The sequence below is a fragment of the Enoplosus armatus genome, chromosome 15, assembly GCF_043641665.1.
Source record: "Enoplosus armatus isolate fEnoArm2 chromosome 15, fEnoArm2.hap1, whole genome shotgun sequence".
Classification (NCBI taxonomy): Eukaryota; Metazoa; Chordata; class Actinopteri; order Centrarchiformes; family Enoplosidae; genus Enoplosus; species Enoplosus armatus.
In genome coordinates this window covers 6,840,133-6,912,221 of record NC_092194.1, presented here as the reverse complement: position 1 = coordinate 6,912,221, position 72,089 = coordinate 6,840,133, and the positions used below count along the sequence as shown (strand labels likewise).

The 72,089-nt window shown below is 40.7% G+C and overlaps 1 protein-coding gene across 2 annotated transcripts; it reads right to left on the bottom strand.

The window, feature by feature from the left end:
* Positions 1-41,052: 41,052 nt before the first annotated feature.
* On the bottom strand, positions 41,053-52,785 carry pax1a (paired box 1a). 2 transcript variants are annotated; one of them, XR_011598483.1, is made up of 6 exons: positions 52,538-52,785; positions 51,185-51,814; positions 50,014-50,147; positions 49,256-49,469; positions 48,521-48,703; positions 41,053-42,019 (listed from the first exon to the last, which is right to left on the bottom strand). XR_011598483.1 is itself a non-coding variant. In XM_070920334.1 (5 exons), the coding sequence occupies exons 1-5, from the start codon at positions 52,539-52,541 to the stop codon at positions 48,585-48,587; spliced, it is 1,101 nt and encodes a 366-aa protein (XP_070776435.1). In that variant the 5' UTR covers positions 52,542-52,785; the 3' UTR covers positions 48,012-48,584. The 2 variants fall into 2 exon arrangements, 1 of the variants encoding a protein (XP_070776435.1); XM_070920334.1 differs by lacking the exon at positions 41,053-42,019 and having other exon boundaries at positions 48,012-48,703.
* Between the last annotated feature and the right edge of the window lie 19,304 nt (positions 52,786-72,089).

Below are 72,089 nucleotides of genomic sequence, written 5' to 3'. Positions count from 1 at the left end.
ACATCAGAAGCCAGGACGGCCGCTGAGAATCCAACATGTAACTCCTCTAATAGTGCATGTGAGCGAGAACAATCATTATAGATTATTTTGTTCATCTCATGCACCATCTCAAGGAGCCAACAATTTTCCTACAAAATAAATTGTGATGAATATTATTATTATTTACATACATATTTATGATTACAAAATGTAAGTGTGGTTCCTTAATATCTTCCATATTTTTGGTGTTGGTAGTACTTTGGCTAATTGTCTAAGTGTTCTCCTTACTTTCTGTGACATCTACTGTGTACCGTCCGATAATCAAGTCTCACAAATCACATTAATGATTCTTCGGCAGTAAGCATTGCTCTTGTGCAGTTTATGCATGCAGGCTGTATTTTTAGGTCTGACATGAATTGATCATCAAGATGATGTTGTACCTCTGCAGCCACTGTGTTGATCCACGTTTCTCTCCTCTGTGGAGATATAGGGCATTGTGTCACTCCAGTGAGGCCTTAAGTCTTGCAACTGTTAAGTTCATAAGGAAGTCAAATATTCAGTGTGAGGAGTGAAAAGGAGCCCTGTGTGTCTGACTGTGTGTGTGTGGGGGGGTGGGGGGGTGGGGGGTTCAGCCTGCCAACAGATTTAAGTGGTCACTGAAGCCCACATGACGTGTTCTGTGTATTTCATATGAAAGCAGTATTTCCATAATCCTACATCTCTCTGTTAACCACTTGTCTAAATAGTCATAAATCACCACTGAATTCCTGCTTTTATTTGGAACGCAGTAGCGTTCAAAGCTGCTGTAGGAAACCTACAGCGAGACCGGAAAAAGTTCACTACATTATCTCCTTTCCAACAAAAAAAAAAACCCATTGGAATTATCTGAACAAAAAAAACATGCAAGTAAAAGCCCCTATTACAGTATGTTATTGCCTTGTTTAACATGATCCAGTCTCTGTGCACAGACAGACAGATAGAGTTTCTCACCGTCCAGTTCAACAGCAACTGTTAACGTCCTTTGGGAAAGGAAATCAGCCACCAGTTAGAAGAGAAGACTGGCTGAGTGATCCATTTTTCCCTCCCACAGATGAGAAAGTTAATAGGTTATATCCTCGTTCTCAGCTGGGATTGCCATTTCCTTTCCCTTTGACCTGTACATCAGATGGTAGACTCTTACAGGAGTCAAGGTGCAGAAGAACAAACATGAATGCTGGAAACTGGAAGGCTGGGCCCTGTCTGAGGTCTGGGTCTGGGTCTAAAAGGGCTATGAGACTGGGGCCGCCTGCTCTGCTGCACTCCTCCTGCCATCCTACGAGGGAGGATTGGAAAAGTCATCAGCAGGCCCCAGGCCAGGACCCCGTTTGAACACGGGTGGCCACCAACACAAAGTCTCTAAACAAATGGCTTTACATGATGTGATCACTATCTGATGTGCTGCGAGGGAGGGCAAACGCAACATAAATGGCACTTTCCTGTTGAAAGAGAAACCATGGATGATGTAACAGCGCTGTGTTTGAGGGTGGCCAGAGAAAACAGAGATGAACAGGGCTCTGTTTGTCTGCTGCCCAGGCAGGCGGCCCCAGCCTGTGTTGCTTTTCTGTATTCAGAAAGTCAGTCATAAAATTTGTGTGAGGTGAAAGACAGAAGTGGCTTTGCGGCTTTCTTCATGCTTGCTGAGTAAAGGGGTCAGTCAGTGTGGTGTAAGGGGGAGTAGACGTCTGTCATGCTAAAGTAACTACAGCATGCTGCCGAACAACTATGAAACACATCCACTATGCATTATGTCATTTTGCCATTTGGAGCAAAACAGAACAATTACCAACCTAATTTATGCATTTGGATCATTTGTCAAAGGGATGACTCATGCCAGGAAAATACAGAGCAGCTTGAATATGACTGTCGTAAATATAATGTTTAGACCTGGCTCCAGTTCAGTTCCCTTGAATATGACCCTTGCTACAAGATTGACACGATTCCCTACAATAAGCTAACAGTGGAGTTGGCTTTGTGCAACAAATTTTAGATCATATGATTTGTAGTTAGGGGTTGCCACAACTTCTGCCCAACATGCCCAATATCATGTGGTGCAGCATATTTAACCGCTGATGTAAACTAGTCCCATATGGCACAGTAATGTGGAAGAAAGAGAGAGAGACCACTAGAGGTCGCAACAGCCACATCACTGATCACATGATCAGCCAGCAGCAGACAGGCCAGCACACTGAACTCCTTTGTAGGGTTGTCTTGCATGACATACTCCTCAGTTCAGTGTCCATGATGTAAAAATATAAATATAGAATTTGCAAGATTATGTCAGTGAACATACACTGCATGGAGATAAAGGATTTATTTCAAGGAACAATCAAGTTTACTGCTTTAATTATTAAATAAGTACGTAAATAATACACAATGTGATGATTTTTCCTCCTCTGGAAAATTCACTTCTTTCACCTGCAGCCACATGTTACCCCCCCCCCCCCCCCCCTTTACAGACACAGCCATCCGCCTGCTCTTTGTGGTTCACGTCCCTGACCGTTGGTCCTCAGGTCAGACCACCGGTCCCTCAGGAGGAAGGTCTTCACCTTTCTTCCTTTTTAAAACAACAGTGGTGGCCGGGTCAGGGCTCTGTTTTTTTCCTCAAGATGGCTACCAGCAGGAGCAGCTGCAGGTAGAGGACTAACCACAGCTGGTGCGGACACATTAACACTGAGACGTAAAAGTTCTAAAACATTTGTAAAATTGTAATTTCTCCTCTCTTAACATTCAAAAGGGCTTGGCTAAATACACAAATTACAGCTTGTATGGTCAATATAAAATCTTAATGAGAGGACTTGACAACTCGACTCAAATTTGTATGTTCTGGTAAGTTGCAAGTTGGTTTTACTATAAAATATCCATTTGTATTTTTAGGTACCAGTGTTACTGGACCAGTATTACACTCTAGTGTCTGTCTGTCTGTCTCACACACACACACACACACACACACACACATGCAGACGTAGACAAATATGTTCACCCCGCTCTCTCTTATTTTTGGAGGCGCAGTGAGGTCTTTTGCCAAATACAGCTTTATACTGCCTGGCCTCCAATCCAAATGGCTCTATAACAGTTAAGAAAGCTCCAGGGCCCACAAAGACCAAAAAGAAACAGAGGAAAAAGTGCAATTGGCAGCCAACCATACATATTCACTGAGCTCATCCCACCAGGCAGCAGTAAATCATTATGAAAGCAAAAGACATTGTGGTTGATGCTATCACCTTAGACCAATAAAGCGCCCATTTGTAAGAACAGCCTCCTCACATATATCTGTCACTAACTGTCATGTCAGTAGACATTTCTCCCTGTGGCTTTCAGGGGATCGCAGTGTTTCAGAAATAGGACAAAGGTGCAACAAGGCTGGAACAGTTCCCATGTTGTTGAGCTCTTTTGTCTCTTTAATCAGATTCACCCGTAGAGCTGATTGACAGGGATTCGCCTGAAGGACGTTTACAGTCCGTTCCCACATGAAACGAGCAAGGAGATGATAAATAGGTTCCTGACAAATTTGGAGCTGTACTCCTGATGGCGGCAGTAATCAGCCTTACATTTAGTCAAAATGGAAAATGCGTGTCCCTGTTGGTAGAACACAAATGTGGTCTTCAAAGACCTCCTGTAAGAGGCCAATTGGCTTGCTCTTTTCTTTTCTCCTGGGATATTATTCCCCCTTGAAAAGTTTGATGTCCAAACAGCCCAAATAAACAAAAAGAGAGGATATGATTAAGGGGCTCTGGTATGTAGGACACAAGAGATTTGGTTGTGTTATTTCACTTGTATTAATTCAGTATTTCACATCGTTTTAGCTCTACGTTGCTGCTAGAAGAGGGTTACCAGTTGTTTCAAGTATCATCTGAGAATGATGCACTCCGCCTGATGTCCTGCATTAAGGGGAAGGAAATCGAGGGCGTTATCCTGTGACACGGGCATCAGTAGGCACCTCATTCCCTCTGGGCCTCACTTCGGCTTCGGCTCCAGAGGGGCGTGAGCGGTTTGTCTTCAGCTTGAAAGACGTGGGGCTCTGCCAAGTTCAACCCAGCCCAGAGACAAGGACTACTATTAGCTGGCTTCCTGGCCAGGATGGGGAGGGCAGAGAGTCGGGGGTTCCCAGCAGGATGGGGGGTGGGGGTAGGGGGGGTGGGGGGTGCGGCTGGCGTGATCGTCCTCTCCGCCTCAAGCCTCTGCCCTGTGATCTGGAGGCAAGCTGAGATAGCAGAGCCCCGCCGTTCGACCACAGTTTACTCTGCGAGCGAGGGAAGGGGACGTGGCCGTGCAACAGTATTTACTTCATCACTGACTTCATGTGGGTGGTCCCCCCTCGCTGGAGTACAATGGCTGCACCAGACACTGCTCACTCACATACTGTCCTGCCTCATTGGAAAAGCCATAAAACACGAGTCGTCCAGGGCTCCCAGGCTGTGCATGATATATTCTGAGTTTTCTGTTTCCTCACAGATTACCTGACATTTGCTGGTTCTCTGCCAAAAGCCTGAAAGAAGTTGATCAATCTTTGTCTGTCTTGTTCCAGATATATTTTCTGTACAAGCAAACGTGATCTGACAGATTGAACTTATTATTATAATTCATTAATAACTGCTTAGTATCATTTATGGAAAACATCGCAATCCTGGTGTTTTGGAACATTTTCTTCTGAAGGAAACAATCTTTTAGGTCCCCTTTAGACGCTTGTAGGATGTCATTGTTACAGTTAGCTGCCATGTGAACGTGGGGGGGTTGGTGATGATACCTAAATCTGCCCCACAGAGTGTGTCCAATGTGATTTTGATGTGTGGATAAGAACAGAAAATCTGCTTTGTTGAGCGATCTGTGTGTGACCTTGCTACATGACCTGAGGCAGTGGAAATGAAGCGGCCCAACTTTGTAATTTCTTTGAATTGACATCTGACCAGGGAGGAAATCTGGTCCAGTATGGCTTAAATTATTTCACTTCCATTTTTCATGCCTCACTGGAGATGGGAAGCTGCACTGTACACCAAGGTCAAAGAATCAAAGTGTTTGCTCATACACGTTAAACATATCCAAATAAGTAACTGTCACTTGCATATTGACAGTGAACCAAAGTCTTATTACTCCACTGATTTAGCTGTTGATAAACTCTCTAGATGATTTGGTAGAATGTCCAACTTCCTTCAACAAAAACCTGCTTCAACACTAAATTTTCACAGGCTTCTTCCTTCATTTTCCTTCATCTTTTTTTTTTATAGAACAAGCACGCACAAACATGTGCACAGACACACACACACACACACACACATGCGGTAATGGAGATGTAACTGGAAGAGTTCTTGCGGCATATGGATGCCATTTGTAAGCTGCACTGAGAATGTATAGGTCAGTCTTACCCTTTGGTATCTCTCTATCCATCTGTTTTCACATTACTTGCAAATTATAGTGTCCTCCAGACCCAAATGAACATAAATCAGGCCGGTGAAAGTGCAGAAGTTTTCCCATCTGTCATAAAACAATGATTTAAAGTACGGGTTGTCAAAACATGGCGCTGTGAATTCGCCCCGCTCCCCAGCAGAAGGAACACAAAGCACCATCTCATCGGAGTAATTTATGGCCTCTGAGGGAACAGAGGGTGATTAGGGCTTAGGCCACCAACAGCCAGAAAAACAGTAGGAGCTCCAATAAGGATGGCTGGAAAACCTAGACCAAATTTATCAAACAATTCAGAGAAATCTATTTCTGTTTGGAGAGGAGAGCGAGATATATGGCCTGTTTAGTATACTGGTACATCTCTGGAACATTTGGTCACACTGCATTTGTGAGTTTTGGAGATTCTACATTAAATAGTCGTAGCCCAGGACATGTGATGTATTGGTCAGCTGAGGTGCCCGAGGCCAAATCAAATATACAACGGGACGTTCTTGGATTTTAAACAACATATTCGTGTAAATGATGTCACCACGTCTCTATAAAATTGTTTCTTTTAGAGGTGGAGTTTTAGGTTGAAAGCGGCTGTGTTCAACAGTGGCTGTGGGCGTTTGGCATCAACAAACAAATGGACTAGTTAAAAAATGCTGGTCTTAACCACCTTTACCTTAAATGGCCTTTAAAAACTGAAAGGCATACATGGTAACTAAAACTGCACAGTGGGACATGGCTTCCTGTATGGTCAGTTAATATATTATGATTAGCGCAGTACCACGGTCAGTGAGAGGAAATGCAAGGGTAGGGCGCTCGCATTAACAACAGGGTACTGTTGAGGTGAGGTTGGGTGGCTCCCAATTAATACTTTTGCTTATTGACACTTTCATGTCTCTCTAAATTCATGCAGATTTCCTGTGAACCAGAAATGGGTGCAATAAAATGAGCTTAGGTGGTCATGCAGCTGTGAGGTGGCCACATATCAATACAGTGTTTTTCTGTCCACCTCAGGCCAGAGAAGGCTTTATCCTTTCCCGAGACGTGTATATGAAAATGATCTACCCAAAATAAAAACTACAGTTCCTCTGCAGTGATGTGTTTTAACTAAATCACATCAATTCATCTTCACCTGTTTCTCTCTCCACATGGGGGGGCTTCTTCGATTGCTTTTTCATCTATTTTTACAACTGCTCTTCTGGGTCCCTGGCCAGTCATTGACTCCGTGTGGAAAGAGTCACGGCCCCCGGCCCCCACACAGCGTACACAGTTCAGAGCTTCTGCTCTCAGGACTACAGGTGTTTTACTAGTACAGCCCTCACTATACTATGTCATCATACTATCACTCTAAGCACTGGCATACATCTGGATTATTGCCCTTATTTCCATCATTTTCATGTCATCTCTAATGTGAGATGAATTATTTTTCTCTGTTTGATTCTTGTAGTACACTAACGTGCATCTCCTAAACTCCTGCAACAGTCGATATTCTCCATAATTTGTATACTCAGCAAGGGCCTGACGCACATTAAGTCATTCTCCACAAGCTTATTTGAGTTAATTGCGCGGCTGCCTGGCAATCTCCTGAACCACCCAAGCATCAGCTCCCATGAGGATGTTCTGCATGTCCGCTAACCAATCAGCGAAAGGGTTCTGCATCGCCGCTGGCGGTCCACCCTGGGATTCAAAGGCTGTTCTGGCCAAGTAGTTGCTTATTTCTCAGGAGAACTCCAATGCCCTCACTGGGACTCTTAAACATCTGAAGTGGAGCGAAGTTCAGGGGCCTTTGCAGCCGCGGCCACACAGGCCCTGCTATCTGTTTAAACAGCAGGTAGTCCCCAACTCTCCTCTGTTTGTGTCCACGGCTTCCTCCAACAGTTGGGGGGGATTTTCCCATACAGTCCATCGTTCTGAAAGGGCCTTGAAATATGTCTGTTTTCCAGGATGGAGCTCGATGGAAACAAAAACACACATTTACAATACATACCAGGATATCATCATTTTCATTTATTCTTTGTACCAGAAATACAATCAGTTAGAGTGATTTGGTCAAACACAGCAGGAATGCCACGTTTTACTGTATGCACTGAAGTAGTATGTAGTAATAAATCTTGGTCTGATATTAGGAAATAAAACCAATACAAATGGAAATGCTTTTGTTGAAATAGAGCGAAACAGAAAAGAAAATGAAGAAATATCCAACATGTCTGGGAGTGAATGTGGACACTGTGTCTATTGATGCTGTCTGCACAGCCAAACAGGTCTGCTCCAGCAAGGTGGCCTCAACTGGGTTTCTATTGCATCCCACATCAACACCACTGACAGCAAAAAGCACTTAGGGACCAACAGATCACTTTACCATTCCTCCAGCAGGAAGGGAAGCCTCGAGGTGGGCGGTGGGAGGTTGGGAAAGGGGCGAAAGGACTGCAGGGCTGCACACTGACGGGCACTGGCCAGAAGGTGGGAGTATTGATGCTGGTTTAATAGTCACACTGCTGGCGGGACTAGAAAATGTACAGGGTAGAGGGTACAGTAGCATTAACTTCTACAGGAGGGTAGTCATTGAGCTTAAATATTGAGTTTAAATTGCTGTTTATTATTTCCTATCATTCATAATTCAATCCATGCGAATTTACTGTACTTTCATCCCTTAAATGTGTTGAAAAAAAAAAACTATAAGAAGTGTGGAAAATGCCTTTTATATGGAACTAAATCTGAAAATGCGTGGTGTGTTCAGAACCATCAGGTCAATGTAAAGATTATCATCTCCTTTGATAAGTATGTTCCAATTTAGGCCTTTTTTTGTTCATCAGCACTTTTACTTCTTTCAAGATAATAGCTTAATTGCCAACATTATGGGTTGTTCTGCGGTACAACTGGAAGACATTATTTCATTTCAATGCTTCATTTGCAGCTAGGTAAATATAAAAACACTGATTAAAATATTTCCGGGCATGTTGGATGTTTGCGTCTGTGATACAGTTCTGGTGAAGTGGAGGTTCCCTGAAATGGGACAACTAAAACCGGTCAAGATAGTAGAAATAGAAAATAACATTTTAATTGTGTTCTTAAAGCCGACATACAACTCTGAAAAGTCTTTCATTTCCTCTTTCGCTAAACATTATAAAAGAGCAATTGTACTGAATTGTAACTGACCCAAACAGATTATTTAAACTCACAAATATAGTGTACTATATGTAATGAAACATTATATTATAATAATACAGTATGCCTTGGAGGACCAGGTATGTTAAATGAAATCAAACTAAGAATTTCCTTAACTTCTATGTGCTCATGGGAGGACTTTCAGCCTGTCTCGGCACTCACGGCACGCAGAAACCAGATCTTATTTGTGTGTTTGCTTTCAGCAAGTGGGGTCACCCTCAGTGGATCTCACCAAGCTGTATAATTCACCAAGAGCTGGCCAAAGTCTGTGGCCCATGGCCCACCGCTGCCTTTCTTTGTGGGTTACCAGGGGAGAGCACACTCCCTTTGGTGCCGCACACACACACACACACACATACACTGTATGCACAAGTACAATACATGCATATGTAAATAGTATATTTATAAATATATATATGTACATGACCTCAGTCATATTTTAAATTGAAAAGATAGCATTATATCACTATGTCTCTGATGTCAGTGCACTGTTAACTGAGTTTTGTTTAAAACTAAATTGCCACATACTAACTACAATAATCTTTATCATAACTTGAAAGCAGTACTTAACATAAAAACCTCCAAAGCATTTAGGCTGTCAGAAAATGTTGTGTTGGAGCAAATCATCAGACTGGTGTACAAATGGAAAGTATTAAAGTGTGTGCATGTGTGTATTTGGCAGCTCTCATATATACAGTAGGAGTGTGTGCCTGGCTATGCAGATTGTTGGCTTGACACTGGTGAAGTTATGCAGCCAGGTGAGGGCAGGCGCCAGCAGAAGTGACAGTCTCACCTCCACTAAGCCTGACTCTGGAGATGTCTTTTAACGTGGGGAAACGTGGCCATTCATGGCCAGCCGAGCGTTTCAATGAGCCACATTAGCTGTTGCGCCATTGTTTTTCAAAAAGGCAGCTCCGAACTTGCTTTGAAGGCCGGGAAGCTGGCCCACGTTTCACTTTGTCATTCTGATGAGTCTCTCTTCATTCTGATCTGCTGAGTCTTGCAGCCTCCATGATATTGTAAGGTGAACCGGGGCAGGATGTGGTTGTGTTGCTTAAATCTTTATTCTAAATTGTTTTTTAAATGTCTCGTATTTAGTTTAAATGTAAAATTGTGAGGCAAAGATGTGATGAATGACAAAACCGTTGGAAAAAATTCAGCAATGATATGATTTTAAATGGAAGATTGATCCACTCAGAAGCTACCATTTATGTCTGAAATATGACATTTGATGGTGTCTTGAAGTTTTGTTTTAATATACTATGGTGGTTCGGTATGTTCCATGCATGTGCTTATGTCTCCTGAAACCTTTTGAGCAAAATTAATATTCCACAAAGGGGTTGTCGGCCATCTCTCATGTCCTCCGTCACTCATTCACAGCAAGTCATTTGTAAGTCACACTTTGGCTTTGAAGGGAGTCAGGCACTCACTAGAGAGGAATTCCCTCTTGAGGGCAAAATCCTCTGGAAGAGACCTATGATTATATCTATATTAATGGCTCTGTAAGTCTAGAAAGATGTTTTGTCTGCTAGATCTCGCAAATAGAGCTTTTTTCACAAAGAAGAGGGTCATCTTAAACTGATTAGGGTGCAGAAATATCAGGTTCTTTTTGAGAGCTTGTGCTGCGCCTTTGGTCTTGTTGTGCAGACCCTGATGCCAGATGCAATAAATTATTAGTCTAAATCAGAACAGAATGCCAGCTTTACATCAGGATAGTGATCCATGTCGAGGAAAAGAAACGTTATGTTTGAAGCAAAGCAACGACCCAGTGTCAGGGTCTATCCCAGCTAAGTCCAAGGCTATTATTTACTATTTCACATCTCACATGGATTTGGGCTGTTCCTGAAAGAGTATTGTGCGATAGAGCTTTGTGGGGACTCAAATGATTTAGTATGTTTTAGCCTCAGCAAAAAAACACACAGAATTGGCAAAGCACTACTAAAAGAAATACAGCGATGGTTAATAAATCATACTGTCAGCTTTGTGGCAGTTTTGTTTTTCAAAATACATAAAATATAAGATTTATTTATTCTATATAATACCAAATGGCATGCTGCATTGTAATGTGAAAAACAGATCAAATATACAACACAATACAGAGACATAAGCAATGCAGCTTTTAAAATGGATCTTTACGAAGATGAAAGACAATATCAAATTTCTTTAAATTTAGCATGGAACCCAGTAAACTAAGAAATAATAACACAAAACAAACCCAACTCATGTTGCGCAACCTTGTAATCTAATCTTAAGGCAAAAAATTAAGATGCACTCATTGTTGCCCCCCCCGCAAGGCCACAAAATATCTAAGCTTCAATAGCCATCATAACCACATGGGATTTGTGGGCCTTATCTAAACTACTGTGTCATTTTCAATATATCTGCAGACCATTTACTGCTTCTGCTCTCCTGTTATGGCTGCAGCAGCACAGAGAGGTACCGACGGGAGATTTAGGTTTCCGCTGTCTTTAAAGACCTATTTAAAATATGTGCTCACTTTCATTTGACTATTTTTCTTTGTAGAAGCTCATGAGACTGAAAAGCAAAAACTTTGAAAAGTTTATCTTCTAAGCTGTAATACTCTTCATACCTGGTACATGCCTGGAAAGAAACGTACTGAAAAAAAATTCCTAATTGCTTTTTCATGTAATTACCATTAAAAGTGGTTTGTAGTGAATTAAAAACAAAGTTTGGATGCAACGATGATAACCATGAAGTAATAAATTATAGAAGCGTACAGTCTGACTCTAATGACAACCTCCCTGACAAAATATTAACAATTTTTAATAATATTTAGCCCCTGAAGCCAACCGTGCAGCACTTTGTACTGCAGTAGCTACAGTATCTGTTAATCCTAATGAACCTGTGGTACAGCAGAGATCACAGTACCCATTAGGTATAGTCATGCTGAGCCACACCCCAGCATGGCTATATGCTGTCGTAGTCAAACAGCTCTTCACAGTTCAATGACAAGACAACACCCCCTCCCTCTTATGTGGAACCACGAGTGACTAAATAGCAGGCCTACGCAAACACAACCCAAACTGTTCAACAACTTCATGAGTGTCATCTTAGCAAAGCAGCATCCGTGTCCAAAGAGCACAGCACCATAGTACTTCCTGGATGTACCCATGAGCCCCATGGGAGCTGTCAGAGGTCAGCGAGGACCGGGCAGGGAATATACGAACAAGATTTCCAATAAAACAAGGCAACTCTGACCAGCATGCAAGCTGCAAAATCAAAACCAGGTGGGCTGCTCATGTTCAAAACTATCAAATGAACACCAGATCATGATGCAGTTAGGGTGTATTTGTTTTTCTTCCTCTCCATGTGCCACTAAAAGACACACAAGTGATGGGCTACATTTAGCAAACACTGCACCTTGTTAGCATGGAAGAAGGATACGTGAAAATGGAAGAAAGCCAATACTTGTTTCTGTGTAGCTCAGTACAGTGTCAGTCTGGGCCAGATCTCTCTGAAGCCAAGCTCAGACGTGAAAATGCTCTCAGTATGTTCTTATTATTTCCTCTTATACCATATATCACGCTAAGCCTTTGGCCTTCAAACATTTCTGTGCATTTGAAATGTGTGGGTATCGCTTGTCCCAATCAGGAAAAATGTGATTTGAATAAGGTGAGGTGAACTGTTTAAGTGATCATGCATTTGCCATGAAATATGTCCTCATTAAGGATGAAATATTAGGTTACCTTTTTGTAACAAAAACAGTAAACTGAGTCGAGAAAACAGTCGCCAGGACTGTAATGCAATTTTCTGCACTGAAGAGGGCCGCATTCAGAAATAAGCCTGAAGACATGCAATGAGGTACACACAGAAACACTTTGCTCGGGGTCAGGAAGGAAGTACCTTGCCACCGAAAAGTGAGTTAGGAATGATTTAAAATACAAAAACAATCAGAGGAAATCTCTTCTACATAAGAGTAGCAGGAAACTGTTAGATGTCTGGACTATTTTATTGAGGGTTCTTTCTTTTGAACCTCGCATACAAGAAGACAACATTTAAGAAAACCAAAGTACCACAGACGTGATGTAATGACACTTTAAATCTCACTCTAAAAATACGAAGAGTCAATGTGAAACTGAGTGAGTCAGAGAATCAGCAGTGTCCGTGGCAACGGCGGTGGTGCTGACAGCTTTCAATAGTGTTGCCAGCTCAAGCATAGTTCACTGTTAAAGGAATGATACTCAGAGTTTCTGGATGATTGGCTTTTGCTTCATCTTACTTTCTTACTTACTTACTTACTACACACCAATGCTTCCATACTGTATGCATGATAACACTTTTTAAGGCAACACCCATAAACATTTGCTATGTTTGGATGTTGTTCAGATATTCTTCCCCCATCATACTTGGGTAATACAAATGTGTCAGTTATATTTTACAGCCCACTGATTTGTGCAATTAAATGTAATCTCATTGGCTAATGGCAGTGGTCTGTGGTAGTTCAAAGTAGAATATTGATTTTATGTCGTATTTCATGTATATTTCAAAAAGCTGCACTAATCAATATTTGTATGTTGCCAATGAGTGAAATGACTACATGGAATATGAAAGAGACTTGTAGTGACAAACCCCCATAGAGTTATCTCCCCACTCTGCAGTGTGTTCCAGACACTTTCAGCTAATTTGTTTCGGTTCATTCTCACCACTCTTTTCAATGTGGTTTCCTGGTTTTTCAGTGTAAAAGCTCTGATAATCCTACAGTATGATACCTGTCCAGCACAGCAGCAGCTGGTCAACATAGTAGAGCATTAAGCCCAAAACAGCTTTATCTGCTGGCCCCAAGTTGCCCCCCAGAAAAAAAACATTACACACCTTATACAGTAAATCTTGTCACACAAGATTTCATCATTGCACAATTTAAAACTCCTCTGACATTAATTCCAAACCCAGTCAGTTTGTATCAGCCAGTTTAATCAATGGTTATTCCTAGAAGTGGTGTGTGATATGTTAACAATACTCATTGCTGGATACGTTGCATCACCTACCGTAACTTCACCTGTGTGTGCACTGCTTTGCAGGAACATGTTTGTATATTGAATTGCGTTTCTGACAGGATGTAGGAGAGGTGCCCTAAAGCAAGGCGAAAAAAGAGCAATCAGATTAGGATGTAGTGACACCATCATCAAAACAGTTTTTCATGGCTATCACTGCGCCAGGCGACACAAAGCACTCGAGTCGTGCACATGAAAGGCCTGTGACAGCATTTTCTCATTTGAAGTAACTTAAGCTAAACTTTCACCTCTCAGTTGTGCTATTGGCTCTACAAAAATACCTGTTGTGAGAAGTCTGACATGGTCTGTTTGTGGTTAAGTCGGCCATGGGTACCCCTGAGGCAGCTCATGTGTTTCCTTCACACTTCTGTCAAAGCTCATAATATGTGACAGATTATACCCCCAAAGACGGACTGGAAGGGAAAGTACAACTTCACCGAATTTAGTGTGATGGTGCACACCCCACTGCTATCATTAATATAGCTGTCATATACAGCATGTCACTTTTGACTTTGATGAAGACACAGTAGTGATAAAACGGTAGACTGTTTGCGCTACTATAAGGGCCGCAAATCAATCGGTGAACTTCAGTCTCTTTTTTGCCTTGGAAATTCGCTGTCCTTGAACTGAGAGGCACCTGATTCAGCTCCATACTGCTGGAAGACGCACGGAGAAGCCTGTTTCAACCCTGTGTCACTCACTCAGTAAGATAAAACAGGATATTACATCAGAAAGTTGCAATTAAATGACTACTTATTCAGTTTATAATGTTAAAATGTCTAAATCATTTTTGCTTTTTGAATCCCTCAACACTGTTTTTAGTATTTGTATGAGTTCTGATTCAAAAGACTTTGGCAGGTTTAAACCTTAATAGATTTTCTACTCTTCCATTTATATTATGTCCATTCAAACCTGATGTTCTGTGATTTTGAACCACCGTCATTTCTGTAGCTTTTGACATGGCATTGGTTAAAAGAAACAAATCTTTGAAATAACTCAAGCAATTACGCTGACTGTGATATTAAACCTCTGTGACCCACATGTTGGCACTAAAGTAAACTATGCAAGTAACTGGGTAGTTTATGTAAACACAGTGAAAATGACTGCTTAGCCCAGTAGCAGCAGCAAATCCCTAAGTACTGGAGCCTGTGATTAGACCCACTCAACCTTTGGAACAATAAACTTCAACTTCTGGTCGTCCTTAATCGGACATTTAATCTCATTTGTTTTTCTAGATCTGAGTTGGTTCAAAAGCTCCTAACTGTCCTTTAATGCCCTTTAAGTTCTCTGGTTGAGTTGCTGTGTTGTCCAAAGTGGGGGATTCAGAAGATGGTTAGTTAGTTAATGTACTGATGCCAGTTCATACTCAAGTTGGTGTCAGCTGCATTCATTCTTAAACTACAAAGCTGACATTACAGGTTGTCCAGCAACTGAAGTAAAAAGAGACTATAAGACTATAAACAATGCAAAAGGACCAAATAAGACCATTAATAACATTTTAAATAATCAAGTCTATTTTTTTTAAGAAAGGTAGAGCCAGAAAGTCCCCAAAAGATAAAAATATATAAAGAAATAATATCGTCAACAGACGTGCACATTAAATGTCCACTCTATCATTTCCTGCAGCTGCACACCATCATAATGATAATTAGTCCTATTGAGATGGGTCCACCTCAGCATTTTGTGTTGATTTAAGATAGTAAATTGGTTGCCGTGTTTGTTTGCTTCAGTAATGTCTAACAACTGAAGAAATATCTGCTGTCCAAGTCTGGAGCAATCAGGGTGTATTCTGTTTGGCACGCTTGAGTGCTTCTGAAGTCCACTGGGTGAAGGGGAACTACACTGAATCTCAGCCCAGCTGGAAAACTGTCCTGTGAGCAGCTCTTCAGCTGTGAAATGGACAGTCTGCATTTGACACAGCAAAATGTACGAGCACAGATGAGACGACAAGACAAACAGACAAATCAACACTTAATACTTAAAAAACGACAACTTGCAGCCGTTTTGAATGTAAAGCAGAGACTAAATCCTCCTGAGGGAAGCAGTAAAGCTTTGTTCCATTCATATCATGTTTATTTACACAGTGATCAATTGGTTGCAAGAGTAGCAGTCAGCTACAAATTATGTGTGAGCACGAGTGCTTACCACGCCGCACTCACACTCAGCTGGTTTTGATGCAGGGATGGGATCATGGGACAACTCTTGGACGGCTGTGAAAGGGCTGTAGACTCTGGCGGTCTGTTGCAACGCTCTGTGGGTGGGAACACACACCAGTGTCCTCAGCAACCCAAAAAGCAGCCCAACGGGTACTGGAATAAGTAGGCCCGACCCCGTGGCCCACGACACAGTGGTCCAACGGCGCCTGTCGGCTGAGCCCAAAACACCATTTCTACAGCAGATGTATTTCTAAGATTTTGTAGTGCAACAACTTCAAAGTCCGACTCGATTGTTTTTGATTGTATGATTATTCGATGCTGCCGTCTTTTTCTTTTATTTCTGGGGGGAAAAGATATTATCATTCAACCACACTTATTTAATTGCAGCAATTGGAGCCACTCTAATTGGGCCTTGCCTTTCATCTGTAATGGTAATGATTATGAGATTGTGTTTGTGCTGAGCAGTCTAGTCTGATGAGTAAGAGTGGAATGATATGACTGCTTTAGCTGCAATTTCTTTTTTTTTTGGAGTATTGTATTTTAACCTCCTACGCAGTAAACTATGCTAGAGATAATCTGATTTAATACAACATGTATTTCTGTTTTTACAGATATCAAACTAATCCTACGTGCACTCACATTGTTCTTCATCTCGATGCTTGTAGCTGATTTGATCTTTGTAATGGAGGTCTTGAATAAGTAAACAGTGAATGCCTGTTCACAATGTCAGCATGCTTTGTCAGAGCCACGCAGACATTTAAAGAGCATCTTATCATGTTGATTTAAGCAATTAAACATGAAGTTGCCCACTGCAAGCTCCGACTGACTGTATCATCTTAATTATTATCTACAGAACCTTATCCTCAAAGCATTTTCTGGCCCGATAAAGGGGACTTATCACGGTCATTACGTGGTTAAATGTCTGGCTATTTGAGAAAAAAAAGGTTGAATTTGGGAAATGTTAGGCGCTGTACAACCTAGCCTTTAATGTGTTTGGGTATGGTGGTTTACAAATGCTTTCAGGTTGCATGTATGTTAAACAAAGTCATTAATGCTTAAATGATACCTTCTAGGCTACTCGAATCCTTTCGTGTGACAAGCATGTCTCGATTAAAGGAGTGTAAACAGACTGTGCTTTGACCCAGGAAATTGTTAGTGGGGACTGAAAGCTGCTTAATAGGCTCATTATTCTTTTTTAAAACATGATTGAAAAGTTCACATCAGTGCATTCCTGACCGTTTGTTAATGACTTACAAATGATTCAGGATTTGCTTTTATATGTTTGTGATCAAAAAATCAATCTTAACATTAGTAACATTTTGTTCTCCTTGCATCCGGTGGTAAAGACGCAGCTTTGTAGCTACTGTTGTGCATGAGCTTACTAATACTCATCCTATGTGACTGCTGTCTTTTGCCCCTAAGTCAACCACATCCAGATCACGATCTAATCAAATGTGACAAAGCTTTGCAGGGAAGATGGGCAGCGATCTGGACTCTGCCCATGCCAGTATGGGAGCTGTTTTGACAAGGATTATCACTTTCATCACCAGGTAATTTATAACAACCCCCAGCTTCCACAGACCTCATATCTCTCCTGAAGAACAGTGCTTACAAATATGAGAGCAATGCTGGTAGCTTGGTTTTCTCACCTTCTGCTGAAGTAGGAGGGGGGAAAAACCCCAAACATTCAAACATCACGTTATCTGTGGCCCATATTGCAGGCTGACTCTTGCACACAAGCCCGGGCCGTGAGTGTCTTGGCAGAACAATCACCTGCATAGTGATGCGAAAGCCGAAGAATTCATAAATCACCTCTTTAGGTTAAGATAAACTCTGCCTGTGCAGCTCTGACAGGCAGCAAATGAATTCTGGAAAAAGGTTTTGCAATCCTGCTTGTTTTAATTATTTTTCATAGCTGTCAGTTTTGTGAGACTTTCTCAATATATTCACACAAAATTTCCTGTAATCTTGTCAGCGACAGTAGAAAAGACACTATGACATGCATGGGCATAGAAGCACAACGTACTGTATGTAAATCTGATAAATGACACCATTTCATAACAAGCCCTGTCTTGTAATGAGTTACAAACTTTAGCATTGGAGTTAAATAAAATGTGTCACAACAGAAATTGTGTACAGACATTTCCCACAGTTCGTGCAAGAACGTGCATTACAACAGTGGATTCACCTGAACTCTGAATCCAGTAATGAAGGCTGTTTATGATGTCAGCATGCCATCTTTTCAGTTTGCGCAATGCAAATGTTTTCACAGCACGGCACTATCATAACAGCATCTGAAACAAGCGCCTCCACCCCTTCCTTCAACAGTAACAAAACGCTCAGGTAAGTACAATTATACTACGGCACCAGTGGTCTGCAAAGCAGAGTAGTTTGGAGTATGCTGAAGCAGCACTGTGATGCATATTTCTTTAAATAATGAATTATTGTTAAAAACTTAAATATGTTAACCAAAGACTGAATTCCTCTCTAACAGTATATTTTACCATTCACATTTCCAATACATCAGTACCTCCTGAATACAATATCTCCTAAATTTATCTTAAAACATGAAGACTATACACAGAAACCAGCATTAATATTGATGAAGAACTGGTGTTAAAGCTCCATGATTTATATATATATAAAAAACTATTAACAGCTATTTGTTACTGTGGTTCTGGCAGATTTTCTTCAATTTCTCGATAGATTACTTTTAAACGTTAACATTTGCAAGATGTCGAGTACATTTCAGATCTACTCACCACAGAGTAATGAGACTCAGTCCAATGGAATCCTTCTAGGAATGCATGTTAACATATAATATACAAAAATCAAAGACAGAGAGGCAACCAGAGAAACCATCCACCAGTGCTCATTCCCATGTTCTCGTCTGTCTGCCTGCTCTGGTTAAACAGCACTGAAGTGACACTGTGCTCAAGCATTACAAAGGATATCCTACACATGTTTGTTATACATCAAATTGAAAATTATCACACATAATTTGCTAAAAAGAGAGGGAGAGAGAGAATGAAAGCAAGAGGAAAGAAAACCAGAAATGTGGCCGCACGAGATTTTCCTCATTGCCTTTTTTTGTGTGCTTAAACTATAGTTCCAAAAAGCCACCCACGCTTCACCACGCAGGGTGAAACCAGTCTCAAACTGGCACCTATTTATGGACTCTGCTACTGCCAGAGAGAAATTCCTCCTACAGTGAAAAAAAGCCCATTGAACGTGTAGCTCATCCATCATTCTAAAGCCATTGGCTTTAAAACAGAAGCAGCAAGGCTATGATTTGGTAACACACTCTGCTTTGATTGGTTCCCCACTCATGCTTTTGACTTCCCTTTTAACTTTTTTACCTTTAAATAAAGCACTTCCGCTGCGCAATACATTTTCTTCAGCTGAAGTATCATATTTAAAATTTCAGTAGGTTCCTTCCACTGAGTTTATGACCTTTTAAATATGTGCAGTACGTGAGTGCTGAGGTTCATCTTGTTGTCGCGTGAACTCCTCACTGGTGTGAAAGGCCGAGGAGCTGACGTCATGAACTCCACTTCACCTGCCAGGCTGCTGCTCATGCAAGGAAAGATGTGGTGGCACCTGCCATACCGGCTTTGATACCAATTAACTAATCTTCTCACCGCTTTCTCCAAGTATGCAAACATTGTCGCGCTATCTGTGTGAAAATCAGCCCAATAGTCAAAATGACGTCCATTCAGCGCGCTCAAAACCAAAACAGGAGGAACATTCCTCTGCGTGTCAGGGTAAGCTTTGAATGCCAGTGTGATATGATTTGATCCACTGAGCCAAGGCAGCCATTGTTGAAGCCGTGAATATCCACACTTTGACTTTGGCAGCTGTATTGCTATTATAGTAATTTATCCAATTGTAATCAAGACTAACTTTGCGAAGTACTGGGAATCATTCATTGTTTAACAAAATGGATAGTGGCTTCCCAGAAAAAGACAGTTTCAACATGACAGCAGAGGATATTTAAAATAGACCTGTTAGCTGTTGTTGTGGATATAAATGTGTTGAGAGGGGCCGTCTGGTCTATTTTTATCATTTATTTCCTTCTGGCAAAACCTGAGTCCCTCAGCTACTGTAAGTCACTGCTCAGTTTAGCTGACAAAAAAAATGTATTACCACTGTAGCTGTGCAGCTCCAGTTTGCTGGAAATGGTGCAGACAACAGCATGCACACATGAAGAGTTTGGCACCGGCAGCTGCAGCGAGGGCTCGTTTGCATTATTGCTTCTGCCCTGAATTTTCCAGAGATCACGTCAGTCAAAGAAGGTGGCCAGTGTGCTCACAACTGCGGAGACAGAGACAAAGCAGCCAGTAGTCATAGCCTCTACAGTCTCTGGGAGATAAGCAGCGACAGACAGCAGAGATCTTAGTGATATGGTGACAATAGTAAGCATAACTTTATGTGCAATGTAGTTCCTGAAACTGAAAAATGGACGCCACCTTTTGACAGGAATAACAGCAAAAAGAATAAAGCACAGAGGGAAATTTCAAAGGTTCCAGGTGGATTATAAGAGGAATTGCAAGTTGGTGATACAAATGGCAAATGCTATTACAAATAACACATGTAAATTATTGCTCTTATCAACAGTTTAACATTACTGCCATTGGTTAAGGTTTGTGCACTTCCTGAAGAACAAGATTCATAGGCAGGAGACATATGAGAGTAAAAATCACGCTCAGGGATGCACTTTAGAATTAGGCACCTTTTCTTATTGAGCTAATGGATAATAAAAACTGAAATGCAGGGATACATACTGATGAGGGCTCAGCGCATTAATTGAAAATTGGTAAGCAAACCATTGGACTGATCACGCTTGTCTTTTACAGTAAATCATAGGCCAACATTAATCCAATGGATATTTGCCTTAATGCCCTTTTATATCTTATGTAATCTTATGCACTTTGAATTGCCTATTTGTTGAAAGCTATAGAAATAAATCTGCCTTACAGTGTTAAAAATCAACTCAGTCAAGTTGAAAATAACTCTTGTGGTAACCGAAACAAACACTACTCTACACTACTGCTATGACTGATGCATTTGGGCCTTTAAGCGAAGCAAGCAAATATTATCAATCACGGTCAGCGTGCTGAGGCTGGAGCTTGTTGGACGGCTACCAGCGGGGTCTCTTTTCTCCAGTTCACAGCTTTAACAAGTCTGATTTGAGTGACCTGGGGAAATGGTTTAATGACTGTTTCTCGAGTGTGTTTCAACACTGTGTGGGTGGGTGGTCTGACGCGACGGGGCAGGGACGGCACTCTGATGTACAGTGCTGCAAATGGATGTTTCAGCAGAACAACAAACACTTTTCTTTTCGCCGTCCCAGGAAAGTACCAGATTAAGTCACGTTGTGTATTCACGCGATGCTTCTAAATCGTTTCTTTTCTGAAAGACGTTAGTCCAATGATTTCCCACAGATAATATTTTGTGTTACAATTTTCTTAGAGACGCCTGCTTGCTTTTTGATACCTGTAATTTTAGTTTCTTTTCATACATTTTTGTTCCATAAGGTTAACCTGGACATGTAGGAAAACACATTGAGTATCTTATTCAGAGAGCCGCTTCCCCCCTCCTATGCCAACCTGTATGATGTCCTCTGAAGATACTGTAATCCATTTTCACTAGCTGAGTCTTAATAACCATCACAGACTTTTATGGGAGGCCCGGCGCCACATCTCTCTAGTCATCTCTGCTCCTTGAGAACGTTTCCTTGGATCCCAGTGTCCGAGTGTCACTTGTTTCATCTGCAATTAATCAGCCATCGTGTTTATTATGAGTTTGTTAGGTTTACCTCCCCATCCCTCCCCACAGCTCCTGCCAGGTTTATGGTCAACACAGAGCCGACGCCAGGATTTAAGAGAGTTCTGCCACTACACATGCTTTTCAAGTTTTTATTCCCCTGTAACACTCTATAAATAGATGACTGAGTAAAGCAACATGGGATTTTTTTTTTGATGTGACATGTAGATGCAACATGTGATTTTATTTACAGATAAGGAAAATTGAATTTCAGTAGATCTATGCATTAAGCATGTTATTAATGTATAATCCATTGTGATAATGACACAGCCAATTTTAAAAGTAGCTTTAAAGCTGCTCGAATTTATTTTTATATTGACAATTGATAATATTGTTTAAATTGTCATATTAAACAATGTGTAATATGAAAGGGGTTGCTCATAGTGATAAACCCACAACAACAAAAGCATTTTGGCGTCTTTCAGCTCATTGTTTTGTTTTTAATGGCCCACAATTTAGCTGTTTTGATGACACAACTCCAAATGAATAGTATATCGCTCCCCACCCTGCTGGATGTGTTAATCAGCAACTGTTTGTTTTATATGATAAATTGTCAATATTGTGTTTACAGCTTGTTGCGCTGCTCCCAACTGGCCAAAAAATCTATTAATGCCGGCTTACGTTTTCTACTTATAAAACTGACAAACTAAAGTATCACAATAACTCTGTTTTGAAAGGCACTGTTTGCCTGGACCACCACCTGATATTTAAGAAACGTGTGTAGTTACACGTCAGCTTCTCAACCAAAGCCATGTTAATTTATTTTTACTTCCCTAATGGAAAAATATTCCCCTAATTACGGTAAACAGAAAGTTGCTATTTCATATGGAATCATTCATGTTTGATGCCTGACTCTGATAAGACACTTTTGAAGTTCCACTGTATATGTTGTAAATTGTTTCTTTGAGCTTGCTCAAGTACCAAAATCACCCCTGCTTCACCCATGGGAATAGAGAGCAGAGCGGGTACCACTCCAGCACTTGGAATCTGGGCCAAAAGTTTCCAAACATCTCTTCCTGGTGCCTAAAATTAGCAGCATAATGAGGTAGTGGCTTCCTTTTCTCTGAACTAATACCCCATCCCTGTGGGACGGCATGATGTGGACTAACACTCCAGATCAACAGAAAAATCTCACACTGACACATAAGGCCCCAGGACTGAACATTTAAAGCTGGAAAGAAAGAATTTAACTCCAGTGCCTTTGACTTGAAGAGAACTGTAGTGCCAATTTAAAAAAGAAAATGTAAATGTACAAAACTGTGACCTGTTTTACAAAATATGAGGTTTATATAGTTATTTTTTCTAAGCTGCTGTATTAAAAAGTTGCAAACAGAACCTACAGCAGTTAAAATTTCCTCACCACTGTTTCCAGTGTACACCTTCACTAAAACAGTTTTATGTGGACTCCAGGACGGCTGGGGAGAATGGAAAAGACATGCTTAAGTAGACTCCACTTCATTATTAAACCTATAGGTCACATTTAATTGCACTTGCATTAATCTGTTTTATTTCAACTAATGAGTACTGCCATAAATTTAACTGAAGGTGAGGAATTTTTATGACCCTCAGCAAACTTTTGATCAGGTGCTGAAGCTGTTCAGGGGAAAACGAGTCGGAGGATCTTTACTGTGTACAGTACAGTGTCCGATTACACAACGGTTTGATTTTCAGCTCTCATTAGGAATTCTCCATCACACATAATGGATGCCTTTTGGGTTTAGTGGACTGCTTTCTTTAAGGTCCAACTATAGGGACAGGTAGTCTTACAAAAACAGATTGGTTGCATGTTATTTGGACCTACGATTCTTGAAAATGTAAAGCAGGAAACTTCTTTCACTTTTCTTTTTTACTAATAGCACATCACCTCTCTGTAATGAAGTAAATATTTATACATTTTGATGTGATTAGGTGGCTCTGATGTCAGTGTGGATTTTTATTTATTTATTTATATCTAATTATATTTGGCACAATTTGTCATATTCAAAAAGTAGCATTTATACCTGCATACCTCTCCATGTAAGCTGAAGACTGAAAAGCCATTACTCTTCTGGAGATTCAGCTACTTTAAAGCAGCATGAACTGATTTTGGGGCACTTGGGGGCAACAGAAACAAACTGTACAGTAAACACAACATCGACATATTACCATCTTATGAAGGTGATGAGGTGAACATCCAGCAAATACGGAGCAAAAATAGTATTTGTTTCGAGTTGTGTTTTTGGCCACCTGATAATTGTAAGTCCAATATTCACTCTCCTTTTAGCTGTTTTGGTCTCCACCAACTTCACGAACAGATCTGACTCTTTAGCTGCTAAATGCTATGTTTACTAGCTAGCCACTAACTATGTCTAAAAGACAGCTGCTTCTGGAAACGACACTGATGAGAGCGGTGACAGAATGGCAAGAATAATGACATCATTTAAACTGAGCTATAGCATGGATGAATCATCCAGCAAGCCATATTACTATCTGACGCCCAGACACGCAGCATCTCCCTGTGAACCCTAGACTTCCTCCAGTCCATTGACTCCAGGACGCCTCTACGAGAACCGAGCATGTTCTCAAAACAAACAGCACAACCTGTACAGGAGTCCAGACCCGGACCTAAAGAGCCAGACACTGGGATTGCCTCTGACAGCTGTTTCCTGTTATGTAACTACACACAGCTGCTATTTCTAAGAGAGGGCATCTTGGTGTTGTAGACATTTCCGAGGGTCAAGAGGAAGAAAAATAATGCAGCTTTAATAGTGACCAACAATGGACCACCAAGGTTTGCTCCTCTAGCATGCAACGTTCTGAGTCACCAAATATGTCAAGCGTCTTCACAGGTTGTAGCTAATGACAGTTAGATTATGGCAACTTCAGTGGCCACTTTATCATATTGGTGGTGATATATATATTTTTAACTTTTTAAAGTTTTTGAAGAAGCAGACTGGAAGAATAAGATGGATCTCTTCTGCTATTTTCAGAACCATACGTGATCCACACACATTGAATCACATTTAGCCTATAAAACAAATTTCATATTGTATGAATGAGTACACTTACAGTAGCTGAAACATTTTGTGTTTATTGGTTGGACAATATAATTGGACCATCCTACACCCAACCAAAATATAATATTGATAGCCTAAGAAAGGTTATATTTATTCATGGTGGTTTGATTTGATTTTACAAGAGTTTATGCTATTGTGTCTTCTCCCAGTATATTACTGTGTTTATAATGATGATGATACTCCTACCTCTTCTTCCTCTTCTTTGCCTTCTTATTCTTTTTAGTGGCAGAAGAGTAGCAGCAGCAGCAGTAGAAGTATAATAGTATATATTGTTGGAAACTCTACATATTGTGTTGTACTGTATTCTGAAAAAGATACATACATCAAGGAAACTTTTTTTGAAACAAGTCTGTGAAACATAAAAATAATACAGGGAACATTTTGCAGTGTACTTAAGGCTTCAGACGCATTAGTTTCCTTGTCGACAATTTTGCTCAAGAGGATAGAAGATAAATGAGGGAGCTGTAATGTCTGGGAAAAAGGCTGAATTTTTGGCTGCCATTCTCTGTAAATATTGGTTCAGTTTGTTTGAGGTCCCTCCACAAAATAAACATTTTACATATTGAATAGATTATCATACTTGTCTGACCTGGATACTGTATGATAGCATGTGAACGTGTCTTTAACCTCCATGCATGGCCGACAGTGAGAGAGACCACCCTTAGAAAGAGAGGAGTGGAAGTCACTTCATGTGGAAGTTTGTGTCCTTTGAAATGCACCATTTGTGATGGCTATCAGATGCAGCTCAGTGAGCATCACGGTCCGGCCTTCACTAAGGACTTCACTGTGACACTGTCATGTAGGTAGTTAGAGTCAAAGTTAATATTACCCCCAAGATCCTGAATCTAATAACTACTTAAAACAATTAAAGCAAACATTTGACTGGTACATTGCAGCAGACAAACACCTCTCCTGTCATGTTTGCAAAACAATGATTGCAAATTGGCCCACGTGACTGTGACGTTGCATCACAACACTCCAGTCAAGGGAGGATGAATCAGTATTATTACAAATCAAGCCTTGCATGCCTGACAGGAGACAAAAGAACACCAATCGACTCAGACACACTAACTTGGAAATGCCACATTTCATGGCACCAGTCCCGGTTTCAAAGCCAACGGAAAACTGAAGACATGTCGCAATAAAGCACAAGAGGACATGTAAATCTCTCCTTACAGATGTTTGTGGAAAGCTCAGGATGGCAAGGCGATAGGTCATAACTTAGTAGCAGACCTTGTAACAGGAGGCAGATTGTAGCAGTTCTCACACTGCTCCCACGGGAGCTTGCAGCGTGTGTGAATGAAGCTGTTACTTTACCCAATGACTTTTTAAAGTGTTACTGTTTCTCGAACACCTATGCCGGTGATTACACGAAAAGAGGCTTTATACATATATATTGTAAACCTTGCAGTTTGGTCAGGTGTTGACCAGCTAGACAAGCCAGTCTAGCATGCTGCAAAAAAAAAGGCCTCGATCACACGCTGGAATGCCTCCATGGGTCAGGGGTATTTATTGATGACATCTGTTCTAGGTTAAAGGGCCACAGAAGGTACAAGTACATATGGAAGTCTCTTTTCACAGTAGAGGGGGCTTTTTCTCCATGACTGCGGATATACAGGGTGTGTGTCCCCTTTTACCCCATACCTGCTCCTGCCTTGCACTTCAACTCTCTACACATGTCAAGTGACAGCCGTCCATTGAGATTTATCAGGGCAAGATTTATGTTTTCAGCAGCCAGCTCTTGCTTCTTAGTAGCCGCGCTCACTGCAGGCAGTGTTTTTCTTCCTGCACATTCTTATTAGTTTAGTTTATTACAGCAGCGCGTCTGGTGAGGTCATTTATGGCCAACCATGGTGGTATGACAAACTCATTTATAATGGTGAGGCTTCAGCACATTGGATGAGATCACTTGTGCCTTCCTCCCTCGCTGCCCAGACACCATAGGTAATGAAATCATCTGTTTGCCTGTATATTTGTGTAGGAATACGACGGACCGGGGATCACTGTTGTTAATGCGCAATCGCTGGCTGGAGGGCCATTTCACACACTGCTGAGTTTCTTCTCCCACAGTGGCTAAATACTATGGAGATAATATGAGAGAGGCGGCAGGTTGGGACCAAATGCTGTCGATGTACATCAGCAGTGATGGAAAACACAGTTTCTTCTTTTTTCTTCTTCTATAATTTAGGAAGATTACCAGTGACGGCATCCTCTGGCCATAGAGATAGGTTACTGCTATTGGTTAAGACTTAAGGTGTTGTGTTATTACACGTTTGCATGCAACTGAAGACAAAAGGTTTTTCTTTACTAGTTTGTTGTTATTAAAAGTGAAAAAGTGTTCTAATCATGGCTGTATAAGTAGGGGCTGAAGGGATGTTGAAGGATAATTAGCGACTCAGCGGCATGTGCTCGTCTCAGCACAGGTTCCCCGCTGGTGTTGAACTCATGACCCTGATCCCAGAGGGACATGTTCAGACAAAGATAGAGGGCAGCAGAGAGATTTAGACGTGCTTATGGAACCTGTGTGGTCTCCAGATATGCAATGTGCAGTCCAACACACACATTCGGGCCTTGGCTGAAATTTAGCCCTGATTCATACCGAGTATCCATCTGGTAGAATACCCAGCAGTGTTGTACCCAGCTCTCTGCAGTTCCCATCCAGGAGAGAAAGCACACCAACAGAGGGAGTCCAAATGTCCAAATCCCTGATGATGAAGATGCCACATAATTTGCTTATTTTGAAAAGGAAGTGCTAGCTCCAATAGATGTATATTTAACATTTTCAGAATGAAAAATGATGGCAAACCCGGCAATGTGTAAAGACTGGAACATTTCCACCTAAAACATAAGGATCTCTATGTTTTGCCACAAACGTTTTTCACATTAATATTGGAAATAAATTTCCGCAGTCCAACACACAACTCAAAGCTTACATGCACCCAGTTGTCGTACATATGCAGTAGTCAAACCTTTTATATAAATATTTTCTGTATAAACATTTTGTATAATTAAATAAAAAGATTCCATGAAGATGTGTCATTTCGTCTGTTTTTCTTTTGCTTTCTAAATCACACAACACTTCATGTCCATTTGTTAGAAACAACTTAAATGTTTGTTTTATGAAGAGGGAGAAATTAAATTGCACTGCATGGTTTGTGTTTTGAAAAGCAGTGGAAACGATGCTATTGTTAAAATAGAGATGGTGAGTTTTCTTCTCATGAGGACGGCGCTGCACAATTGCTATCCTTTGGTCGCAGAATGTAATGCGAGACGTATCTGTGGCAACAACTTCTCACAGTGCGGCATGGGGCGCAAGCGACAATAAGGAAATGTTACTCATCATTTCATAAAAGTGGATCATACCCAGACTCTTAACAGATATTTATGTTTTATGAAAACCAGTCTCGCAATTTCACCAACAGAGTCAGTGACAGGGCGTCTTTTACCAACTCTGAATGGAGACAGCTGAAGTGGATTAGGCTAAATGTCCTTGGAAAAAAGGGCTCACCACAAGAGTAAAGGAAAAAATTTACAGCACAACACTGACCGCTTGGTGTGTTCCAACAGATACAACTATACCAAGTTTGGTAATCTTGTCTTGCATGCAGCAATACAGAACAAAAATATGAATAAATAATTAAATATAAATTGACCCAATTATATTGAGTGCTCAGCTGGGATGATCAAGATTAGTTGTTAGGAGTTGTTGCCAATATACTTATCAATATTTCAGTTTCTGCCCACAGGGACACACAGTATCTCCTAAACTGGTGCTATCAACTTGAAACTATTACCTGCCTATATATGGTACACTACTGATGCACATAGTGTATTGTGCTTCCCTGTGGAGACAGATGTCAAGGTCAGTGTTAATGTACAGCTGCATTGTCAGCAGCTGGAGAGAGTCATGGACCAATAACAGTTAGCTCAACATTAAATATTATTATATTATATAAAATATTATATATTATTGTTGAGTTGAAATAAAAGGTTTGGGCATTGGATGAATGACAAAAGGAAAAATGACACACCAGGAAATATCAGTGTCATGTGCTGAGTAGAAAACAGTTTTTGCGTTGATGTGTAACATTCAGCTTGTTTGCCTTTGAGCGTGCAGAAAAGTGAGTGTGGATACCATTTCCATTTTCCTCCTGTACCACCCATGTGGATGTCTTCTAGATTGAGATACCTCCCTCCACTGCACAAAGTCAATGTGCCCTCATGTAGGACAAACCCTGCACATCAGTTGGACCACAGCCTATTCAGATTCGTTGAGATTGGAGAAAGCACATTTTGGCAGTTATGCATCGGCTGAGTAAAAGAATGAAGCAGATGGTAATGAGGAGAAAATGCATGTTGCATGGGAGGCAATTTTTCTCCTGCAGTTTTTAATTGTCATGCATAAACACAAGATTCCTTTGAATTGCTTCACAGAATTGCTGATGGCCCTTGAAAAGATTAGAAATAAAAGCATGATAGGTGTAGTGAGAATACCAGTGAGCGATAAGGTTTCACAGTTCGTGTCACATAGATGAGGAAGGAATGTTTAAATATCTGAGATGAAAATCCTGCTTTTCGCCCAGCTGTTCCAAGAAAACGAGCCGGGCACATGAGCGATCGTGTTATACAAGTTCGTGGGGATGTGCGTAGGGATTTTTGAAAATCATCAGCAATCATCTTAGCCACATCCATCCAAACCAGTGGAAAATAAATGATATGAGGACGTGCTGACATGTTGAAGTTTACTCTAATTCTCATTTTGGCTCATGCTCCGTTGCTCTAGCCACAAAGGAGGATCTTCCCTCCCATCTGGCTTACTGTGCAGCACTGAAGTACAGGCCAGCTCAGTCAGGCCATTACAGAACTAAATCCAACTCACAACAGTAATTGCTGAATGGATAATATTGGAGTAAAGCCTTTAACTGGATTCAGGAGGCCGACAAAGTTATGATACACAAAGATTTGAATTAAATTGGAGGGATTGTCAAACCTATTTGTAAACAACTATTCTATATCAGATGAGATATTTTAACTAGTCCTTTCTTCCAGTTCTCATTCATTACAGCATATGATAGATTCAAACAAAGAATATCCTATCAAATAAAACTATTTTGCAATAACATTATATTTGATCAATATGTAAGTTTTTGCCCTATTTTATTTTTTATATATTCCATTTTGCACAAATAAAAACAATCAATAGTGAAATACACAATAATAGTGGATTTTTTCTCTGTCTACCTGAGAACTGAGTCCCCCCCACCTGCATGCAGTGTTGATCCTCTAATCCCCTGGATCTGAAGGTAAACAGACAGACTCACGGATATAAAGAGAGACACTCACAATATTTAGTTAAGAGATTCAGGCTGGAGGAGGGTTACTCACCTGAGCTCTGGGAATGGCTTTTGTGTGGCTGGACAGGTCAACAACATATCCATTTTCACTAGCGGATGGGAATGTGTTTGCTCAGGCCTATCTCCGGTCCCATGGAAGCCCAAGGAGTTTCATCCTGAGTGGACAATCTGTCGTTGATAGTATCTTCCATCAATTTTTCACCTCGATTATCCAAAAAGGGACCTGTTTGATCTTAAATGAGGTTTCATTAATGACGTTTCTGTGTTGCCTGCTTTGAGTGTCATGAGACAAAATGGGATCATTAGATCAGAGTTTAGCCTCCCATACTTACCAGGACCTCATTAGCCGTAAGTTGAGGTGAGAAGACTATTTCTTACCTGTTCAGGGCAGGTCAGCGCCTGTCAAACCCAGTAAAGCTCTTCTCTCAGCAGCGTCTCATCTCCTGCTTTATCTGCTCTTTACTCAGATAAGCTAGTCTTAAACAGATAGATGTGAAACTTAATATTAGGTGAAATGCGAGGAAAGAGATGCACTGACAAAGTGAAAGAGAGATAGATTATTGTGCCATATTCATTTCAGCATTCCAATTAACTATGTACCTTCAATGCAAGCAAGCTGAAAGATGCCGCCCTGTTGTTGCTGTTTTTGCTCTGTCTTTATTACTACCCTCCAAAACAAATTTCCATTAGTTATGCTGGTGGCATGTCTGTAGGGATGTCGGTCTGTTGGTCGGTCCACCACTTTGGTCCTAACCAAAATATCAACAACTAACAACTAACTTCGACAACTTTTGCATTCTCCCTGATCCATAGAGAAAGGCTGGAAAAAACACTGTATTATGATATAGTATTATGTAGTAGGCCACTGCTGGTTGTGACCACAACTCAAATCTGTATCACTGCAGCTAGATATGACTAGCGGAGCTTGTTAATCTAGCTCTCTCACGACTGCTGCCGAGGCTGATTGAGTCAGGCTGTAGCTGTGATTATGACTTTAACTACTGGATGTCAGAGCTCGGGCCGTTGCTGTCACTGTGATTGGCTGTGCTTTGGTTGTCATGATTATGCCTGTGACACATTAGTTTATAAGGGGTGTAACACTAACACTACATGCAGGGGTTGTGTGTGTGTGGTTATGCTGGCTCAGTGTTGAAGCGAAGCTACTGTATTCCTGAACTCCTGTGGTGTATTGGTAGCACATCTGCCATATCTGATAGAAGCACCATGGGTTCAAATCCTGTGCAGCTTGACAATGCTTTCTTGGCTAATGTTAACAGGAGTAGTAAAGAGTAGCCATATTCATGGCTTCATAGATTCAGCCACAAATGCACCCGTAGTCCGAGCAATAACCATATCCACAGCATCCACAGCCACAGCTCCAGCCACCGCAGCCAGGCAGAGCAGGTGCAGCTGTGCGTACAGTCAGTGGACGTATATTGTTGTTGCTCTGCCTTTTGAAAGGAGTAATGAGCAATAAATGCAGAATGTAAAGTGTCACATCATCTCTCCTCTCTGTAGTATCTGCAGAGTGTTTCGCTAAACTAGCAGTGTATTACAGCTAGACCAACACACTATTGAGAGGGAACGGAAGGGTTTTCCAGAAGGGTCATGGATTGCCATCAAATTTTGTACAGACATTCATGGTCCCCAGGAGGATGAATCATACTGACTTTGGTGATCTCCTGACTTTTCCTCTAGGGCCACCAGGTTGTGGTTGCGGCCATCACCAGGTAAAATTTCAATTCCAATACTTTATGACCAAATACCTGCAAAAGTAATGACATTCCCATCAGCCTCAGCTGTACTGTACTGTTTTGAGCTTATTAGCGAATGTTAGCATAATAGCATGCTAAACTAACACGGCGAATATGGCAAACATTAAATCTGCTAAACATCATCAACACTCATCATCATTACTAAAAATATATTCCAAGAACACATAATAAATGGCTACATGGCTGGAGTCAAAAAATCTGTGCCAGTAATAAAAAAAAACTCCAACCTGTCACATGTTACAAAATTTCAAATGCAAACAAAAGAGTTCTCTTCAAACTAATCTTTTAATTTAACTTGCTTCAACATCAGGTATTGAGCAGGTGGTGTATATAAAATTATACCTGCTTAAGGTAGATTTGCTTGGCATGATTGATTGCGGCGATGACAGCATCAGCCATTATTACAGCAATATGTCATTTTGTCTGAATTTATTACACTACTTTTGTAGGGTCATGTTAGGTTAGATATGAGCAAACAGAGCCCTGGGTGTTACAAAACACAGTATTAGGGTTGACAGCTTGTCAAAGTGAGACATGACTAATTACAGTTCTGATCTGCCCTGCGGGAAGAAGACAGCAAGGAGCAATTTGCTTGTGTTGTTCACGTCTAATTACTTTGTCAGGACAGGATGAGCAACCCCACAAATATCAGTCAAGTATGACAGCAGACACCCACTGACTGATGCCTTGACTTTTCTCTTGTGTTTTTTTTTTTCGCTACAAGAAAATGTCTCTGCTACTGGTTATCAAAGACCACAAACCTAAATTATGAAGCTTAACTGGGCCTCAACAGCTATTAAACCTCATTTGCAGTATCAGCATAGTATTTTGCAAATTATACACAGTCTACTCTGGATCTTTCAGACGATAAGGACTCTCCCTGGAGATTTGGGGAAATGGCTCAATTTGGCCCTTTCAGACGCACTCACAGGGAGCTGTGCTTGTGCCTTCAGTCGCCAGCCACGCCATCTAGCCTTTTATAAGGCGGCTAGCTGTGCAGTATCTCCACCTGAGATCAGAAAGCACCAACAAAGAGTCAGCGTTCACATCGACAGATAGATCCTGGAGTTGGGAGGGGGCCCGGGGTGTTCAGACTTGGAGTTGTTGAGTTGGGCAAGAATGCCTCGCTGGTGCCAAGTTTTATTTTGGTGTAGGTCCATTGCAAGAGCAATCTCAGAGTGTGTGGCATTATGGAGGACATCCAAACGGTTAAGATGGAATTCCCTGATTGTTATTGAGACCTGAACCCCACCGTTCCTGAAACGATCTCTATCAGCCAGCACTCCTTGAAGCACACAGCTATTCATTAAAGATGGTTATCGGTGGGTCTGAGGTGAGAGCAGGGTTTTCAGGGGCAGTCAACGGGGCGAGATCATTGGGTAGCATCTAAGATTGGCCCAGCTCGACGTTTTTCTACATGTTCGTTCACAATTAAGACAACTTCAAACAGTCTCCCAGGTATCCTTTTCGCTTCTTAGATGTCACTGAGAGAAAGACAGGCACTAATGAGCTTGCACTCATAACGTCCCATAACAAATAAACATAAAATACCTTGCAGATGCAACAAAAGATCAAGGCAGCGCTGCTAGGAATTAGCCATGCCCAGCTCCCTTTGGACCCAGTGTAGCGTGAAGCTGCTATTATCTCTGTGAATGTCATATCTAGACCCTATATTTTCCATGACTGAGTAGTCTGCCTATCTTGCAGCTGGAAATCTGCAAGATTTCTTCATACAGCAGCTCATGCGTCAGTGTGGTTTAGCTGGATCTCATCTTTGTTGGTTACTTTCATGGTTGAGTGATTGCATGCTTAAGTTAGAAAGCCGGGTCATTTATTTTTCAGGGATATATTACTAAAAAGTCTGAATGCATTATCTTCTTTGACCTTTGAAGATTGATTCAAAATTGCTTTTTACGTACAATCTCTAATTTGGGAGCAGCTTGTGTGCTCTTACTGTCCTAATGAAGCAGCAAACACTTCCTGGTTCATTCAGACAGACAAGTATGTGTGTTCAGAGCCGTATGGTGGCTGCACTCAGCAGTAGAGGGCTCCCTTTTCCCTCTGAGCTTCTAATTTGACACTGGTCATTTCCAAAGGAGAGATCACACAAATAACACTGCCTAGACTTTTGTTATTCAAGCTGTTACATAGATTTTAACCTTTTGAGGGTAGGTTGATAGTGATTTTCACAACTCTATCTACAAAATGAACACTATAAACACTATATACATGACCGATATCCATATATACTGCAGGTTTCTTAAAATAGCACATGTATTTAATGAATAGCAATTGTTATTTTTATACGTATGCGCTTCAGCTCTGTATCTGAGAAGTATTTCTCAAACCAAGTTATCTGTTTTGATTGAGTAGGATGTTTGCCAGATTGGAGTTCCCCTGCCATTAATCTTACTGTGGGTCTGAGTGACAGACCGGATTATCAACTAAAACTTTCAGCCACTTGAGACTGCTACTGATGTTTGGCTTTCAAGAAGAAGAAAGAGTGGGAAACAATTCTTCTGGTGGAAAAGAGCAGACGCTGGTGTAACTTAAGCATTGTGGAAACCCTCAGCAGCCCTGTAGCATTATCTGGACAAACTAATATTTACTCCAAGGCAGAGCAAACACACTCATTTACTCTGGCTTCATTCAGTGCTCTGGCATTGTTGATGGATTAGTTCTAATGATGAAATCTAGCCTATCTTCTCAGTTTGATCTGAAGGCTTCACTTCTGAGAGTGCTGCGCATCAATCAGTAACAAGTGAAATTACTAGAAACTATTTTACACAAGGAAGCTGACAACAAAAGGTCGAAGTTTCTGAATAGTTGTAGTCAAATAAAAGTCTAAATACATGAACTAGTTACAGACAAGATCTTTGCTTACAAATTGTTGATCAGCTGCTTCACCATCAATGTGCGCATCATTAAGGACACAACCTCCCACAAAGATGGAAACAAAATCAACAACAGTCTGTTTCTTTTTTTCAGCTGTGTTCAGAGGGATTGGAGATTTGCAGCAGTCTGAACATAAAAAAGGCAAGTAAAGAGTTGGTTTGAAGTCTGACCACAATGCGGTGAATCTCCGTTTGAGTCAGGTCTGCTTTAAATAAAAACTGATTTTCCTCCCCCCCACTAAATTTAGTCTCCAAAATTACACACTCTTCAGAGCATTGTCGGAATGCACGAGACTCGAAGGTTCTCCTTTCTCACCAGAGTGTAATGAGAAACTGCTTGTAGAGGACGCTGGTCATAAAGGCAAACACCTGCAATGATGAGACTGAGGGAATCAATCTTCCTTTATCCCCCCTATCAACGCCAAATAGAGAAACTAGATTCTCCTGCCCTACCCGTTAGCGTCATGTGATGAAAGTAGAGACAACTGCTTTGCTGCATGAGCCGATAGGGCGGATGGATGACCAGAAAATGGTCTCCCATGGATACTGAAGAAAAACACAAAATAGAAAATGCAAAAACAATGCTGCAACCCTAATGCTGATCATTTGCTTATTGTTAAAGGTCTTGTTTTGCCTGTTCTATTTTAGGAAAAATTGCACAATTCACGCAGCTTCACGAGTGAGTCAGGCACATTGATGTGTCATGTTATGTAGAATTTATGAAGAATGATATGTCACTGATGATATGTGTGCATATGTTTACCACAGTTTCTCTGTTTTTCAAACTCAAATAGATGTACAAAATGTACTTAGATGTATCAACAGTGAAAGTAAATGGCCCCTGTCAGTGATATATTTTTTCATGATTGGATTAATACTGATGCATCAATTCATACATAGCATTTTCTGTTCTAGCTGGTTGAGGGGAAGCTAGTTTAAACCATGACCAAGCAGTGAGGCAATGAGGAAACAGGAGATGAAAACCTGGGTTTTTATTTACCTAAAAAATGCAAAAACATTATGAACCAAGATGTTGATAATTAGAAAGAGGTCAACGCAACAACTAAACAGGGTGTTAACTGAACAAACTGGCACACAAGGGAACATATATAGTGGCTCAGCAAACCAAATAAAACAAGGGGTAAACAAGATGGACACCAACTACAACTAAATACAAAGCAAAACTAATTAAACCCAACCCCCCCCCCCCCCCCCCCCCCATGACATGGCAGCACATGGTTCGGCCCTATGAGCTGGCTCCAGGGTTTAAGAGTCCTCAGCCCTCAGCCACGCCTTTTGCTCCACCAGGAAGGGACCTCCCCCAACCTCCCCCAACAACCAGGTAACTCACAGACCAAGAAACAAATGATTAATATAACAGATTATAAATCAAACTGTGATGTTAATTGTTAAGTGTTGTTGACTGCAAGTGAAATGAACCTGTTTGGTAACAAAACTAATGAGGTGAGAGAGAGTGAATTGGGATCTTATTACCATGTGTGTCTGTGGCCATCACACTAATGGAGGATGAAAGAAGAAAAAACAACATTCTGCTACACACATTTGTATTTATTTTTTCAGACTTTCTAATTTTTCCTTTTCTTGTGTAATATCGGATAATTCTGCCTCTTTGTGCCTCGACCAGTAATACAAATGAAACCATCTGCAAAATTTAAAAGAGGTCACAAGCCAAAAAGGTTAGGAACTACTGGCTTAATCTTAAACAATGTGTTGCATTGTTTAAGATTATCAAGTGTTTTTTAGTGTAAAATTAAGATGTACAGTAACTAGTAGCCTAGCTAAAGCTGTCAAATAAATGCAGCAGAATGAAAAGTACTATTAAGTGATATTTCCCTCTGAAATTTAGCGGAGTTGAAGTATAATGTAGCATAAAATGGAAATACTCCACGAAAGTACAAGTATTAGTACTTAAGTATAGTATTTAAGTCAATGTATTTAAAGCAACATTCTACAGCTATTTTACCTCAAAATACAAAATAATACCCCGCACGCTTTTTCCTGCACTATGTAACTTGGCACGATCTCCTGCGAGAAGTGCGAAGCGCTTTACGGCACTACGTCACACACCGCTAGCTCAGTATTCTCAGTACAGGCGGCATGGCAGAGGCCGAAGAGGCCGAAGAGGACGTTGACGGAGCAAGAGGCTGGACAAGAGTAAATCTCCGTGGGCTTTTAGTCGTTGGCCAGAGCTTCACGGAATAAAAGGCTGCAAGGCAGACGGCGAGCTGGCCTTCTTGCTGTTCTGTAAGTAGTATTAGCTAGCTTGCTATGTCTTGTGTTGTAAGAAAAGTTGTCAACTCGCTAGTTTTTGATCATTAGCCAAGTCAGCTCATTTCGACAGAGGTTTAGCCGCTAGCATTTTATGTTATGTGCCAGAAGTGAGTTGTGCTCTGAAACTGTAGGTGCGCTAAGTCGTAAAAAAAACAAAACAATTCTTGCATAATAGGGTTTTAATTACACTCTGGCTGATTTTCTCAATTCATATATAGTATATGAAATGTATATTGGTGGCCTATGCAAGGAAATTCTGTACACAATATAAGTTCATTTAAAAAGCTGCTTTTAAATTTTGAATATGAATTTTTATGTTCTAAAGTAAGTTCTTTGGAAGTGGACTGATTCAACCTGCTGCACAGTGAATTCAGAGTGTAACTGAGCAGCACAGAGGCGCTTCACCTTGCTTTTCTCGATGTGTTTTCATTGGGTCAACTAGTCAGTCTGGCAGGAACCAAACTTTTCTTTGGGGGAAATGTAAGCCTTCCTCTAAGAATTTCCCTGTTTGCATTTGCAGGTGGACCCAAGATGGCATGATGGTGTATCCATACAGCGTCTTGTTTTTAATGGACAAAGACTCAGCATTCTCTGGCACACATCGGCCCCCGAGTGAAACCTCGCCGAATTCGTGTGTGTTTATTTTTTTTTTCTTCCATGTGACGGACAGACAGACAGCCTTGGATTTCACTTACAGAGTCGCCGAGACCTTGTTAACTCAGTAATGGATAGCCCTGGTGTACACGGAGACATCCTCTTCATTCTTGTGCCACAGGGAGCGGGAAGAGAGGACGAGCACTTCCTCTATCACTCTGACACTCACCTTTTGTCTGTCTCAGCTAAGCAAGGCATCGAGAGCTGCTTTTGTGTGCAGCGGAGGTGGTTAATGGCTTTTTTACTGTGGGATAAACAAGACTATACTGACAAATTACACAATATACAGTATATATACCATGTACTTATACACTTGAAAATGTAAAATAACACATACATTATGTATTTCCACATTACTTTATTGAAACATTTAGCAAATATCCATGCATAGTTCATATTTTGTTGGTTTATATTTGTCATTTACAAGGTAGGAATGGATGTTAAATGTTGACCTGGACACTAAAAAGTTTGCAAACGTGGGAATGATTGTTTGATTAAACTCCAGTCCGCACAGCTTCAGCATAAAGACGCACTTCAGTTGCATTCTAAAACATACATGCTTTCTTTACTAAGCTACTAAAATAGTCCTCAACCAGAGAAAAAAAAAAGATTGTGTTTCTCATCAGGGTTTCACACCATGACAGACAGTGTATTGGAGCTGAAAGACAGAGGGCTCACCAGACAATTGAATGCAGTTTAAGCATTTCTGCAGAGGCCCACCTTGCTATTGTGGCTTGGAAGTGTGAGTGGTGGTTGAGTCAGTCTGCAGTGGAGGGTGATGACTGAGAGGATCTCCAGTACGGAGTAGCCACCCACATAGCTTTGTATCTCGTCTGCAGAGGAGGCCGATACATTTCATAAAAAATGTATTTTACTTTTTGTCTCAGCGTTCATAGCTTTTATCATTCTGATGACTTTCAATGTATTCTTTAGTGCATTTCGGCAATGATTTCTTAATTGAAACAAATGTATTTGCACAATATTCTTTTATCTGTGTTGGAGAGAATTTGGTGTCACAAAGGGCGTCATTTGACTTTGAATTAAGTTTTGACAGAATTGACTTTTGCTTCACACACAAAAATTTGATACATAGGGCCTCTAATATATATTTAATTAAATGAAACAACTAAGAATACGTGTATAAATATTTATATATTACATTATGCTATTAACAGTATCAACTAATATGTATGACAAAGAGCCTTTATGGGACACAGTGATGTGGTGTTGTTTTAATATGTAGAACAATTTAACTGTATTTACGAAAGGCACATATATATTTTAAATTTAAGATGTAGATTATATACTTTCATACATAACACCTTGCAGCATAAAGTAACTAATTATATTTTACCTAAGTATTGTAAGAACTATTTTGACGTACTTTTACATCACTTAAATATTATAATTGTATGCTTCTTTATACTTCTACTCCACTACATTTCAGAGGAAAATATTGCACTTTTTTTCTCCTTTACATGTGTCTGAAAACTTGAATTAGCTATTCACTTTGCAGATTGAGATTTTAAATACAAAACTTATGATCAGTTTATGAAATATGATTCTTTGTATTCAAAGAGTAAGTAAAGTCGTTAAACATTTTCTCCACTTTGACGAACTTCAACATATAAATGCTGCTTACACATTAACACATCAGTAAATACAATAATATAAAATATGAAACACTATGAAAGGGGCCACTCAGAATAATGAGTACTTTTGATACTTTAGGTACGTTTTGTTGATAATATTTCTGTACTTTCACTTGAGTAAAGATTTGGATGCAGGACTATGTGATGTATACATATAATGTGGAATATTTTACATTGTGGTATTTGTGTTACTACTTCAGTAAAGAACGCTTGTTCCACCTCTGCTCTGTGGCTTAAAATTTCAACACACATGGCAATAGTATTTGGCTATTTGTGTGTACGAGCTGTTGAGGCAAATTTTCCATCTGTCAGTAGTCAAAACAAAGCCCAAGCTGGTCAGCCATAGTTTGCATTTTAATGTATTCCTCGTATGAAGAGTTTGAAGAGAACCACCCTCCACTACTGTATTATGGTAATGATTCAAATAATAACAAAAACATAGTATTCTCTTGTGTTGTTTATTCCAATCACATTTCAACGTCAACTGACAGTTTTCTGAATTTTCTCGTCCTCTTGAATGCGCACCATGTCATGTTGTCTTTCAGTTATTTCCAAATTGGCGTGATGTCATTTGGTCTGGCTCGTGGAGCTGCACTCCCCTCCCAGTGGAGTGGCTATATCAGACCCTTCATTCAGTTTAAACCCATGTTTTCGCCATGCCAAATTAACAGCCACCCTTTGGGTCAAAGCTGCGTGCAAGTGTTGAGATGGGAGAGGCGTGTCTGAGTGAAAAGCACCAATAACTGCAACACGCATGGTTCTCCACAACTGGCTCCGCTCCGTGTTCTTCAAAGGGCCCTCGTCCTCCCTCTCTTTCGCTCTCTCTCTGTCTTACTGCAAACTGGTTTGTCGGCTGCACGACAGACCAGACTTCCTGGTCACTACTCACGAACAGACCAAGCTGAAATATTGGCTGTTGATACTGTCAATATGGGAAAGGTCATACAGTTATGTTTTATTTCTTCCCGGATGTTGCTAAAGTCAATAGGTCATGTAAGTTTGTGTTGATTTAGACATGAGTCTGTCTTGGTTATCGGCCAACAAGTTCCTTAAAATCTGACAACTGATAGGGGCTGGCAGGTCTGTCTGGCGCTGTTGTCACAAATGCCTAGGGAGTGGCAGCAGAAGGGCATGGTCAAAATTTTGATTAATGACAGTCAGCATTGTTTACCTTTCACCCTTTGTTGCATTATCTCATCAGCTCAGTACATGGTGACAGCGTTCGCTCTTGGTCCTGCTGCACACATGCAGTATTCAACAGAACAACAGGCTCTGCATGCTTTAGACCTGTACCACAGACCAGTGTGCTCTACTTCCTGTTATCACACCTGAATACTGAGGCGATGCCCACGCACCACAAAGAAACTGGGGTATTATTTGCTCAGAACAAACTGGACCTCTTTTCTGAGTTGGCATCATGATGTTGCCTCAATACTTCATTTATGTATTCATCCACAGCTCAAATTAGTCCCCAACAAATTCACTACTATTCCTGTTTGAGAAATGTTTGCTAAAAGCTACAGTGCCCAGCTGTTTAAGGAGATTATTTGGCCTTCTAAAAAAAAAGAAGAAAATATATATCTGTGACCCCTGTTTAAAGATTCACATCTTCAGTAGAAACTAAGGGCTTAGAGTTGAGAGCCACAGACATGGTAGGGAAGTCACAAAGTGACAAGAGAGCAACGCATTAACGCATTGATGCTTTTGGTCTTTTCATGGGATTTGTTGACAGCAACAAAAATATAGAATAACACCAGTGTTAAAATGATATAAAAAAAATTTAAGTGTTTTGTTAAAAAGTATATTCCAGTGCATCAGGTACAACATCCAAAGAGTAAGAAAGCTCCTCTGTTGATCTTCTCTCTAAACACAGAGATGTCTGTTCACTCAGAGATCCAACTGAATTTCAGGCAGGATTCTCCCTACAAACCAACAGACAGTACGGTGGTTTACCACTCACATTTTTTTGGAGAAGAGTCATCATCTTATTATCACCTAATAAGAATTTGAGCCAAAAATTAAGTTGAAGGCAGCCCTTAAACCCAATGCTGCATAGCTTTTTTATTTTCCTGGTAGCATTCGCCTGTGTGTGGCAACATTTAGCACAGTATATGTTTCAGCACACTTTAAATAAGTCACAGATGGGCAGTAGGGCAGAACATTAATTCTATAGTCTCCACAAATTAGAGAGGATCCTCCTGCTCTAAGGACTGTCTCTCTGTCTGTGCCCAGATCTTCACTAAAATAGACTTCCACTACAGAAGTGCTGACAAATTTCCATAATGGTTGTCTGGTTGCTTTGACTTTCCAGTAAAGAACTGTGCACTCCTCTAGATGGTTGATATTTACATACCCATTACTGACAATACACACAAATTACAAGCATTCTTAGTTTTACAAAAATATGCCTGCTTTCATGGCGCTGCTTTCAAAGAGCACATTTCAGTTTTGTTTGCAAACATAATTTCATGCTCTTTAAGTCATCTGTATATAATAATCAAAGCTGGGCTCTGCAATTCAATGTGATCCTGTGGTTATTCTCTTCATTGCTATATCGTTGTATCCTCCGAGGACCAAAAGCAGCGGCGGAATCTCCTGAGAGCAAATGTGAAATGATACGTTTTCATTTAGAAAGCCAAATGTCATCATCATGTCTCTGTCCCTTTTGCTTTCAGAGCATCTGGTTGATGTGGTGAGCTGGCAGAGCAAGTAAGAACATGGGAGGGAGACATTTATCATCCTCTAGACTACAGAGCTGTAACTCTGCCTGCTTGGAAATCCTGTGGACAGTCAGTGGAAAAAAAAAAAAGAAAAAAGAATTCAACGGTTATTGCATTACAGGGATGACATCGTTTCGGACCCACTGCTTTGGTGGCAAAATCATGAATGCATCACTTACAAATAACAATATTGAACTTCTTTATCCCCCTTCATGTCATTTTAATTAATGACTGTTTCTCACATGCTTGTCAAAAAATGATATCCTGCTTGTCAAAGACCGTGACACGCACATGTTACGGCGTTGTACATGTTTGATGCACCATGTTTCCATGGCAAGTCAATTCATTTGAAATTGCAGACATGAGAACTCCTGACACTGGCCCTCTTTTCAGAATTTGACACTTTGCCAACTTGCCACTCTCTTTTTAAAAGGTTTCTCGTGTATCTTTCTTTGCTTTTTTTCCAAGACTCGTCTGGCCTGTCATGTCGCCCGTCCTGAGATGCTCTCTTGTTGACTTTGGGTCATGCAAAGGCAGAGAAAGTGAGTGAGTGACTCCTGGCCAGCCTGGGGTAGTTTCCCCCCTCAACACAAAAAGAACAGATAAGGTAAAATGTCTTAAATCATACCCAGGGAGGTGTCTAATACATAAACTGAACTTTGGTCTCTAAAGAACAGTCAATCCTTCCTGTACACATGGCAGACGTTGATGAATTGTTACAGTTGAAGATGGGAGCGCCTGTTCTTGCTTTTTAAGGAATCTCTGTCACCATTTCGCTGCTGCTTTGATTATTAACAGTGCTTAATATCATATCCATTAGGATCAAGGAGGCCAAGTCTCCTATCCATCTCTCCAAGTATCTGTTTAAGCTTGTGGCATTTGAGAATCCTTTCAAGTTTAAGTTGCAGAGGTAACGCTCTCAAGAAGCTGGAGATCGGAGCACTGCAGTGTTTAAGTCTGGGCATCTGCACACTTGTGTCAGTAGCTTCATACAGTGCAAAAAGTCTCCTTTTGTCTCTTTTACGTTCGAGGATGGTGTTGTCTTTCTGTAATATTTAATAGACAAGAATAAATTAAAAGGGAGACATTGTATTTCGCAAAAAGATCTGATAAATTGCATAAATATACAACCATAACACTGCGGACAGCTGAATATATTTAATACAAATACAAATTGTTGGCAAGTAATCTTATAGTGACAATTAAATATTTAATAAATAAAAATAGCTGGAGATATGAATAGTCCAGGAGTTTTACCTTGTGAAATTACATAATCAGAAACACTGAATGAAGCGATGGCTCAGTGGGAACTATTTAAACAATGATTCAAAACACACAAGAACTTAATCCTAATGGCAATTTTGGGATGGAAAAAGTGGCTGCTTATCGTCATGTTGCACCTATCTCAAAGTATACACTAAAAATTAAAGAAATATTATGTCTGTATGCCGTGTATCAATAGGACACAACCATCTAAAACCAGCCCACCTGCTGCCCTCCCAACACAGAGGGTCTGCAGAGGACGCAGTGGGGGGTATCATTTGCTGCCCTGATTGATGACCATAGGTCCCGCAGGAAGTAACCCCGCCACCATGAAGGAGTGTTTTCTGAACCCCAAGTGGTATCCGGGAAAACAGAGCGACTCCAGTCAGGGAGCGTGTGTACTCATAGGCCATCTTAATGTTTGGATATACTGAGTCACTTGGGATTCTGCTGCAAAAAGGGAAAAGAAATCAGTGATGGAAAAGTAGAGCTCAGAGGGCGCACAGATTGCTATTTTAACTGATCGGTATGACACCTCAGTGCTGTGAATAAATTACTTCCTCTTTTCTGGGAACCCTTTTTCAGAACTCTCAACAAGTCTCCATATCAATAAAAACTCAGAAGACACTGGTGACCTGTAAGCGAGGCTGATTATTGCCGTACATTTAACATTATAGTTGCATGTGGACATTTATATTTACATTGTAGGGCTACAAAATTAGGAACATTTTTAAAGCCAAACAACATGTTCAAAGAGCATATTATTGTGGAAAATACGTTTGGAAACAACCTATATGTTGAAATGATACTGTAATGCACCCTAGAACAACACTTCCTTGTTCTCGGGTGGCTCAGCTTGAGTTTCCAACTGTCTTCCATAGCTAGAATCAAGAAAACACTATTCAAGTCAGTGAGTCCAATGATGTTCAGTGAAAGAAGTCTGAAACGTTCTTTTTCTGCTCTTTTTTTGTTTGGATGAAGTGGGTCTGCAATTACTGCAATATGTACATATAGCACATGGCTGCACATGTATTATTCATCTTTATGATAAACGCAGTTATAATTACTCTCCAAATTAATCCGCCCTCCAGTCTCAGGGCTCCTTTAGTTGACTGTTACATAGCTTCAGTTTTTCTAGAGAACTCTGTAACACTCGGTATTCCACTTTTTGTCTTTAGAGGGTTAAAAACCATCAATAATCTCACTGAATGTCTCAAATCAGCGGACACTCAAACTATTTCTTGGTCTATGAAAGGTCGATGGGCCTGTGTGTTTGGAACTATAACCTCCTGAGACCCGGAGAAAAAAAGGTTTTGCTTTTTTGATTTTTTTATGATAATTTAAGTATTGTGGTTTAAAGAAACATGTTGCAACAATTTTTTTTTCAAAAATATTGTGTATTGATTTTTTATTGACTGTCCCTTGTAGTGGACATCGGGACTTGCTTCATACAGAATGTAATGATGTAATTCTATGATACTGAATTCATTTTTGAGTGTATTTCTTTTAAAAATTATTTTCATGTCGTGAACATTAAAGTAAATGAAATTCTGACATTCAAACTCTTCAATCTACCAAACAGGGTTAGTTAAACATGATGCTAAAACAAAAATATATTTGGCTAAGTGCAAGTAGTTACTGGAATATCCTTACTGGTGCTTCGCACAATAAACATTTGAACACAAATCTAACCCTAACCCTAACCCTCTTCGACAACAGGGTTGAAACTTAAGTGATAAAGAAAGGAGAGGTATAAATTTAATGCACTTTTAGCAGATGTATTATTAAATATGTAAATCAACAGGGTCAATAATTTTCCAAGTCAAGTTTTTAACTGGTTGTGTACTGTGTGTGTGTGTGTGTGTGTGTGTGTGTGTGTGTGTGTGTGTGTGATCAACAGTGTGAACAAAAACTGCTCTCATTTCCCTTTCTACACACTGTAATAGCAATAAACTTCAAAACCCTAGCTTACACATTGCTCCTGATCCATAACACACAATGTGTATCATCACTTTTCCCTGGCTTGGGCTCAGGCTCCTCAACAGCTGCAGTATCCTCCTCTGAGCTTTCATCTTCCTCCTCTCTCTGGCCCTCCTTTACCTCATCTTTAGGCAGCTCTAAATCAGAATCTCGTTCCACAATTCTTAACAAAATCCTCTCTACCTCACTTTGCCCTCTGCTCCTTGATGTATTACAAATGGAGGTTAGTAAGTCCTGATGTCCTCTACAAAGGACATTGAATAAAAGTTGTGTTATGAAAGGGTTAAAATTACTGTGACTTTTTAAAAATCTTACTAAATGGAAGCCAAGACTTTTATTTTTAAGAAACAACTTGATTTTTAGCAACAGAAACATGATATCTGGAAAAAAATTATGATTTACCTCTCTTGTTGGCATAAAATGTGGAAGTTGAAATTCCTGCCATTTTGAAAAGACAGTGCATGTGCTGTGTTGGCCCAACCCCCACAACTGGGCCATCAAATGAGAGCCCATAGTGTCCTCTTAAAAGGGACAGTATGATTCAGATAAATTCTATAAATTATGCTTGACTTAGAGGTCTCAGAGTCATGTCCCCTACAGAGGACAAAAATGAATTGCCGGGTCTTAGGAGGATATAACAGTGTTTTTCAGGATTACTTAATTTATTTAAGACCCACTGAGACCAAAAAGGGAAGAAAATGTCATTGGATATATATTGTATGGCTCATTCTGTCTTTAAAAGGCATAAAAATAGCATCATAAAATATTCTTGTCTTCCTGATTGCATTCACGCTGAAGGTGCTGTTAAAAACCACAGAAATGCTCAGTCTTAACCAAACTATACTGGGCCCTTCACCAGACCAACTGTGCTGCACACGCTCCCCCTGACCTCAGCGTCCTGCACCAAGTCACAGTAGAAGAGATGCAGGCAGCACCTGAGAGTCCAGTTTAATTACACAAGTACGTTTCAGTTGTAAGAGCTGAAAGCTGACTGGACTAATACATAAAAATATGTATTCATTTTATTCTTATTTTTTCCCCTGAAGCATCTATTGTACTCACAATAAATGTTGAAATAAAATTTTAAACTTTACTTTAAAGTTTGAATTTATGACAAACTAGACTTATGTCGTTTTATATTTTCGACAGCTGATATTAATTAGAAGAACATCAGTAAATGTACTGATTTGTTGTAAGTAAGAAACACAATTCAAAAACGACTCAACTGTCACAAACGAACTAGTCCAGGTGATGAAACGAAATATTTTCGGTAATAAAACAGTACACAAAAATGTGAGGAGTTGCTAAGAAACGAGAGGAACGAATCAGGAACGGCCTGATAATTAATGAATCGTTAATGAGTATTTTCTTAATAAAAAGAGTTAATAATGATGAGTCAGGGGAGAACAGACTGGGGGATACTATATTAATGAATCATTAGGAAATGGTCACAAGTATCTGTGAATCGAATAATAACGACCACTTTCTTCGTCGTTCCTGATTAGCTCTGAACTAGTAGCCACTCATTTATTAATAATGACTTTAATGCACCACCTCTGTAAAGTCCTTCATGATTATCTGGCCGTTACTTTATGGAAGTTTTGATTGGACTTCACAGCTATTTAACTATTAAAGTAGCCTACTTTGTAACCACTCAGTTAATTATCATTCATAAATGACCAGGTCGGTCCTGATTCGTTCCTCTCTCGTTGCTTAGCGACTACTCACATTTGTGTGCACGGTATGGCAAAGTGTTACCCCACATGGTTCAAACGAAACATAAACGAATCGTTCATCATTAAGACGCATGTAAAAATGACGGAAACATACCAGGCTACAGTAATAATGCTATATAAGCTCCACATAAAAACATACTTGCATTGCATAAAGCTATTGATTATGTATATTCTTGTACAAATGAGACCACGACAGGGTGAGTCGATCACCACAGAAAGCAATAGCCTCGTCACAGAAATGAGGTGAGATCAGAGAGCATTAATATTCAGTGAAGCGCAGTTCAGCCTGTTGAGCAGAGCTGTGAGGAGGCTTTTCGTTAGAGCAAACAGGCCACAGGAGTAACCGTGTAGCCAGCCTCCGGGCCTGTACGGGAACACTCTCGTGATTTGTATACAAAGACACATCCCTGAAGCTGCATGTGGGTGGATTTAGGCTGGCAGCTGCCCTCCTGTACACCTCGTCCATTAACGTGCGCGGTCAGATCTCTGATTGGCTGGTATCAGTTACAACTGAGATAGGAATCAGCGGAGGCGCCCGGCCTGTGGAGAGCTCCGTGGAAGTGTAGGGAGGTTACACTTGAGCACAGAAATTACTTTTCCCTAATGACCCAATATATTTCAATTACCTTGCCAACATTAGGATAAAATGTCATGGAAGAAAAACCTCGATTAACCTATTCACTTATTATGTGATTCATTAAAATGTATTTTTATGCCTTTTATAGCCTCAGAGAAAGCAAAGTGTCACTGCCAACGACCGAGCTGCTGGATCAAACTTCCATTCAGAGACAGTCATCTTTCTGACGACTGCCATAAAAATAAATACCTTTAACACAAGTCACTTTTTTTTGTTGCAGTTACAGAATCTGTAGGCTAAACCCAGATTATATGAGGCCCTTATTGGTTAACTAGAAACTACTTGAGTTAATAGAAAACTTGAATTTCCCGCAGGCTATTTCTCTGTCTTTCAACTGATATCAGCGCCTTCGTGAATTAGGCCTTAACCAATGGGAGGAACCAGAGAAACACTTTTCATGGATCTATGCTGAAATAATATAAGCTACGACACCACATGGCATTAAAGACAGCCTTTATTTTTTTAATATTTACAGTGAAATTATAAAAATATATAATTAAAGCTTTGGCAAATATTTTACATTTAGACAATCTCTTTGTTCACATCGTTGAGTCACTGCATAGAATCGAGATCATGGCCACAAATTAAGATCATGTGATATATGGCGGATTACAGAATAGCCCTTTGTTTTATAAGAAAACATCAATGACAGACTGGACTGACAAAAATCTTATTTTTTTTCATCCTGCAGTCTCCACAAGAGAATATACAGTCGAGCAACATGAAGTATTTCAATGGAGAAAAAAAACTATCAACCAATGAGGGGAAACACCAGTACATCCATGCAAGATTACATTCATGTGGCCATGAAGGCCGATAAAGCTATACTGTGTTCATAATGCATGTGAACAGGCCTGTGTTTGACTGTAAGCTACACACACACACACACACACACACACACACACATACACACGGGGGGAGCAAGTCGTTAGAGTTCAGACTTACTGTTGCAGTTGTTGAAATGAGTTCAGTTAAATGGGTCTGGTATTTAAGGTGGTATAAGTCCCGGTTATGATGATGAGGTGAGGCTGAGTCCATGCACACTGTTCAAGTCTTCATGTTGCTGCTGCTGCTGCTGCTGCTGCTGCTGCTGCTGCTTGCTCAGGGGACTGGGCGGTTTTCTGTCTCCTGCACAACGCAAAGAACAAATACAGTTGGCCTGTGCATGCAACTTCATGTCAAATTATTATTATTATTTACTCCCCGAGACAAATGCATCTAACGTGACTTATTCCTCCTACAGGTCAGAGCAGATCTGACCTACTTATACATACGTATTAAAAAGCAGTCTCTCCTTAAAAATTAGGCTTTTCTTCTATTCAATGTGTGCAAAAATGTCCTCGGATCGCATGGCGCGCGTGATGCTGGTCATGTCTGGAAGGTCAATATTTAATAACTGACATATAATTAGGCTTCATTTGGGATTTGGTAAATGTTTGCGCTCGTTGAGGTGATTTCTCATTGCGTAAGTGTGTGTGTGTGTGTGTGTGTGTGAGAACGGGACCTGGGGCGAGAGAGACTGTACGGTCATATGCGGATATGAGTTGATATAATAAAGATAATAATAATAAATAAACTGTAAAAGTCCATTCTAATATAAAGCATCTGCATCCAAGAGATCATATATATATTTTAGGATTCGACACATCTGTCACCCACATTAAACAGTTGAATCTGTACCTTCTCGGGCCTGATGCTTGAAGTTCATCGGCGAGTGGATCTCCCCCGCATGCATGCTCATCCCGCTGCCTGGGTGGGACAGGGCCGGGCTCTGCGGCTGCCAGTGGTGGTGGCCCGAGGCCACGTAGCCGCCTGCTGGCCCGCTGTACACCCCGTACTGGTTGGTGGGAGAGTAAGCGCACGCCGAGACATAACTGGACAGTGTGGAGGAGGGCTGCAGGCAAACAGATAAGACAGGGACAAAATAAGAACACACAAAAAGAAAAAGAAAAAAAACCAAACTCGCAGCGCGTATAATTGTACGTGACAGTGACATGTGGCCTACAGCAGTGGATCTCAAAGACGGTGACCGGGTGGTTTAGAAGAAGAGGGAAGCAAACTGAGGAATACACGAGAACCACTATAATTTAATTCACCATAAATAGGACTAATTCGAGTATGTGTGCGCTCTGTCTGTCATCTCAGTCCTAAAACAGAAGTCAGCATTTAATCAAGAGTAATAAAACTCCCGGTAGTCTCAGGGCTAAAGCCAGTTATCAGGCAGAGATCTGTGGCCTCATGTGACTGTGTGTGTGAGGGTCCCTGACATGGAACCTTTTCACAGCTCTGCCACAGAGCAATCATTTACTGAAGGCCTCTGCCCACTTTGGCACGAAACATTTGGACTGTTTCCTATGAAGAAAAGGAAAATGGCGCTATTGTAGCAGTACAGAGTGCACACACTTGTCCAAACTTGGAGTAGAAATGATTTTTTTTACCTGAGCGTATTTTATGTCGGCGTCAATGGCTGATTTGTCGATCCCGTTGACCGCGTGAGCCGCTGGGAAAGCTGCTCTGTTGACGCTACTCCACTCCTCCATCTTTGGCGTATATCCCTCCGCCCCGGCAATGGCTGATTTAGAAACAGTCATTTCATGTCAAATATGTATGTATGGTAAAATCGCTTAAAAACAATGCAATCCCATTTCGTTTTATAATTAATGATGTGAATTATAGACATATTTAAAATGCTTTACGCGTAAGCCTGTCAGGGCTATAAAACATATTTTATTTTCAAAACAGCAGGCCTATCTAAAATAGTTTTGAAGTTAGGGTTAATCAAACAAATATATAATTTAATATCAAAATGATTCTAATTTTAAATAACGTACGTAACTGTTTTTAATAAGCGTGTATTACAAAATCAGGCCTGGGTTTTAATTTGATCTAAAAGAAAAATACAAAACAAAACAGAAAACGATCAATTTGAGAGGAAACAACATCAGCTTATTATAAATACTCGTCTCCAATTTAATCATTTAAATAAAAAATTATTTCGGCTTTTTATACCCAATAAAGCCCTGCATTTTATCATATGTCATGTTTACGCACATGTGTGCGTAAAATAGCAATATTCCCGTATAAATAGGCTCACATCGTCGAACTATTTCAATCAGAAAAAAATAATAAAAAATGTACCATTCTATATAATTGTATACACATGTTTGTTTGAATTATGTTCGACCGTATGGCACAAAAAATAGACATGGGCAGGCAACTCAACATTAGGTGAAAACACTGACTAAAGGACCAGAAAGGCGAAGAAATGTAATGACTACTTGAAGGATTAGGGGGGATATAGCAGGTGAGCAAAGTGTTTGCAAATGCATCATCCCATGAAAAGGCCTATTGAGAGTGGACTTACTGCTTTCTGGCTGAACGGTGAAACGGAGGCCTGTACAACTTCTAATGGACACATTGTCCTGCCTGTTGCCAGAGCAGGTAGTACTGAGTGAAATGGCAATCCATCACGCAGGATAACACAATAATAACCAGCTGCACTGGTTTATTAAGCTCTTATTTGAGAACAACTGGCAATACAGGCTTCCATGTATGGCACAGAGGCCTAAGATTTCTCACAGAGCAAGAACGCGGAGGCGTTTTCCTCACCTGCAGGGTCCATGAAGGCTCGTATACCGAGGATGTTGCTGACGGTGTGTGCAGAAGGCCAGGCCCTGGATATGCTCATATGTCCAGCCGACATCGGTACTCCAGGAGGGCTGCCCATTTTAGTGCCAGTGGGCGACATGGTGTTGGGGTAGGAATAAGGGTATATGTGGTTGTAGGAGAGCCCGGCCTGCGCGGAGGCTTGCTTACTGCTCTCATACTGGCCGGGCTGGGAGAGATTCCCAATCTTGTTGCGTAAAATCCTGCTGATCGAGCTAACCGACGGGACGTTGTACTTGTCGCAAACTCCATCTGCCAAAAGCCTGTCCCGGATCTCCCAGGCAAAGATCCCGGGGTCGCCTTGTTTGTAGTCCCTGATATTTTTCACCACGTTCGGCGTCGTGACCCGGGGTTTGCTTCCACCGATGGCACCGGGTAAGATGGAGCCCGTCTCGTTGTACCTCGCCAAGATCTTGCTCACGCAGCCGTGGGAGACTCGGAGTTGCCGGCTTATATCGCAGGGTCTGATCCCGAGCTGAGCCAGCTCCACTATTCTTAACCGTATAGCGTTGGGAAGGGGTCGCCCGTTGACGAACACGCCGCCTAACTGGTTCACCTCTCCATAGGTTTGCTCTGCAGGAGAATAGAGACACATAAGTCACATATTTACACCGCATGAGGTGAGTAGACATGCATCTCTGACATGTATAGTAAATCAAATATAATATTCTTGCAATGCACTTATTCTGTCACAAAATATAATGTAATAAAAGTGTTGTGTTTATGGGGTTAGGGATAACTATATGTATTTATTATTAAGAGAGAAACACACATTCAGCCTGCATCCGCTTGACGCAGGCCAGCTCCTGTAATTTACACCATAAATTGAGGTTACCAAGTCGTATAACATGCGTCAGCCTACACACACTGGCAACCCTGGTTTGTAACCGCTATTTTGCAACTTTACAAATGAGTGTAAACTGTTTGGCTGGGTTTAGTCTCCACCATCCCTGCCTGCACAACAAAAAAAAAACAACATTAAAAATGGCGAGCTTGAGGAATTGACACTCGAGAACTCTACAAAGACACACTTTTCATAGGATAATTTGTGGTGTGGTTCCATTTAAGATTTAAAGCTTTAAACAGACAACAATGCGTTCTGAATGGAGCTGGAAAAATCCACCATGGAATAAACGTGACAAGCCGTCGCCAAAGAGACACTCTTGATCTGAACACAATCTGAACTTGGAGACAAAAACAAATGCTTATTTCTGTCTTTACGCAGGCGTGGTGAGGCTGGATACGCTTCCATAAGCTCCCCGCCAGTGAAGCATGCAGATGGTAACGCAGGCTTACCCATTTGCCTATATGTTTCGAGATGCTGGGGAATGTAGGTGCCCCTTCAAATGGCTGAATGCGTCCGAGCGAAGGCAGAGAAGGAAGGGGGGAACGGGAGGAATGAGCCCCAGAAGAGGGAAAAAAGGAGACCTCTTTAAAATCTCCTCCGAGTGCAGCGCGCCCCCTTCTCTGTTAGGAAGCGAGTGACTGCAAGGTACAATGGCACCGAAGTGATCTTCATCCGATAAAAGCAAATTGGAGTGATCCCGGGGAGTCCGGAGTTTGCTGGAATTAATTTGACGCGTCCTCCACGTCAATCTTCGCTGTTATACGCCGAGCCTCTGCTTTGGTTTCATTGGTCGTCCGGCGCTGGAAACGCTGTCAGCCAATGCAAACCCCATCCGGTTGGAGCCGTGCAGCCTCCTTGGATATTTTGCATAGGGGAAGTGGCAGAAAGGGAAACGCTTCATCCAACATGCAGCCTTCTGGTAAAGACCTGTACATCGCACCAGTAACATACACTGGGATGTAGTAGTAGTAGTAGTAGTATAAGTTTGATATAAATTATTAAACGAGAGGGTCATTAAGATTAAATTGCATCAGTCAGTCATTTTAAGAAAGGTGTTTGACTGATATTCATGCGGTGATGCTTGTAATTTAGGGATTTGATCACTTTTACTTCACTGAATTCACATGAAATATGGGTGAGCCTGTGGTCTGTATCATGTTTGTGATGCACCGATGAAATTATTTCTCTCAACTAACATAAAAAATGACCCTGGAAGTATCCACCTGTGGATGTGATTGGCTAGTTTACATATACATACGCAACATTTGTGCCTATCGTAATATATTTTAGAGTATTTTTCTGCATATTGGTTCATAAATGGACCATCCAACAGACACACTGAAGGTGTGATCCTTCGCATTCGAGTCATTTGAACCATCAGAGCAAAAAGAGGAGACGTTCACACTCGCAGCAGCCTGAGTCTTTTTTCTAAGCCAGTGTTAGAGCATCAAACATGGGAAGGGGCTCATGTAATCGATAGCTCTGTAGATCGCAGCGCTCCCAGACTATGGGATATCGACTGGATGCCAGAGACATACATTATCACAGCATGTTTTCGGAGTTTCCTGTGCAAGTTTAGAAGGTATCGTTTATAAGCTCGCAAAACGTTACTTGTAAAACTTAACAGTCGACCCAATGGTAACAGGGTGCAGTGTCCTTATCCCCCTCCACCACCCCCCTCCTCCACCACCCCTCTCCTCTCTGTCTCCTGGCCATTTCACCATCCAGATCTGGGAGCAGGACACATGGAAAGCATCAGGTCGGGTCAGAGGAGCAGAGTGTGGGTGCTGGAGATGATCGCCTCAGAGTTAGATACTAGTGACGAAAACTTCTTCTTCTTTTTTTTTTTTTTGTTAAATCGTGGACCTTCAATTAGTCCGGACATCCAGTGAATCCATGTCTCATATTCGCGTGCTGTATATGCATGCGTGTTGCAGGGCGGTGACAGTCAGGCTGGAGGAAACTGTCGCTGCTGAGTATAAATGATTGTTTAAATAACTGGCGTTTAAAATCCTCCTCAGTTTCATGGCTGTGTCACTGCCTCTCTCTCTCCCCCTGACATGTCTTTCTGTGTCTCTCTCTCTGTCCTCTGTCCATTGCTCGGCTGGCAGGACTCCCCTCATCTGGACAATGTAGGAATTACATGGTCTCATCAGCACACAGCCTTTGACTCGTGCACTGTTTTCGGGGTAGGTAAACCCTTTTCTGACTGTTTCAATAGGAATGACCAAAAATGTCTCTGTATTCAACAGAGATATCAGAGTGAGAAGGTGCGTCGATTTACGCCGTATGCGTGGCCTATATTTTGATACCATTTCCTTCACGAGTCCGCTTTATTATTATATATCTCATTGTGTGCATTTTTTTTTTCCTGTATTACACTTCTACAAGTTTCAAATACGAATGTTTTCTGTAACATTATTTTTTGCCGTGTTAATGTATGCATTGTAACACTAGTAGGCTATAATGGTTTTCTGGTATAATGTAATCACATTTAACGAATAATACGTCTGTTGGAACATAAAGATACATTACATGCAGAAGTGAATGCAGTCTGTATATTTTACCTGTGAAATTGAATTTGCATGACTTCGTTTTTTTTTAAATGTTTTTTCTTCCTGCCGGACATTCACCTTTACACTGCTGATATTAAATGAGCACAGTCTTGGTTATCTAAAGCCTTCGGCTTGTGAAGGAGAAATAATTCTGCAGGTTTTTATTGCTGAAGTTTAAAAGATACCAAAAGCCAAACTGTGCGCGGCAGTAGATTGGCTTTTCTTCAGTGTAAATTCCGGCTATGTAGGTTAGATAAACAGCAGAGCTCCAAAACTTAACCACGACGAGGTCCGTGCTCTGCATTTATTATTGGAATCTTATTTTGCTAAATGCTCTTTTCTAAAACGTTCAATTCACTCATTATGGACGCTGAGAGGCGAATACATTTATTAAAGAATGAAAGAAATATCAAAGCAATGTTAATAAATAATCCACGCGTTTGGAAAACACCTCAACCGTCAGTGCAGTTTTACTTTTTTTTGTTGCACATATTTCAGGTGCGCGGCTTCTCAACCGCCTGATTGTGTTTCTCATGTGTGACTCAACAACAACAGTGTTGAACGGCTCCCCTCATACTGCAAGGGTCAAAGTGTATTGATGCAATATGTGCCCACATATATACTGCAGCATCAACACAAACACCAAAGGCACAGTCCTTAATATTTCATTTGAACTTTAATGGATGACGCATAATTATTGTCTGCCGGACGCTGTCTGCTGTACAATATTCTTCTTTTTATCTCCGTATCCCCTGCCATTTCATCAGGGGAGTAAAAAGTAACTTAACTCTTCCCAGATTTGTATCTTTAAACGACATCTCTTGAGCCTCATGAGCTAAAGCACAATGTGGAAGTAATGGAAGATGTTTTAAGGCTGGGAGGGCCAATGGAATTATTCATTTTCCGGTGATAGCCTCGAGCAGAGGGATGTATATAATGGTGGTTGTTTTGTCTAATGATGATCACCGACTAAAGCTCATATTTACACACATTACTGTCGCTGGTTTAATATTACCATATTACTGTGTAAAGCATTCCTACTTTGAAAAAGCGCAGACTCTCATTTAATATCGATTACTTTTTCTCTGTTCCCCAAAACATGAGGATTAATTCATATTCAGGGACTATAAGTAATTTCCACTGTCTTAATGTTTGGGGTGCAATGCCTTTTCTGTGCCTTTTATGTGTCAAAATATATATTTGTATATTTGCTACTGGCGTTCAGAAAATATACTTAATCTCGTTTTAAGCACGTGTCTGTATCATCCTATATGTTCTCAAATGTAACTATAGATTAATTTTCCTTTAATGGTTTCATTCTAATTCTTTATTGTTTGTTCAGTTTCGAGCGTCAGACAATGAATGGTGCACAAACAGACGGCGGTCTTCAAAGTGTGAAATTTCCTCCCAAATCGCTTTCAGATCAGACACAAGTGAACTCATCCGATCGACACCTGACGCCCGCAAGGTGCAACGACCCCCGTCGGTAAATATTGGTGTTGGTTTTAAGTGTCATCAAAGGATTCCCTTCCTCAAGTGTGCTTCGTCTTTAAAGTCTTAAGGCGAATTTAAGGCTCTATTTTTCATTGTCTCGACGGGGCCCGATAGAGAGGAGTGTCTGCGGATGAATCTGGAGGTGCTGAGGCGCTGGAGCTGGTTATTTTAGTGATCTTTCAGGTGCACTTACACTGATGTTACTTTATAAACTGCTATGTAAATGTTAAAAGAGCTGAAATCAATAAAGACTACCTACCTAAACAGTACCATTCAAGAGGTGTGTGTGTGTGTGTGTGTGTGTGTGTGTGTGTGTGTGTGTGCAGACCTAATGCAACCAAGGCCTACCTCTGGCTCCTTGGCTTGAGAAAAAATAGCAAAATAACTGGTAGCTGTGATGCATCAAGTTTCAATTAGTAGTAATAGTGTGCAGCGTTTTGGACATCAGCTCAGATAAACGTGTCTTTCCCATTTCAACAAAAGCACAACTTGTATATGTTTTCTGACATGGTTTCAATTTTCCTTCCACAACTGGACGAACCATAGTGTTTTATTGAAGAGCCCCCCCACCCCACCCCTTTTTTTGTTGTGCCTGTGTTTTTGATGTAGTGTTTGTTTAATTTAGTGAGTCTCAGTGCTCGGTATGGAAATTATTAGACAGATTGTGAGCATTCGGCACAACAGGACCAACATGAGGCTTTAAGTTTAAAACAAAGTGTGTCAGGGAAAACCTCCTGCTCCTTATATTTGCATAAGGGCAGAGGCAAAAACAAACTATGTGCATCTGCTCCCGAGGCTGCTCATCTGTGCCTGGTAACTGGTAAAGTAACAACTGAACAGCAGCTATTCTGTTCCTCGCCTATTTGAAAATGTCATTTTTGTGCTGATACATTAAACCTAAAGTTTCACATTTAGGCTAAAAATTGTTGCTCATTATAAGGAAGGAGGGGGAATCAATGTTTATCCTGTTGAAAGCCAACCAAGCCCAACCTGTAAAGAAACACACCGATTCCTTGGTCAAGTACGCCCCCCCCCCCACAAAAAAGGTTTGTCCACTCCTATCTGATCCAGAGGCGGTGATGTGTAGTTTCTTTGTGCTCCTGCTGGTGAGGTTCTGCTAAAAGGAGGCTTGGAAGGCAGCGAGCTCAGTTCTTTTATAGCTGCAAGACCCACTCTGAGCTGCAGAACACGCCTAATGAGGGCGTGCAGCGGTGCCATGTGAGACATGCCAGCTTTTACCAGGCTGGGTAATTGCTTGTGACCTTCACTAAACACGTCTCATGTGTCTTCATGTTCTGAGCGTGCTTTTAATTGTTACATTAAGGGAGATGCCTGAGGATCATGCATGACTGTTTCTGGAGAGAAGCAGACAAATATCCCCTGCTGAATGTGAAGGGAGGTGAGGGGTCTGTCACTGTGTTTGCTTGTTTTTTGTATGCAGAAAGCTGCCTTTACCTTAAGCTATACTCGCAGTTATCACATTTCAAAGAGGATATAACATGAAGCCATGTTTTCTGTTATTGACTGTACGCACTACATAAGTATATTCCATCTAACAAAGTGCTACATCAGAAATGGCTTCAGTTTGTTTTAATTTCATACCACTGGCTGTCCTTGGGAATCCATAACAACTTTGTTGTGTATTGGGGACAAATGTGGTTTTCATTTAAAGTGGAAACATATTAGGAAAATACAAAGGAGTTTTTCTCTCTCTCTCTCTCTCTCTCTCTGTTGCTGTGATTCAAGCTGTCATCCCAAAATGTGAACCGACTTGAGTGTTAGCATTCACAGGCTGACCTCTGGTCTGCAGTTATGAATTCTGGTAGCATTCACACATATATTGTGTTTGTTTTCCTTTTGTTCGTTGCTTGCATCAAAGATTCTCCTCGGACGACCATTTTCTCTTTTTGATATAAACTTCCACAGAGGATCAAACAGTCAAGCCCCGGTCGGCACTGACATCCAGGCTTTCCTCGTCTTTATCAATAAAAACAGGCAAAAATTATAAAGATAAATACTCCTGCTGGTCCTACATTGTAACACAAACAGTGCATCATCTAAGAATTGAATCTGGTGCCTCATTCAAAGTGAAAGACATGACTGAAACACAACAAATTAGTTTTAAAACGTGTTAAGAGGACACAGCAGTAACATCATGTGACTGCAGAGAGAGTAAATATTGAGTAAGGTCATAGTATAAGACTTCCACTCCTGCATTACAGGAGCTGTTTCTGGTGGAACATTGTAGTTTAATGCACAGTAGTAATCTCTGACTGCATAAAGAGGCCACACTTATCATGATGCACTTAATTAAGATAAAAGTATGACTTCGGAGTGGAAACACTAACCATAAATTCAGGAAGATGATGATCTGTTCTGGAAATGCGAATGGAAAAGATAACTAACTCTAAGCATTAGTGATAAGTACACACACATGTTTAGCATCTGCTATCAGATTATCAGAGTCAGCATAATAAAGATTCAAGGTGAGACATTTTTATCAGACATGGCGCAGGCTATAATTCACCATCACAATCTACATATAGATTAAATGATCAAAAAGTGATGCTCCGTGAATGGGAAAATGATGGCCGGTTACTTCCTATAGGTAAATCTCCAAGGGGAACATTAATATGAAATGTGGCTGTTTCTTGTGTCAGATTTATAGATTCCAGGCTGAATGATTTCAATTTCTTCATAAACAATAATAACGTTTCCCTGTCTCGTACTTTCTTCTTGTGAAATTTTAGCACAATGTGCTATTAGGTGTGTTTTAGAATCACCATATATTTAGTCAACTGGCCATATAGTATGATCCTAAATGTTCTGAACTGTAGCTATAGAATATATGTTTAAAAATTATTTAATGCTATTTTTCTATTTATTCACTTTCTTCGTAAACAATAATAACTTTTCCCTGTCTACTTTTCTCTGGTCTACATTACCATCGTCAATGGTTATCAGCAGTGTTCATGAGGCAGAAATATTTTGTGCCAAGTCATGATGAATTGTGCCACGTTATCATATGGGGGCTTATGTTTTTCTCTACTTTCTTTTCAGATAGACTGCTGAACTTTTTGCAATGTAACCTGTGACCTGAGACCAAGAACATGGTCTTCTCCAGTGCTGCATGATAATCAAACGATGTAAAAGGATGATGAAGAGCTCCCTCTGTGGCCATGAGCAGAATAGTCCTGCATGTTGAAGAGGTGATAGATAAACTCTCACTTGGAGCCAGAAAGCAAGTAAATATTCTTTTTTTATTCCCATGCATTATATAAACTCACAAGAAATTCTTCTTTGGGTAAAGATAATTGTACTCTTTCAGTTTGACATAATTTTAAAGCAAACCAAAGGAGCAATCTGTGTGTCCCAAGGGTCAAGAAAGTTGTAAATATTTTCTTGTCTAGGGAAAGTGGTTGGTTAAAACATTTGAGATGGGCCGAAAACCGACAGCAACACATGCAGGATGGACTAAATCACATAAACTTGACAAAATAAAAAACATCTTTTTAATGGGGTTTACTTTCTGACAGGGCTGCATAACTACGCATTTGTTGTGTTACTACGTCATTCATACTCACGCTCTTTGCAGTCTGCTCAGCTTTCCTAGGCATTATTACATGAAACTTTTTATACTCCCATGCTCGGTTGTTTAGCGGTGTTTGGTGGTGGAGCTTCGCTGGGCTCAGTCTGTTGTCAATTAAGAGAAGGAACCTTAATTACTTTTGGAGCACTTCAGACTCCATCCACGGCTGCTGCTGATTCAAGCCTGCCCTACTTGGAAATCAGCCCAGGGAGTCGAAAACACTGGGTCACATGTGGAAATTGACACTAACCTTGTATTTTCAATTCACAGTTCTGCTGTAATGTTGGATGATAAACTTTTGACTTTTAGCTGTAGTACTTTCCATTTCACTCATTGTATTGTCTCTCAGATGATACCTTACTTGGCCTAAAATTAGTTCCTGTGCTTAGGTGAAGCTTTGAGACACCTGTAATAATAATAAGCAGTGACTTTGAGCTGTAAATCCAGACGTGTATCATGAATAGCAGTTGTGGTGTTACTATCTGCTTCTAAGCTTAAGAATGCCAGATACATAATGGAAAAGTCTGCAAAGGGACATTCAAGGCCTTCTATCGGAGGCAGTGTGATATCGTTTTCCGCCAAACCAGAAATCAAGGCCTTGGACAGGCCTTTTTTATGTCAGGGATAGGGGTGCTGTATGTTTTCTGACAGTTGCTCCTTTTAAGATTAATGGGCTTATGAAAACCGTGTGTCTTCTTCCAAAAGCCAAGCTCGATATCAGTCAATGTTACCAGCATAATCGTGCCGTCCTGACAAAGAAATCCCAAAGACAGATTGAATATTGATGTCACAACACGGGAGAATTAGAAGCAGTGTCTTTTATATGTGTGTGCATGCGCAGGACGAGGGAGTTGGCAGCCATAGTGGATTTGATTTCTTACTTCTGGGACAAAACACATGCCAGCTAACTAATGAGATGCTGCTTTTAAGACTTTTATATTCACAATGCTACAATTTACACTGTATTTAACAAAGCTCAAATCTAAGTTCATGCATTTTTTAATAAGGCAGACAACCACATGATCTACAAGTTCTTCTTCTGGAACATGTAGAAGTGCAGGCAATGGGATATATCCTTGTACTCTATCAGTGCACTGACCTCACTGAACCACAGCCAGATGCTCATAAATACGTTCCCTTATTTCTACCCTTGTGTGGGTGCCAGTTGGGCCGGGAAGTGGGTTTGTTTTGGGTGTTCTCAGTATATTCCAGCCAGAGCCGTGCTTTCACGTTTCTCATAAGAGAGCTGTGCTGACTTCCTGAAATGCATATGTATTCCTGCTCGTGGTCGTCTGTCATGGTGGTGATCTGTTGAAAGCTGCATAACTCGAGTCCAGTGTCTGCATAATGGAGACTTGTTTGTCCCGACACCCGTGGATTAATCAACTGGACGCCTCTCCTCCGTGAATTGTAGTGCTGCACTGTGCGAGTCCAGATTCAAGAGCAGAAATGTGAAAACTGACTCCGGACTCTGGTTAAGTGAGCAGTTAAACCTGCGTCGGCCAATGACAGAAACTCAGCCCGCACGATTATTTTTTGGTCACATCTGGACACATTGCCTTTCAGCTTTCAAAATATGCATGTGTGTTTTACAGTTGGCAGATATTTCAGGAATCCTTCATGTCTCTCATCGGCTTTCCATATTTAGGAAGAACAAGCATATGCCTTTTAAAAGCTAATTATGTGGCATCAACAAATTAACCGTTTCGGGTATAATCCAGGCTTATACTGTGTGAGATGGAGATCTCTTCAACCTACAGCAGAGGAGTGGAGGGACCTTAACTCACTCATGCTGGTGGTGAAATGTCTGACATGTTTGCGCTGAGTAGGGACAGACAGGCCTGCAACCAAGCCTGGACTTGCTGGCCAAGAAAAAGCCCCTCATAGCTCCCCCATTTTCCTTAGCATGCCCCTTCCTGAATGAATGTACTGCCTAACCTCTCAGTCGCTGGGTTTACAATAATGAGCAAGTGTACGGAAATATGTAAACACTGTATGTAAATGAACTTTTACTGTCTGTTTGTACTGTTGCCGTTAGTATAATGATGTAAATATTATGGTGGTAAGTTGGTGTCTGTGAACAGAATAGAAACCAGCTGGCTGAAAAGGCATTGTGTGTACAACTGAGAGATAAAAGCAGTGGAAGTGAAAAGACAGGGAAGGTAAACTTGGGTCAAACTAAAAGCACATGACAATACAGAACTGTATGTGTGAAACTGAGAGACTGGATTTAAAATTAAATAAAAGAACACTATGAACAATTTCAGTATTTGATGTTTTCCCTTTTTTATGAATGCAGCCCAGCATTCAGGTTGTTTACTACAGTAAAAGTACCAATACAGCAATGTGAAAACACTCCATTACAAGTTCAAGTCCTGCATGAAAAATCCAACTTAATGTTACTTAAAAGTACATAAGTATTATCAGCAAACTGTACTTAAAGTAAATTAAAAGTACTTGTTTTGTCTCTGTGACTGATATATAATTTGATATGGCATTATTAGATTGTTAATACTGATGCATCAATGTGTAAGTAGTTACTGTTGTAGCTGGTCGAGGGAGGGCTAGTTTTAACAGTTAGGTAGGTTAGTTAGTAGACGTTTAGAGGGGAAATCATATAATATATGGTGGAACTGCTGACAACTCATAGACATCTGAAATGAGACGAGGAGCCACAACTACACACAAGCCAAAAAGGCTGGAAACAACTAGTTTAATCATATTTTTTAAAGTAAACTCTTAAAGTTGAGTAAAAGGTACAAAATGTCCCTCTTTAATGTAATGGAGTAGAAGTATAAAGTATCATCAAATGGAAATTCTGAAGTACACTACAAGTTCCTCAAACTTGTACTAGAGTAGGGTACTTGAGTAAATGTACTTAGTTACTTTCCACCACTGGCCATTTAACAATAATGTAAGATAAGTACCAACTTATCTACGTGTTCCTTTATTTCCATTAGTGTGGTGTTTGGTTGTCTGTGTCAATGTATTGTTGTTTGGCTGTTTTACTTAAACAATCAAAATTGTTGAATTTTCTGCCAATCGATTGCTTCAGCCCTAGTTCTGTCAGAGAGCACTGAATCATTAGTTGATGTGTTTGTGTACGTTCTATAAACACCTGTGTTGTTTAAGGAATGGACATTTGGATTTTGACCTTTTGAAACGTTATGTATTTATTCATTTATTTGCTGTGTTTATTTTACATGTCATATCAAATAAAAATAAAAGTAATATCACCCCAGAAAACTCACTCTACTGTGGCCAGCAAGACAATGGAAAGTATAAACAGTTTGTGGCTGCACTCCTAATTATTTGCGGTTAAAGTTACAAGCGAGATCATGATTTATGTCAAATATTGTTGACATGAAGTTGTGACGATGATGGTGCATGTGGTGGAGCCCACATGTGATGATGTTATTTGTTGGAACAGCTTTGGAAAATGTAAAATGACAAACCACGATTGCTCAGTGTCAGTGTTGATGTAACCATGTTTGAATTGTGTACACCCACATTACGGCTAATTATGGGTTCGGTCAAAGGTCTCAGTGAGCTTCCTAGAAGACTATAAGGTGTCAAGGAGAGCTTACCTTCATCTGGCGTAATTAGAGGACGTTGAGAGCCTCGGCTGAAATTTGCAACATGAGGAAATTATTCTTTTTCCTCTCTAGGACTGTCCTTTCATTAACTCATTACACCGAAGGCAATTTGTCCAACATGATGAGTTAAGTGTCATTTTATGCTGTTTAGTGTTATGTTAACAGGTTTGGGTTATTGCAGCAGATTTGTCAATGGAAAGTCTGAAGGGGTGGAAACTTGTTGTCAACAACTGTGTTGATAAATCAAAGCCTCCCTGGTCTAATTCATGGTACAATTATCTCAAAGGAGATGCTTTTGTGGAGGTTTTAAAGTGAGCCCATATGCTGCAGACCACAACCTGTTGCCACATCTCCAAAACATCTACAGAGATGGAACTCTGCGCTCCTACAGAAAAAAACATGTCCCAGACCTCCTGTCCAAGACAGAGAAACAATTACAACATCAAATAGAAAGAGTGCGGCACACTTCCCAGGATCAGAGGGTTGAGTCTTTCCTTGGCAGCGAGCAGCGATACTGGCTGTGAGCCTCCTTCACTCAAAGACATGGCAAGGATTTCCCCATGACATAGTGCGCGGGAAACTTACCCAAGGATAGGAGGAAGAAGCCAGTTGTGGACTGAAAAGCTAGGCATTCCTGGTCTTTGTCATTGTAATGATTATGATTGCTATAATGATAATGATACATGCATTCTGTTTTCCCTGGTATTTGGATATTAAACAAATCAGTGATTTTTTGCTTGGCTAGCCATATTAGTGACATCATGCCTTAGCTAAATCTTTGCTTTTCTGATGGAAATATGGGTTAACAAATTAATTTGGAGGAAAATAATCATTAGTAGATGATTTGAGAATCTGTGTGAAAGTGACCCATCAGCTGAAAACAGGAAAAGATGAGTTAAATTCTGACATTCACTAAAGGATAAGCCTGACAACAGTTTAGATTTCATACAAATCTCATAAAAAAACAAAACCAACAATGTGTTGGTCCGTCTCCCCCTATCTGTGGCTCTTTGCTCCAAGTTCCTTGCTTTCTAAAAATGGGTCCCAAGTACATACTTTTAGTTTTCTAAAATGCTCTGTAATTTCCTAAAACAGCTGGGCCCTGTAGTTTTTAGCAAACGTTGCTCAAACAGAGGTAAAAGTGCATTTGTTGGGGACTATTTTCTGCCGTGGATTAATACAGATTTGGTGCTCTACTGAGTATTTACACCGGCAAGACAGTGTCTGTGGGACTGACTAAAATAAAAAACTACACTGGCCATGTTCATGGTAATGGAGGAGCTTGTCACCCAGTGCAACGCTGTGACTCATTGGTGTGTTTTTAATTATTTTTGGAAAACAATGGAGTGCTATGACGCGGAGGAATAAGTTATATCAGGCTTTGGATACACAGACAATACATAAATTCATTGTTGGTTTTGTTTTTTTCATGGGCTTTGTTGACAAGAAGAAAACTTTAGAACATCCCGCGACTTATCCTTTTAAGTTAGAGGGTAGATGATGAGAGATCGGCCCACAACCTTCTAGTACAGTTTCTGTCACACGTTCACTCATTTATTCACGTTTTTTTCTTTAAATGAGAACTTTGCCGACCTTCAATCAGCTTTGTATCATTACAATGTGGATAGTATATGCAAATGTTTTTCGAACTACAGATTGTACTTCTGCATCGTTTGTATGCTCGCCTCCATGGACAGTCAAAACTTATCTTCTTCTCCTCACTTGTATATTAGCTGTTTCCAACAGTGAAAATGGTATCCCAAAATTTGTGTGCATGGGATGTTATGGATGAGGATACATTTTAGTGTGGATACTTTTTACTTTGTTTTGGCTGACGTGGATTTTCAGCAGTATTATGGCTGGATAAATGCAGCGGAGAGAGGCCGAGGCTGCAGCTGCATTAGCCGTGAAGGAGGATATGGTCTGCTGGGACCAACCTGAGCTGCCGAGAACGAACAGTGACTGGTGGTGCCTTTGCTCAAATTGCCCTCCAATGGCAACAGAAACTGAATCATTCTGCTGCAATGAATTTCAGCGTGGGCAGTTTTTGTTGGATGCTGTCACCGATGACAACCCAGAGAGCCCGTGTGTGCATTACTATGCATGAATGTTTTACTCACTTGGACAGAGGTGTGCTGGAGACCTTCTTAGGTAAACTGTAAAAGACAACCAAGACTAGCAGGGCCGAGAGGGCAGATGACCACTGAGTGAGTAACACTATGTTTTGGCCAACAACGTAATAGCTACATGCTGGGGTGCTACTCCCACAGGCTGGGACGATATTTGGACTAATATTGTAATATTGAGGGGCAGTAGCCCCTAAGTAGTAGTAACAAGAGTAGTAGGTTGGATGCCGGTAACATTTTTTTTTGTGTTGCTTTTTGTTGAACTTTATACTCTAGAGCTAACTCAGCTAGCGTATATATATATATATGTGTGTATATATATATATGTGTGTGTGTGTGTTGCTATATGCAAGTTTGCTTGATAGACATGCCCTGAAGGTAATGATATAAATACAAGAAATGATGAACAGCAGGAAATCATTTGCTTGTCAACTTTGTGAAACTTCGATTAGCAGCAGCTAGCTTGCTCAGTGACATCAGAAGCTCGCACACAATGCATCCTGGTACATGTAGGCACTGCTGGCACTGCTACGCGAGCAGGAGAACTCAGTTTTCTCTGTCACGCACTGAGGAATTTACTGCTTCAATGGACTACATTTACCATCAACACTGAGTGGATGTTCGGATACAACGTGACAAATATTCCCTTTAATTTGTCACCTTTTAAATAAACTCTCAACTACCAATCCTACTACATTAGAGTCTCAAAAATGAATGTTCACCTTCCCCAGAGGCCCAGACATTTTAATCAGCAGTGACTTTTACACACATTTACACCGACACAGAAAAGATGAGAGGTTGTTGCCAGGTATCTCATCATGGCTATAAATATGATTCATATTCAAAGATGCTAGTACCATCTGTTCCTGATTTTTGTAGCACACATAATCCACCTTCAGCTCCTGTATCGTACTTTACACTACTGTATGAAGTGTTAATGCTGGGGGAGTTAAGTCAGTGTCAGCGGTGTTTCTTCAGCAGGGCTGCGACCTGTCAACAAAGAGGGAAGCCTCTGAAAGTGATACTCTCTCTTCAGAGACCGTTTGACTAAACCAAGCGAGACGTTATTAGCATTCTGGAGCTAAAATGTTTGAGTTAAAGCTAAAAATGGATTTGTCACTGTCTCCTTGTCTTCAGATGATTCATCCTGAGCCATTCTCTGCCCTCTTTCTCTCTTTCTGAACTTGAGCCCAGACAAGTGCAAGCAAGTCCCGGAGGACAGGTTTGATGGGCTACTTTTAATAGTATTCTTTTCACTGCACTCACGTCAGGGAAAGAAAGACGTCAGTTTTTCCAGCCGAATTGAGGATCAATGAAAGGATAAATTACTTTTGGGAATTTACGGACATGATTTTTATCACAATGTTTTGCAATTTTGTTTAGGTGATTTTAGTTTGAAAAAAGGGAGATTACTGTCATATATGACTTTACAGAGGTGAGTTCCCTTTAAACACAGTGGCTTCTAACTTTTACTGGGCGGCTGTACGCCCTGTAAGGCCGGGCCAGCAGTGAAACCCAAAAGCCCTTTGAACTGTGCCCTTAATTCTCTGCTACTTGACAAACTTACAGACATTACCGCCACTTTTTTCTTCGCGTCATAGCACTCTGGGTCATATCAAGTTCTCAGGGAGAATGCAGATAGCCGCGATAGCATCGACAAGATGGTGCAAAGTGATGACACGTTTGCAGAATCAGCCCGTCTAAGGAGCCGTGCGTCACGGGTGACTGAGAACATGTAGTCGGTTGGTCATGTCATCATCTTTAAGCACTGTCGAGACTAAGGCTTAGTTTCACCTTTTCCTCTTGAGAAACTTACAAAATGCGGACAGAGGAAATAATGTCCCTGATTGAATTTGTTACCTCAACAGATGAAGCCAAAGAACCACTGTTTTTTTCTGGGAATGTAAGTAATATTAGACTGAAGCTGAGTGTAAAGGGAGTTTTCAAGGAGCAAGCGATTAAGGAGCTCATATTTTAATTATGCTCTTCCTACAAACTGAAACAATGCATCAAAAGTCATCCAGATTACCCAATCTGGCCTTTATTCAGTTCATCAAGACTAGCTGTATAGTTGACCTACTAATCTAGCTAATCTTGCAAGATTAAGAATGTCAAGATTGGGAAAACTAGAAATCACAGCCACACATATCTGTTATTTTGACCCGAGGTCCTTTTTTGCCTTTAAAGCGTCCCACTTGGATAACTTGTGTGCCATAAAACTCTCTTTAGCGGCACACATTTGTATTAAACTCAGCCAAATGTTCTCTGACTCCAGATCTGCTGCCTCTCACAAAGACACTTTGTTAAATCATGAGCCATTCCCAATCAAACTCAAAGATTCCTCCTTGTTCATTCTTCACAGTTAAACTTATGCACTGACCTGTAGAGTTTACAGAAAACAAGAAATTGGTCCTTTTCCAGTTACATGAGAGCCCCAATTATCATATGATATTTTAGGTTTGCTATTTTCTAAGTAGTTTTACTGTTAAAGATGTACATATTTGTTATGTTTTTTATTGTAGAAGGTGTGCAGCATAAGAGTTACAGATTTGTTATTATTCTGTAGAAAACAGTAGCCACAAATGTGTGTGAGCTTGTTCGTTCGTGAGCACCCTGAGCAGTTTGTTGTCATTTTCCAGAACATTCCAGCTCCTTCACACGGCAAACTCAGATGGATGGTGAAGTATTATGAAAGACGGAGAGAAAGCGATGTGGGGGGGGGGCAAAGAGGGGGGAAAGAGAGCATGACCGAGCTTTATTGCCAGATTGACAGAACAGAGACCTTGGAGTGAACTGCTTCTCTTTTGGGGGAGTTTACATATACACACCTTCAACATGCAGGTGGAAATACGGGCCAGCAGGGGTAAATAAATAGTCCTGGTCTGGAGTTCTGGGCATTTTGCAAACAATGGAATTTTTCAGATAACTTGGACTTGAACGCTACTTAGGAAAAAAAAAATCATCTTTTACCACGAAACCTGATGAGAAAGTGATTACCTTCAGGTGATCAGTTCAGAAATTTGCTTCTGAAATCTTTACTTTTCACTGCAACAACACACTAAAAATTTCACTAGTGTAGTTAAACTAGTTCCATATCAGTGATGAAGGGCTGCAGAAGCTCCTCCACGTCATACTGTTCAGGTCTGTTTATATTTGTATACAACCCTACCGCACATTCCTACATGTCCACACTACCTGGTACAAACACGCCATCCTCTGGCCTAAAGTGAAGTTGCTCACTTGGTCTTTACCTTGCACGTCACAGTGAACTTGTCTTTACTCTCTCATTATGCTGACACACCGACAGTGCGAGTTTGTCACTCACACAGCAGATACTCAGAAAACTTTTACTCTGAGGAAGAAATTTGTGATTAAAATATAATTTTCATTCAACCAGATTTTACCCAGATGTGTGTCTCAGTGGGGATCCAAACTGCACAAGTGCAGTGCAGTTTATTGTTCTGGCATTGGGGAATAAGGGGAATGGGTTTCAGGAAATGATGATATTTTGGTAAAAGTAAGGTGTACAAAAGAGTAATGTGGCCCCGTGTTTTACTTTTTTCCTCACAGTGTCTTGCTGTTCAAATTCAAAGCAGAGAAGTTGAATGCTGCTCAGTTTCTTCAGAAGTGTCATCTCAAATTACACACCATCATTTTAGTGCATCATCCAGTAGATGGCAGCATAGGCTCATAGAAAAGGATGTGCATTTGTACTGCAATAGCCTCCAATACTACATTGTCTTCTTTTTCTTTTGACTTATTCCTATAATTTAACTCATTCCTAAGAATACCCACATCCTTGACATAAAACTTGTTTATGTAATTCTCTCACAGTTGGCAATAAAAATGTGTTGAGATGTCCTCAAATTCTAAACTTAACACAATATCTAACATAATAGCTTAATTGCTTCGTCTGTGAGGTTGCCAGAGGGTGGCAGTCTTTACCCATGATTTTCAGAGTTGGTTAAACATCTTTTATCACCATCTCTTTATGGGATGAGAACCGAGAAAACAATCCCGAAACAGCAGGGATCTTTTCTCAAGAGCTAAACTGTGAAAGTCTATCCCTTTGTGATCTGATAATTGTGCCAATTCCCACCTTTTTTCATTTGAAATGTATTTTGGTAAGCTTCATGTGTGTGCTAAGCTTGTTTCTGGCAATACTGCGAACACGTTTGTGTCATAATAAGTGATCATTCTGCCGATACAAATAATTCTACAAGGCTTATATTTAATTTCTAAACCATTTAGAGAGCATTTGGGCTTAACTACTTGTTACAATTTGGTATGTAGTGGTCACAGAGATGGTTCATGCTTCCAAGGTCCTCCTCTGATTAGAATATGACTCAAGTGATGAAAAAGCTGACCCCACATTGTCATCGTTAATCACTACACCTCCATGAAAACGTCTCAGATGCCGAACAAAAAAGATACAGAGACCACACTGAGTTCAGGGAATGTAATATCTCCATTACGAATGTCTGCGCAGGGCCGCACTGAGAAGTTGAAAAGACACCTCTGATTGATGTGACACTGTATGAAAAAAAAATATTGACAGCTAAGCCCACATTCCTCATCGGGTTCAGCAGTGTCAGCTTCCTTTTCTCTCCATCCTTCATCCGCTCAACCCCGTCCCCTCCACGATGAAAGTCGAACAAATCTGCTGACATTGATCCTGTCTCCTCGGCTGGCCTAATTTCATTTCAGCCTGAGAGAGACGGCTATCTCCAAAGATCTTGACAGACAATTGTATTTACTATTTTCTTTTCACAAGCCAATAAAGGGGGAGCAGTTATTGCATCAGATTATATGAAAAACCGTTTAATGATTCCAATTTATAACTCTAGACTGAATAATGATACAGTTGAGAGCTGACAGGCCATGATAAATGAAGGCTCATATAAAACATATTTAGTGTGAAGAATGGCTGGAGATGAATTGCACAGTGATACAAACTCATGATAAAGAACAGTAAGAGCCACTAGAAGACTTAATAATGTGCTATTCATTTTGAAGTGATTTTGCTGGTTAATAAAAGAGCACAAATTAAAAATATATTTATTGTAGAAAGACGTCTGAGAATATTGCCCCCATGTCTCCAGACACCCACCCTCACCCAATCTAATCGCTCCCCATCTCTTTAGATTGAACCTATCAAGTCCTCACTTTCACTCTCCATCACTGCTAACTCTCGGTGCATTTGGCTGTCTGTAGCTTGCTTGATTTAGTGCACATATATGATTTCTTCCGCAGCATACATTACCAGCTTGCTCTCCGAAGGGACTCGCAGCATCGCTCATGCTGCTTGTTTGAACTAGACTGCTGAAATTTAAACCCATAACACTGACAGCTACACCAAAGCTAAATTACCAGCAGGGTTATGTATCAGCAAGGCTCATTGTGCAAGAGATAAATGATTCCGCAAATGAATATGGTTGATTCATTAATGCTGCAGAATCCTTGAATTGCAGCAGTAAAAACACGCAAATTACACATATCATTCAAAGGAGAGGACTGACATGTATTCACCATCTCTGAATGTGGTGAAAAACCATGGTCAAGTGGCAAACTCTTTAAAACCATGGTCAAGGACTAGAGTCTATACGCTGGTACTGGACCAGAGAATGTGTAATATCTGTAGGGCTCTTTTCATTGACAGATGGAAAATTGAATTTACCAGATACAATGTCCACCACAATTTCTATACATTGAGACCCTACTCTGTTGTCCACCACTGCTTTTCCAGAAAAGGGTTCAACAGCTGTTTGTATAGCTGCTGTTGAAAAGAAGGTCATAGTTATCCTGTTTATTTGTTGTATGAAGCACTGTCGATTTGTGATATATCCAGAGGCTTTAAAGGCAATGCAGTCATACAAAGAATCCACAGGTTTTTTTTTTTTTTTTACCCGATTCTACAATGGCTGCCTCCATCCTCAGGTGGCTTATGATACATATACAGACCCTCAAACACTACCTGGCACCTCTTTGTCTCTTTGGGTGATGCACATGGAGAGCATTGGCGACAGCATCACCCATCCACTTGTCCAATCCGTTTTTTCTAGACAACATACGCATTTGAATAATAAAAGTGCGGAGCAAATGAGAAAATGTAAATGAGACTAAGGACAGGCAGACACTGGCCTTCATTTGATGAACAAGAAATGAGGAGCGAGGTAAATTATCCCGGGATCATATTCACGCTGACACCTGGGAGACAGATGAAGTAGAGGCCATTGTTTTTTCCTGAATGCAGATGCAGAGGGGGCACAGGATGGTGGGAGGAAGCACATCAGAATAGGTGACCTGAAGCTCTGTTTGTTGCCAGAATAAGGGCTGGATCAAACAGGGGGTCCGAGGGGTGAGCAGGCTGTTGTGTCTATGTGAACACACCCTTTGACACTGACACAGATTGACACGGACCACGTACTCACAAATGAATATTGCATAAAGTACCATTTAGGACAATACTAATAGTTTTGGCATGTGTGCCATTCATGTAAGCTTCAGTCCCATACTGGTAGGAAGCAGTGGGTTGCAGAGTCACAAATGTATTACTGGTTCTGGTTATTTTTGTTCATACAGTGATGATTATCACTTAATATCAGATGTTCCTTGTAACAGTTAATGAACATACCATCGAG

Bases quoted from the DNA above. Each gene is read 5' to 3' on its own strand.
- pax1a (XM_070920334.1), bottom strand. The intron at 49,470-50,013 runs GTAAAAAAAATC...GTTTGCCTGCAG, and splicing joins CCGACATAAAATACGCTCAG to CCCTCCTCCACACTGTCCAG. The intron at 48,704-49,255 runs GTACAGATTCAA...TGCGTTGTGCAG, and splicing joins CAAGCATCAGGCCCGAGAAG to GAGACAGAAAACCGCCCAGT.